This window comes from Arachis hypogaea, chromosome 17, assembly GCF_003086295.3.
Source record: "Arachis hypogaea cultivar Tifrunner chromosome 17, arahy.Tifrunner.gnm2.J5K5, whole genome shotgun sequence".
Lineage (NCBI taxonomy): Eukaryota > Viridiplantae > Streptophyta > Magnoliopsida > Fabales > Fabaceae > Arachis > Arachis hypogaea.
This window is the reverse complement of record NC_092052.1, coordinates 125,711,927-125,783,379: the sequence shown is the minus strand read 5'-3', so window position 1 is coordinate 125,783,379 and position 71,453 is coordinate 125,711,927. Positions and strand designations below refer to the sequence as shown.

General features: G+C 33.3%; 4 protein-coding genes across 13 annotated transcripts; 2 read left to right on the top strand and 2 right to left on the bottom strand.

Annotated features, from left to right (window-relative positions):
* The first annotated feature begins 12,819 nt into the window (after nt 1–12,819).
* LOC112762512 (amino acid permease 3) lies at nt 12,820–18,708 on the top strand. Of its 3 annotated transcripts, none has more exons than XM_072223560.1 (7): nt 12,820–12,987; nt 16,211–16,343; nt 16,429–16,662; nt 16,783–16,876; nt 16,988–17,202; nt 17,313–17,455; nt 17,710–18,708. In XM_072223560.1, exons 2-7 carry the CDS (start codon nt 16,286–16,288, stop codon nt 18,364–18,366), a joined length of 1,401 nt encoding a protein of 466 aa, XP_072079661.1. In that variant the 5' UTR covers nt 12,820–12,987; nt 16,211–16,285; the 3' UTR covers nt 18,367–18,708. The 3 variants fall into 3 exon arrangements, with proteins under 3 accessions (XP_072079661.1, XP_072079660.1, XP_025664152.1); XM_072223559.1 differs by having other exon boundaries at nt 16,195–16,343; XM_025808367.3 differs by lacking the exon at nt 12,820–12,987 and having other exon boundaries at nt 15,400–16,343.
* Nucleotides 18,709–26,286: 7,578 nt separating this feature from the next.
* On the bottom strand, nt 26,287–31,674 carry LOC112764256 (uncharacterized). Its single transcript, XM_025809807.3, has 9 exons — nt 30,564–31,674; nt 29,290–29,531; nt 28,950–29,200; nt 28,731–28,866; nt 28,550–28,644; nt 27,916–27,981; nt 27,701–27,790; nt 26,905–27,081; nt 26,287–26,731 (listed from the first exon to the last, which is right to left on the bottom strand). Exons 1-9 carry the CDS (start codon nt 31,112–31,114, stop codon nt 26,693–26,695), a joined length of 1,647 nt encoding a protein of 548 aa, XP_025665592.1. The 5' UTR covers nt 31,115–31,674; the 3' UTR covers nt 26,287–26,692.
* Nucleotides 31,675–32,621: 947 nt separating this feature from the next.
* On the bottom strand, nt 32,622–35,324 carry LOC112765353 (uncharacterized). The gene is made up of 5 exons (XM_025811256.3): nt 35,190–35,324; nt 34,747–34,905; nt 33,685–33,736; nt 33,154–33,220; nt 32,622–32,957 (listed from the first exon to the last, which is right to left on the bottom strand). The coding sequence occupies exons 1-5, from the start codon at nt 35,247–35,249 to the stop codon at nt 32,849–32,851; spliced, it is 447 nt and encodes a 148-aa protein (XP_025667041.1). The 5' UTR covers nt 35,250–35,324; the 3' UTR covers nt 32,622–32,848.
* A 128-nt stretch (nt 35,325–35,452) lies between these two features.
* On the top strand, nt 35,453–54,029 carry LOC112765351 (protein translocase subunit SECA2, chloroplastic). 8 transcript variants are annotated; one of them, XM_072223558.1, is made up of 35 exons: nt 35,453–37,130; nt 37,486–37,541; nt 37,671–37,943; nt 38,037–38,273; nt 38,381–38,500; nt 38,673–38,798; nt 44,818–45,022; nt 45,116–45,180; nt 45,309–45,429; nt 45,548–45,639; nt 45,811–45,876; nt 45,991–46,055; nt 46,158–46,245; nt 46,368–46,433; nt 46,566–46,681; nt 46,964–47,054; nt 47,213–47,296; nt 47,403–47,495; nt 47,588–47,683; nt 47,789–47,874; nt 48,127–48,205; nt 48,356–48,469; nt 48,681–48,776; nt 48,846–48,909; nt 49,041–49,330; nt 50,403–50,458; nt 51,008–51,125; nt 51,395–51,475; nt 51,961–52,040; nt 52,278–52,332; nt 52,418–52,487; nt 52,597–52,786; nt 52,861–52,984; nt 53,065–53,139; nt 53,216–54,029. In XM_072223558.1, exons 1-35 carry the CDS (start codon nt 35,453–35,455, stop codon nt 53,372–53,374), a joined length of 5,475 nt encoding a protein of 1,824 aa, XP_072079659.1. In that variant the 3' UTR covers nt 53,375–54,029. The 8 variants fall into 8 exon arrangements, 5 of the variants coding, with proteins under 5 accessions (XP_072079659.1, XP_072079658.1, XP_025667039.1 ...); XR_011875665.1 differs by lacking the exons at nt 35,453–37,130; nt 37,486–37,541; nt 37,671–37,943; ... (1 more) ...; nt 38,381–38,500; nt 38,673–38,798 and adding an exon at nt 44,284–44,712 and having other exon boundaries at nt 53,216–53,394; nt 53,547–53,648; nt 53,770–54,029; XR_011875664.1 differs by lacking the exons at nt 35,453–37,130; nt 37,486–37,541; nt 37,671–37,943; ... (1 more) ...; nt 38,381–38,500; nt 38,673–38,798 and adding an exon at nt 44,284–44,712 and having other exon boundaries at nt 53,216–53,394; nt 53,542–53,648; nt 53,770–54,029.
* The last annotated feature ends 17,424 nt before the right edge of the window (nt 54,030–71,453 follow it).

Here is a 71,453-nt window from a genome sequence, read left to right as displayed (position 1 = left end):
CATAGGATACTTTGGAGGGGATGATTGGACGTGAGGTTGGGAGATGGTGGTGCGCATACATTAATAATCTTTCAAATAACTTGGTTTATGCATTTTTCGTGTGGATTTTCTCAGAACAGCAGTTTCACCAATGACGTGAGATAATATATCACTGTCATGAGCAGCGATGGTAGTGATGTTCTTATTTCATTGAAAATATTTCTTCTTAAAGTTCTGCAATTCAAAAAAGATCTCCTTCATAAAACTGATGCTTGAGATCGTTCCAAAGTTGTGAAGCTGTATTACACAATAGAATGCTCTGCAAGATTTCGTTGCTTAAGGAGGAGCGCAACCATGATAGAACGAAGGTGTTGCATCTGTCCCAGAGTTGAAAATTTGGATAGTTTCTTTCGAGTTTTTGAAGAGTTCCATCAATAAATCCCAATTTGTTCTTGGATTTGATAGACAACAAGACAGATCGCGCCCAAAAATGATAATTGCGGGCTGTTAATGGAGTGTGGGTGAACATTAAACCTGGTGTTTCATTTGGATGCAAGTAGTATAGTTTGTCGGATCTTGAATTGCATTGATGGTTGTTCTTTCTATTTGTGATTGAAATGATGCAAGTTGATTTATCAATCTTTCTATTGTTTGTAAATTTGATGTTAAAAAATTTTGATTTTGTTGATTCTCTAGATCTACCACTCTTTTTCTTCGATTTGCCATGGTTAATGCAGAAGAAGGAGACAAAATTCTTGATTTTCTATACATTTTTATCAATTTGCAGCACTTTCACGCTCACTACACTATGTTTGAATTGGTTCTGAGCTATAAATCATGATTCTAGAAAATAGAAAACTCAGTTGTCATAAACTAAATGAATGAAAAGAGTAAAGTAAATTTTGTATTGAATGAAAGATCTCAATCAATTACAGTAACTAAATATATATATATATATATATATATATATATATATATATATAGTTAGAGAAAAGCTCTACATCCATATAAAAAATATATGGATGTTATCAAAGTAACTTTCTCCACACGCGCATTCCCCACCTCACAGTAGTTTGTTATATACACGCCTCATATAACGTATATAACATAAATCTTCTGCTGCGTGATAAACCTTTCTCAACGTAGACCTTGTTCTCTTCTTCTTTTTCTTCTTCTTCTTCAACCTAATAAAATTCATTGTTCTCCTCTGTTCATGTTTTTCTTCTCTGCATTATGGATCTGGATTGAGTTTGACGTAATTAGCTTCGTCGTTCTTCTTCTTCTTCGTTTTCTTCTTCGATCTGGATTTCTAAATTGAAACAATGAATGAATCAACTTCAAATCAGTTGAATGAGTGCGATTTGGATTATTCTTCCGAAACGTATCAATTTGATGAGGTTTGGATTATTAAATTTTGAATCGAATTCAATGGAATGCAATTGCTAATTTTATTTTAATTAAATTGAATGGACGGAGGTGATCTGAATCTGAACTGAATTGAATTGAATTGAATTAATAATATCTAAATTGTAGACAGAGTTGTTTCGAATTTGGTTTTGTATAATGGATTATCTTTCGTTCACTGTGAGTAACTTTTCGGTTCGATAAGTATTATAGAGTTGTTTCACCATGAGCATGTGTTCAGTTCGGTATGCAGAAAGGAGTCTCTAAAAAAATTAGAGGAAAAAGTTTGTTAACCCACGAAGAAGCGACGTTGAACGATGTGAATGACCTTCAAAGCCCGCCACGCGTCAAAACAAGAGGCCGACCCAAGAGCAGACTTGGATCAAACTTGGAAAAAAAAGATTTCAAATGCCATGAAGAAAAAGAAAAGGACAGCTCCAAGCGAGGTAAAATTGACTTGCTTTCGATTAGGTAAAAATTCAGTTGTGTATTTTGCTAATATACAATTAATTATGTCTTTTTTGTAGTTGAACCTTTTAGACGCTGGGTCATCGATTCGGTCAAGCTCCAGTCTTTACAATGCACCAGATATGAATTATCCAAGAGAGGACTATACGAGTTTTAGTTTTTATTAATAGATATTTCTATTCACCCATGAGCATATTTCGGTTCGACAAGTGTATTAATTTCGGTTCACCGAGGTTATAGGTGGGTTAATTTCTGACTGTTGTTAGTCTTTAATGAATAGTCACTTTTTTTGTGAAATTCTTTATTACAAAAGTAAATTTTTTTCTTTATTGTGCTATGTCATAGTGTTTAGGTGTTTCTGAAATTGAATACTGATAGAAACATTTTTTTATAATTAGCTCTCTGAATTTCTGTACAGTGTGTTTGCAATTTTCGGTTTGGCCAGTGTATTAATTTCGGTTCATTGTGTTTTTTAGTGTTCTTAATGTATTGGTAAATACACTGATTCCAATCGCTGGAGAACTTGGAACACAACAGCAGCCAAACAGTTCCAACAGATAGGACACAAGGAGTAATTCATCTTGAATCAAATATAAATATTAACATTTGATATATAAATTGATATTAAGAATAGATATATACATTAACATTGACATATATACATTTGAAAGAAGCATTGTTTGTTTTTTTAAACAAGTTAAATAAAATATTGTTAATTATAACTAGTTAATCATAGTATGTCCTATTTACTATCTAAATCCCCAGATGAGAATTTACAATAAGAGCTGGAGAGGGCAGCAGATGACTTCGGGAGTCTTATTGCTTCAGATTCCCGAGTCAGTTAATGTGCTTACGTTATAGTGCAGCTTCTCCTTTATTGTCACCATTGTCTTGTTCTGTTTTGCTGTAATGAAAAAATTTGGTCAATACTTCACTTAATACACCGATAAGCACAAGCATGTATATCTTAATCAAGTCAATTAAAATGTCACAGGCCACCGAACCGAAATTCATTCATGCACAGAATGAAACATGATAAATAATGAAACAGCTAGGAAATGATTGCTGCATGCTATTACAATAATCTTAAATACTGAAAAAATTTGGTCAATACTTCACTCAATACACCGATAAGCACAAGCATGTATATCTTAATCAAGTCTATTAAAATGCCACAGGCCACCGAACCGAAACTCATTCATACACAGAATCAAACATCATAAATAATGAAAATACTAGGAAATGATTCTTGCATGCTATCACAATAATGTTAAACACTGAACAAAGTAAAAGGAGGCCACCGAACTGAACAACATTCATTTGGTGAATAAAAATCACAAAGGCCACCGAACCGAACAACGTTCATGTAGTGAATAAATGGTGATCAAATTTCAATCAACAAAAATAGTATTTCTCCATGCAAAAGAAGTACTGAACAGAGTAACAACCAATTTCAAAGTCCGAGTTAAACTATCCACTTAACTGATAAATGAAAATAACAACAAATTTTATTCAAAATCCTAGTTATACTATAAAAATTCAATCACATACAATAATCCTAAACCCTGAACAAAGAAAAAGAATGCCACCGAACCGAACAATGTTGTTCATGTGAAGAATAAATCGTTTTCAACTTTTAATCATCAAGAATAGTATTTCTCCATGCAAAAGAAGTATTGAATAGAGTAACAAGTTAACAACCAATTTCAAAGTCCTAGTTACACTATCCACTGAATTGAATGAAAATAATAACAAATTTCATTCCAAACCCTAGTTATACTGTAAAAATGCATTCACAATAGTTCGATCTACTAAACGAAGCAAATCAATACAGTAAATCTAAAATGCAACTAGAAGAAACGTGACATTGCAAGATTCAAATGAACAATAGTTTTTCTCATACTTTTGGTAGTCTCTGTTGCTGTTTTCGTTCGTTTGTGGTTGTTCCTTACCAAATCTTCTCGCGATTCTTCTGCAGTAGTGGTTTTCGCAGAGAACGTGACTGAAGTTTGAGTAATTTTAAGAGAGATTCGAAGAGAAGAAGCGATTTCGTGCGTTTTGAAGAAAAAGAAATGTTTTTTAATAATGAAGTGCGAATGAAGATAGTGGTTTTGTGTGTATAGGGTGCGTGAAAGTTACATTTATTTAATAAGATTGAAAGCGCATGAGTTGTTTTAGATTTGGACCAACTTAGTTACATGATTACATAGATGTATAGCATTCCTAAATTAGTTATACTTGACTAACTAATTCTAAAATCTACCGCTAATTGATCTAACGAGCCAATATACAACTGTAATATTTACATAATAGATTCAATAAATTTGTGATAAATTTTTAATATAAGAAATAAAAATATTTTATACGCCAACAGTTTGTGTGAATGCAATAACATTCATATATGAATATCTCTTTTAAAACCCGACAGGCGACAGCACTGACCTTTTAAAACTTTTATATTTTTTTTTATTATTAGTAGTATTATTATTCAATAAATTAAACGGCAAATGGAGGTAGGACTACACAGTTTGCATAATTGTATGCAACATACAGTTAACCCCTTTTTTTTTAAAAGAAAAGTTGTTCATGACGTACTAAACTACCAATATCACAATCGTTTTCAAGGAGAGTAATGATAATCACTTATATATTCTTCCCGTTTAACCGGGAGAAAATCGAGATTTTACGTAATATCACAAAAATAAATAAAGTATATAAAATATAAAATTTTAACAGAATTTAAATTATAAAATTATAAAATTTAATATAATTTTATAAATTATCAATTAATTTATTTAAAATTTTTTTAATATTAAAAAATTTTACGAAATAAATCGAAATTTTAGTTATTATATATATTTTTATTTTAACAATATAATAATTTTGAATGAAAAAAAAGAAAAAGAAAAAAGAAAAAAGGAGAAGAGATTAATTATCTTATCCTTAATTTTTTACCCACCACCACCATGCAAATAGTCATTCAAAGTTTCAAAGAATTCAGCTGCGTGCTTCTAAATTCTAACCTTAGACCTTTAAGTTTGACCAATAATATATAGAGATATAGATATATCTGGTGGGTTTGATTCTTGTCTCTCCCATCATGAAATATTAATCTATGAAATTAAAGTAGCTAGTGGAAACTTCAATTTCACTGATGAAACTTTTAATTTAATTACTATTATTGTTACTATTTTTTTGTGCAACTGTATGAAAGTTTTGATTATTTTTAACAAAAAAGCACAAGAAGTAGTATCAAGTGTCTCCTTTTTCGGCTTCCCCCTCTTCCAGTTTCATTTCTTCTACTTTGAAAGATTCTATTTGATTCGATACTACTCACATTAAATTAAATAAAGTAATTTGATATTGTTTAAAAAAGTATGATTTTTTTAGGTAGGATGGTAAAGATATTTTATTTTCAGTTATTAGAATTGAGATTAAATAGACCTAATTTAGTTTCTTAAAAACTAACTTAAAAGATAAAAATTATTTTATAAATTATTTAGAGATTTTATTTTTGAGAGATGTAGAATTTTTAACATATTTCTTCATACCTAGAAATGATTATTTAAGGCATAAATATTTATAGGTGAGTGATCCAGTAATATTGTATTAGATAGATTCTGATACCATACGTATTAGAATTGATGATAAGTGAATTTTAACTCAATTTCAAAACTAGCTTAATTATAAAATGATAATTAATTATAAGATGATAAAAATATCTCATATTTATTAACTTCTTAAAGATCTTATTTGTGAAAGACGTAAACTTGTAATATGAGTTAAAAAAAAAATAAAAAACAGGAATTAGATGGATTATGACTTTATTATTTTTTAAATGTTGGCATTTTTTTGGTGTTTTGTTTATGTTTTTTATTACAATAATGCTCCACATTCATATAAAAAATCTATCCAACTTATCTAAGTACTTTTTCTTTAACGCGCCTCCTTCCTTCTCCGAAGTTATATGAAATATACGCGCGCCTCCCTCTTCCTCCTATTAACATAGTAAATTTACGTAAATCTTTTTTTTTTAATGTAAACATTCTTCTTCTTCTTCTCTTCTTCAACTTTAACGATTTGCATTGTAATTTTTGGATCTACAATCTCTGCTGCTCGTTGTTCTTCTTCTTTTTTCTTCTCTTCTATTTGTCGTTTTTCTTCTTTGTTCTTCTCTTTTGCAATCTCTTCTTTTTCTTCTTTGATTTTGTGGATTTATCTTCTTCGTTTTTAGATTTCAATATTCTATCAAATCAATAAATGATTCAACTTCAAATCAGTTGAATGAGAGCGTTTTGGATTATTCTTTTGAAACGAATCAAACAAACGAGATTTGGATTTTTTTTAATCGAATTGAATTGAATTGAATTGAATTGATAATCTGTCAATTGTAGACACATGTGTTTTGAATTGATATAATGGATAATGTTTCGTTCATTTAATACTATACAATTATTTCACCATAATAACGTATTCGGTTCATTCTTCAGAAAGCTGTCTGAATTTGATTTTATATAATGGATAATGTTCCATTCATTTAGTACTATACAATTGTTTCACCATAATGACGTATTCGGTTCATTATACAGAAAACTGTTTGAATTTGAATTTATATAATGGATAATGTTCCATTCATTTAGTACTATACAATTGTTTCATCATAATAACATGTTCGGTTCATTCTGTAAACCAGGTGTGTTGTGGATGAACAATTTATCCCAAAGGTCGGGATGATTTTCAAGACACTAGAAGAAGCCGAAAAGTTCTACAAAAATTATTCCAAAGAGTTCAAGAGTTTTTAAAACGGAATATTGATAGCAACATTTTTTTTAAAATGATCTCTCTGCTATATTGATATATGCACTTTTTTTGTTCACCCTGTGTATTAATTTCAGTTCATTTGTTTTTTTGGACTCTTAATGTTTGATAAATATCCTGATTACATTCACTGTCAACCTGGAACAAAACAGCAACTAGACAGTTCTAACAGATATATATATTAACATCTCAGACCAACAAGACAAGGACTAATCCATCTTGAATCAGATATATACATTAACATTAAATTTTCAATAACATTTACATTAATATTCATATATATACATTGTTTAGTTTTTTAAACAAGTTAAACAAAATAGTGTTAATTACAACCAGACAAACAAAATATATCCTATTTACTATCTATATCCCCAGATGTGAATTTACAATAAGGGATGGAGAGGGCAGCAGATGGCTTTGGGAGTCTTATTTCTTCAGATGTTCGAATCACTTGGTCTTTGATTTTGTTCAATTTGTGCAACAGAATATTTGAACTATATTCGAGCCTGAAACCAAAAAAATTTGATCAATACTTCACTCAATACACCGACAAGCACAAGCATATATATTTTAATCAAATGAATTAAAATGGCCAACCCAACTGAACCGAACACCATTCATGTACTGAATAAAATGTGATAAATATTCAATCATCAAAAAAAATTTTTCTGCATGCAAAAGAACTCAATTGAATATATAACAATCAGGTGAAACAAATGACAAACACTAGTGAACCGAACATCAATCATGTGTTGAATAAAATGTGATAAACATTCAATCATCAAGTAAATTATTTCTGCATGCAAAAAGACTCAACTAAACACACTAACAATCAAATGAATAAAAATGAGCAACTCCACTGAACAGAAAGAAAATAAGAACACATTCATTCCTATGCCCAAGTTACGCCAAAAAAATAGAATTAAATTAAGTCATTCTACTAAATGAAGTAACTCAATTCAGTAAACCTAAAATACAACTAAGAGAAATGCGAGATTGCAAGATTTTAAAAGAATAGTAGTTTTTATCATACTTTTCGCAGTCTCTGTTCTTGTTTTCGTTCGTGTTTTCTTCTTCCTTTCGAAATCTTCTCGCAATTCTTTTCCAGTAATGGTTTCCACAGAGAACACGAGTGAAGTTTAAGAGATTTTGAGAGAGATTCGAACTTTTTTAGTAGCGGTTTCAATGTTGAAGAAGGAACGTTGTTTCATATTCAAAGCGTGAATAAATATGTTAACGTTTCATGCGTTTGGACGCGTGGAGTCGCATTTTATTTTTTTGATATTGAATTTTTTTGATATTCAACCAATTTTGATAAACTGAAATGAAAAATTATATGAATATATAGCATGGCTATTTTTATTAATTGTTGGGTTTTGGTCTTTTATTTTAATCAAGTAAAAAGTATATTTTTTATTTGGTATTTATGTGGACTCGGTGTTTTAGCGTGCTTTTTTAAGAACAGGACTTATTATTTTGATAATTAGCTCAACTTATCAATTTCGTTGAGTTTTTATATTTTGTTCTTCGTTTGTAATCGAACAACCCAAGTAAAAATCGAAGAAAAAAAAATGTTTAGTTTTAAAAGCTTAATTTTTTGGTTCATCACCAAATTTCTATTACAGGAATATGTGATCATAGTTTCTAGTTAATTTGTTTAAAAAGTCTCAATTTGATTAGGAAGAGTATCAAATTTTGACGAATTTGAATCTTCTAAATTTTAAATTTGTATTTTAAAGGATAAAGTGTGATCTTCTATTTTTGAATGGTTTCTCTTTCATATTTATTCTTGATCCCACCTATAAAATAAATGATGAGAGATCACACTTTATTCTCTAAATTGAAATTCAAACTTTAGAGAATTTAAATCCAATTTTGACAATCGTTTAATTAATTACGTGATTAAGTTCTGGTCAAACATTCTGATCTTTAATTTAGGACATTTCAAAAGAGATAATAATCATAATATTACTATTTCCTTTTTTTTTTCTTATGAAAATATTAGGAGGTTAACATTTTTAATGAAAAAAAATATTGGTCAATGTTAAATCAAATTTAAAGTACATATTATGGAAAAAATATTAAATACGTAATATCTCTTTTTCTTTTACATAGTATGTAAAATAAAGATTTCGGTAATAAGAATCGATTAGCTATGTATAATAATTGAACATCTTTTAATTTATTCCAAATAATTTAATTTTCTCGGCAAAGTATATAGGGGCCTGCTACACATACAAGTAAAAAGGCCGTACAAGTTTTACAAGTTATTAGCCCAAACTTCATTAACACGCGCATTAATTCGTTTTGAATGGAGCGTAACTACACGCGCCCCACTCAAACGGTTCTTCTTCGTCTTCTTCTTCTTCTTCTTCTCTTCTTCCTCTTCCTCTTCCTCTTCCTCTTCCTCTTCCTCTTCCTCTTCTTCTTCTTCGTTTTTTTTTTCGATTTTCATGGTTTCTAAAATTCTTTTTCTTCTTCTTGCTGCACGTTCTTCTTCCTCTTACTCTTCTTCTTCTCCTTTTCTTTCGTTTTTGCACGTTCTTCTTCCTCGTTTTCCTCTTTTTCTTCTTCTTCATTTACGTCTTTTCTCTCTGTTTTCTCTTTTTTTTCGTTTTTTCATGGTAAAATCGTTTTTGAAGAAGAAGAAGCAGCAGAAGACGAGGAGGAGAAAGAGAAAGAGTTCTGAATTATGCATAAGATGTACTTCAACGAATTTTGGTTTGGGTGAATTCTTGTAACCGTTTGGGTGTATTTTCTGTAATCCTTTGGGTGTATTTCTGTAATCATTTGGGTGTATTTGAGTGATATCTGACTGATATCTATGGGTGTATCTGACTCATATCTATGGGTGTATCTTACTGATATCTATGGGTGTATTTTTCATTTCAGAAAAAATGGCAGACAGAAACCAAGCTGAAAAAAATGTAAGAACAAATATATGTCTTCGATCAAATCAGTTTTTCATAATAGAAATATATCTAACTCTAATTTTGCTTTGTTTACAGCAAATCAAGGACCTAAAGTGTGCAACCCATCTGTTGAGTGAGAAATTCAGAAATATGAGCGAGGAGAAGTGATGCAATAAGACTGTCCAGGCCATCCTCATTGTTATTGAGTCCATTTTGTCAGATAGATTCTAATGATATTGTCACTGATTAATGTAACTGTTATATACTCTTGTAAGAAATTGAACACATGGTGTAAATATATTTGATCCAATTATAAGTAAATTTTTTTCCATAATTAAACTCTCTCTGGTGTATTCAAAATGTCTGATTTACAGGTACTATAATATGAAGTGGTGATCCAGATAGATTGGAACCCATATATGACGGTCTGCATAGAGATCTGCATAATACACCCAAACACAGACTATAAATACACCCGATAAAAAATTAAATTTACACCTCTGCTGCAGATTTTAACCCAACACTACCAGAAAGCCACTTGTTGTCCACAAGACCAAAATTAATTAAACTCTCTCTGGTGTATTCAAAATGTCTGATTTATAGGTACTATAATATGAAGTGGTGATCCAGATAGATTGGAACCCATATATGACGGTCTGCATAGAGATCTGCATAATACACCCAAACACAAACTATAAATACACCCGATAAAAAATTAAATTTACACCTCTGCTGCAGATTTTAACCCAACACTACCTGAAAGCCACTTGTTGTCCACAAGACCAAAATTAATTAAACTCTCTCTGGTGTATTCAAAATGTCTGATTTACAGGTACTATAATATGAAGTGGTGATCCAGAATTCCAAATAGATTGGAACCCATATATGACGGTCTGCATAGAGATCTGCATAATACACCCAAACACAGACTATAAATACACCCGATAAAAAATTAAATTTACACCTCTGCTGCAGATTTTAACCCAACACTACCTGAAAGCCACTTGTTGTCCACAAGACCAAAATTTAGCAGAAAATCATTCCAATTCCTATCAAATGAGTCTTTGCTATGAGGGTTTCATTATTCCTCTTTGCTACATGTAATCAATTGATTCTTAATCTCGTTTTTCTTCCTATTTGTGCTCCACTTCGCCCTGATTCAGCTGACAATCTGAGGTTGAATCATCTATTATCTTCAAAACGAGTTCAAACTTTGATTTCAGAAACCAGAAAATCGAAAAGAAAACGAAACTGGAGTTACAGAGAGAAGAACTAACGTCAATGACGAAGAACAAACCAATGAGAAAGGAGAAGAAAAGAACGATCGAAAAACCAGGGGAAGACGCGCGAGAAGAAGAACAATGAAATTTGGAAAGAAGGAAAACAAAGAAGGAAACAAATCTTTTAAATTTGGTAGTTATACAAACGCGGGATCTTTGTATAGCGCGTGTAAGTGACGTAGGAGTTGCAACGCGTTTTAGTGGATTAGGCGTTAATGAACTTGTAATAGTTACAAGCCCTAATCGCTTGTATACTGAGCTTTCCCCAAGTATATATTATACCAAATGCAACAAATATAATAATATCTTCGAATCTTTGTGATTAAGATGTGTCATGTTCATCGGTCATGTGAAATTTCAGAGATATTATTTCCTCTCACAGAAGAAAGAAAGAATTTCTTCCTCCTAACAACATTACCAATTTAACTTGGTTAGATTTAAATTTTATATATACTATTTAAATTTTATTTTTTGCAATTTTAGTTGAATGAAAGAAAATTTTTCTAAATTTTTTTCCAACATTTGCGAGTAATAAAAATAAGCATTATTTGCCACAAATTAAATAAACTTATATATATTATTAAATTCTAGTACGTTTATATTTATGGCGGTTACAGTAATTATATAATTATTGTTAAAACTAAAATTATATTCTTTTATTTTAGTAATTTTTAGAAACTTAAAAAAATATTATTAAATAATAAAAAATATTGTTAAATATATATATATATATATATATTCTTTGTTTGTTTGTGATACTCGTTTATCCTTTCTGATGCATGATAATAACTTTTAAGTAGTTATCTCTTAAAATTCAAACACATACACGTCTATTTTTAAATTTAAAATATAAATTAAAAAATGTATATAAAAATAAAAATAATGTAGATTAATTGCCAAATGTTCACTAATTATAAAAGAATTACAATCCCTCCAATTATTGAGTTTTAGAATTTAGTGAATAATAATAAGTGGTGATGTGATTGCGTGCACCCATGACCATATTAATACGTGTATGGCCTTTTTTGGTTCCATCCATATATAATATCTTTAATTAATTTGTTAGGTACGTATAAGTAGTTTATGATATGTACCCAATATTTAATAATTACTCACATACACATTACTCAATTTTTTTTTAATTTTCCACACGTTAGTAAGGTCAAACAATTCACAATTAAATTACCAAAAAAAAAAAGAAAAATTAAAAGGAAATTATTGATGAGAAATTCAGAATAAGCTAAAGATATAATAATATATAGTAGGAAGGGAAAAATGATTCATTGCCATATGTGTCACTAATTAAAGGTACATTGAATTTCTATAAGTTTCATTTTTGTTTTTTTATTGGGTCGAGATTCTATGTTCCAATTTCCTATTCACAAGAAAATATCCCTACAAAATTTTGTACCTACATGTAGGAGAAATCAAATTAATTTATGACTAAGTAAAATTAAATTAGAAATAATTAATAATAAAATCTTCAAAGATAGGTCAAGAGACTTGGCTAATTATATAATTAATTTTTCCTCAGTTATTGGGGACAAAAAGATAAGAATCATTAAGATGCAACTTGTCCAACCAATTGTAAGAGTTTTATGGGAATAATTAAATTAATTTTTTTTTTCCGATTGAGGAGAATTGTTGGTGGCTAAATTTTGAAGAGTATTTTAAGATGGTCATCAAGATAAAGAAAACAAATTTTGACCGAAATAATTGATCCTAAATATGCTTGTAGTGTGGCACTTTGCTTATTCATTCATTTTTTCTAAGAATGAATGAATATTTTGAAATGGAACCTTATTCTCTCTTTCAGTAAGGGTGGATGAGAGGCGTTGCATATTAGAATTTTTTATTCTAGGGTGGTCCTTTAAAGAGATATATACAATAATAAATAATATTTCACATTTATCACTCTATTAATTCCACTATATAAGGTAGAGAGGTTAATACACTATAGGCACAATATATACCTAGCTATCTACCTTAGTATTAATTTTTAATCATATCCCTTTTTTATTATATTATTATTCCAACATTTTTCATTATTATTATTATTATTAATATCACTAGAGCTTCTGTTGGTGGTGTTGCTGTGCTTTTTACATTGCATTAATAAGATCAAGGTATGTATGAGAATCACTAAGCTTTAATTAATTAATTAATTAATTTCTAATTTAGGCATAATGTATTGGCCTACTATCATCAGTGTATTCTTTATACCATGTTAACTTTATTTATGACATTTATTAATAATGAAATGGTGTAGTTAGTTGAAGCTGTTTGTTAATTCATCATATTTAAAATGTGTTGTTGAAAATATAAAAAATAATAAGAGGGTTATAGATGGAGTAGTGTCTCTAATTATGCTGCTACATAATTATATACTAATAACACTTTTATAAGGTAGCTTTTGTTGTGAGGTACTGAGACAGAGACTGGGAGACTGAGAGTATTATGTTTGTTAGTTTAAAGATTAGTACTAAAATTTCTGTCATTGTCTCCAAAATTTCAGTATTTCAGTACCTTTAAAAAGTAGGGACACAAGGACTAAAATTTTAATAATATTTTATACTTAAAATACCTTCATTTTAATTAATTAATTTCAATTTTACTCATTGTACAAATTAAATTAGAATTTTATTCTTGTTTCAATTTCTGTCTCTCATTTTGTACCAAACGAAATACTGAGCTGTTTCTCAGTCTCAGTCTTTTCGTCTCTATCTCTCCACCAAACACTATCTAAGAGACTACTATAGTCCTAAAATTAATTTGAATTTATATTTTAATTTTTTAACCATAACTTCATTAATTGTAGTTTGGTAAAGTTAAACATATGAAATAATTATATTTAATTAGTTTTAGGCAATGATGTGATTAGTTAGTTTCATAAAACAAGGGACTGTTGTGAGGATAACAATCTTAAACATGTTCTAAAAATTTTAGGAAGGAACATTGATTGCATGGTAAATTAGTCAGAGCAAACAACATAGCATTATTGTTATCTGACTTAGCTATTCAGATGTAGGTGTTTTTCATTTTTATTTTTATTTTTATAAGAAACATGAGAAATCAAAAAACAAATTAAATGGCAACTCATGATCCGGTACATGTTCAGAATGTTAAATAAAAAAAAATTCATATTTCTATATTGTTTCAGTCAAAATAAAAAAATAAAATATAAAACGTAACGAGATTTAAATTATAAAATTGTCTGATTTAATACAAATTTTATAAAATTAATTGAATTATTTAAAATTATAATTAAAAAATTAAATCAAAATTTTAATTATTACAATTCCAGTTATCAAACATAATTATAAATTTACCCGTCTTTATATTTGTATACTAAAGACATGTTAAAAAATATTATTACATACATAAGATGAAATTCAAATTTTCTATATTTATTTATACGGATGAGTAAATTGATTACTCGACCACGAACGGGATTAACCACCGTCTCTGCTGGGCGCATAGCGTCTCATAATCTCAGTACAAATCAGTATTTTAGTGATTTTTCAGTATACAAGATCCATCATCTTATTGACTCATCTCAATCACTGAAAATTTACATTTTAGTTCCGAACTCAATAGTTCCTTAATTCTCGTCTCATACAACAATCATTTATCATATAACGTCAAACCATGTTCAGCACGCCAGAAATTTAGGCTTCTGTTTTCTAAGTTTTTTAAATAATATCATTTAAAACTTTTAAAATCTTTTCTAATATTTTAAATGTTTAAAACTAGGTCCAAGAGTTCTAAAATGATGTTAGAGAAGTTTATAACCTTGTTGAAAAGATAGAATAGTTAAAAATAAAAAAAAATTTTTAAAAATAGGATGTGTGCGTTCGCACAGAGATATACACACGTACGCACACGTTTTAAAACTCTCGAGAGCGTGTGCATCCCGCACAGGGACTTAAGTTAATTTAGGAAGGAAAAGAAGTGAAAAGAAAAATGGAAGAAGAAGACAAATTAAAGAAAGGAAAGGGAAAGGAAGGTTATTTGATTTGATAGGAAAGTGGGATCATAACTACTAAGCAGTGACCACACGAAACACACACACAAATCAAGTGGTTTGTGAATGAAAATCAATTTGATTCAGAGACACAAACACAAACTAGTGTATGCTCTCTCACACGGGATTTCTAGTCAAACCAGTGTTTCAACTTTCAACTTATTAAATACCACATTAACACACCAACACTGACCCATAACCTAACAAACCTCTTTCCCTTTTTAACCAGCTTCTAATAATTATTTTAAATTCATTAATTATTAAAAAATTATAATAATTTAATTGATTAATTAATTTTTATTAACCATATTTTTCTTTCAATTTTGATTAATCAAATTAAATTGACCGATTAATCATTTTTTATACCAATATATTTTTATAAAAATAATTGCTACTTTAAAATTTTTTTACTCGTATAAATTGATAATAATATTTTTTTAAATACGATAATTAATTTGTGGTCGTATGATCGCACTTAATTTTAAAAAATAAAAAAGTCGTGACAAAAATAGGATGCTGATGTGAAAATAGTTGACACCTCGTCATTAACATCACGTGCGTCTCACTTCCTTGATTGCATTCACATTGCATGTCCCATTAAATTAACCCAAACTCATTTTCTTACATTCTTAAAAAAGAAAACAAAATGCCAAATTGTTTATCAACCATTAAGACAAGTCAATAGATTAAATTAAATAAATTCAAATAAATAAATGATCATAAACACATATATATCACCTTTCACACTCTCACAACTTCTTCACTATTTATCAACAAATAAACATATATTTATTTTATTTAAAATAAAATAAAACTTTGGAATCTAACAATATTTGTTTTTTTTCTCTCTCTCTCTCTCTCACACTCAAATATTAACTCTTCTCTGCCATGCCACCATTATTTATATGCTCCCAAACCCATCCTTTATTCATTGCATAACTCCACAGACTTGTGAGAATTGGAGTTGTGTCCTAAAACCAACACAAGAGGCACTTTTCTTGTGTTGTTGTTGTTCTTCTTCTTCTTCTTCAATTCCCTCCTTTGACTTTCAAGAACACCATTTTCGCCTGAACCTCCTAACACATGGTTTAAGGTTGCAACAAGGTTTAATTTTCTGGGAAGTTGTGTCATTGGGGGGAGTTAAAACATAAAACATAAAACCTTTGTTTCTCATCATAACTACCCTTAACTTCTTCAAACTTTACCTCTATACATTCATATTCATCTTGCAAACTGCATGCACAAACACTAAATAAACAAAGCCTTATTTATTTTTGTGTTGGTCTATCTTGTTTTCATAATAATTAAGAAACATGGTTGAGAAGGTTGCCGCCACCGCCACCGCCACCGCCACCACCGCCACCAAGAACCACCACCAATCATTTGATCTCTCAATTGACATGCATCAACAAGGAGGCTCCAAGTTGTTCGACGACGATGGCCGCCTCAAAAGATCCGGTAAGTAGTAACATCTCGTATATTCATCTTCACGTGAAGTTAACTGCACCTGAGTTTTCGTATACTCATTTCTGATCGCCCTCAGGTACGATGTGGACGGCGAGCGCCCACATAATAACAGCTGTGATAGGGTCAGGGGTGTTGTCCCTGGCTTGGGCCATAGCTCAGCTCGGATGGATCGCCGGACCGGCCGTCATGATTTTGTTCTCCTTGGTCACTTACTATACCTCTTCACTCCTCGCCGCTTGTTACCGTTCCGGCGACCCTGTCACCGGAAAAAGAAACTACACTTACATGGATGCTGTTCATGCAAACCTTGGTAATAATAATAATAATGATGATGATAAATAAAATTATATATTCACCAAAAAATGAAGAAAATAAATTCTGGGTTGTGATTAAAATTCTAAAAAGGTTCAAACTTTGGTGATTGTTTTAGGTGGCTTGAAGGTCAAGCTTTGTGGGCTAGTTCAGTATACTAACCTTTTTGGAGTAGCCATTGGTTACACCATAGCTTCTGCTAAGAGCATGGGGTGAGTTTAATTTCATTTTTAAGATCCTTTTTAGTAGTAATAATAATATATAATAATATTCTAAGAACTTTGAGAAGAAAATGATGTAATTTTGGTTTCTGAATCAAACAGGGCTGTAAGGAAATCTATCTGTGTTCATGCAAGCAGAGGAAGGAATCCATGCCATACCAATGGCAATGTTTACACAATTGCATTTGGAATAGCTGAACTTTTTCTCTCTCAAATCCCAGATTTTGATCAGTTATGGTGGCTTTCAATTCTAGCTGCTGTTATGTCCTTCACATACTCAACAATTGGTCTTGGCCTTGGAGTTGTTAAAGTTATAGGTATCAATCTATGATCATAATTTCTTTAAATTTTGTGATTAAATTGAAATTGAAATACTAGAAAGAATGAAAGAAAAGTCACTCACTACAACAATGGTTTTATGTAACAGAAAACAAAGTGATTAAGGGAAGCCTAACAGGGGTGACAGTTGGTCCTTCTGTCACTGAAACTGAAAAAGTTTGGAACACCTTTGAAGCTCTTGGTGACATAGCCTTTGCCTACTCATACTCCATGATTCTTATTGAAATTCAGGTAATTAATAAATCTCCCAATATTGAAATACTAATAAATCTCCCAACTATTTAAGTAATTGGTTTAAGCGGTTATAAACGTGTTAGCAGTAAGTTAGACCAATTACTTGAATATTTAGAGATTTATTAGGAGTTTTTAAATTGTGAAGAGTCGTTTTATTTTCAGACAAATAGTCAGAGACCGAAAAGAGTATTTATTCAAAAAAGAAAGCAAAATTGAAGCTTTGAGAGAAATAACAAAGCTATGTGAAACAGGACACAATAAAATCCCCACCATCAGAGGCAAAAACAATGAAGAAAGCAACATTCATCAGTGTGGCAGTAACCACCTTCTTCTACATGCTATGTGGCTGCTTCGGCTACGCGGCGTTCGGGGACAAGGCCCCCGGAAACCTCCTAACCGACGCCGGATTCTCGAACCCTTTCTGGCTGCTAGACATAGCCAACATTGCAATAGTAATCCACCTTGTAGGAGCATACCAGGTGTATTGCCAACCCCTTTTCGCCTTCATCGAAAAGTATGCAAGCAAGAAGTTCCCAGACAGTGATTTCGTTAACAAAGACAGCGAGATCTGTGTCCCAGGTTGTTCCAAACCATACAAGCTCAATCTCTTCAGGCTAACATGGAGAACAGGATTTGTGATCTTAACAACTTTGATATCCATGTTGCTTCCTTTCTTCAACAACATTGTTGGACTTCTTGGTGCTCTTGGATTCTGGCCTCTAACGGTTTATTTTCCGGTTCAAATGTATATTATTCAGAAGAGAATACCGAAATGGAGCACCAAATGGGTGTGTCTTCAAGTTCTTAGTCTTGCATGCCTTGTCATTTCTCTTGCTGCTGCTGCTGGATCCATTGCTGGGATTGTTGATCAGCTTCATGATATTAAGTTGTTTGGTTCTGAATATTGATCATCATGATGAATATCAAGATCCATGGAACAATAAATAACACTCTGGTTACCATTTTCATGTAGGAAGGTTTAAGAAACAAGAAACAAAAAAAAAAATCATATATTATATATATATATATATATATCAAAGTTAATACAAGTTTTTGAGGTTCTTGTTTTTCAATGTTTATATTATATAGCCTTGGCTGGGATGGTAATCTTGTTGTTTATTGCTTAATTAATTAGCAATCCTTTCTTTTTTCTTTTTTTTTTTTAATGTTTAATTTCTCTTACTTTGTAACTTGTTCTGAGTTCTAATACAAAGTGGAAGAAATGAAGCAAAAGAGGTTTGGAGTTCAAAGACTTGTGTTAGATTCTCCTTCTATTTTCATTTTGGTAATGCTAGGTAGACAAAAAAAACAGCCAGAACTTGCCTTATTTAGCATTAATTAATTATCGCAACAATTAATGAATGCTAAATAAGGCAAGTTATGGTTGTTTTTGGCTGATTTTTTTTGTTACCAAACATTTTCGTTGCATAAAATACAACTAAATTAAAGTGAGATTTATATGTGATTTACATTTGATAATCTTATAATTGTCTAATCAAATTTATGTGTTTATGTAATTTTTTAAATAATATATTAAAAATTAGTGATTTTTATTGCAATTAGATAGTGTGATTAATTAAATCGGAATAAATATATTATTTTATATTTTATGTATATACATTATATAATTTTGTTAGTATATGAATATTTTGGATAATGTTATGGCGCATTGTATTTTTTTAATAAAAATAGAAATTGCTCTTTTTATAATTAAAAAAAAAAACATCAAAACAAGAGATAATACACATATTCTTTATAAATTTAGTGAAAATCTGATCTTCAGATTTTATCTTGTTTTCAATGATGATGGAGTTCAATTTGGCATTTTGCAAAAATCTGATTAAGGCATTAAATACAAAATACAGTTTTATGGCTAGAGCTGCATGCTTATATAATTATAAATATTATATATATATAAAATTATAAAAATTAAATTAAATAAGATAATTATTATTAACCGTATATATTACAGTAAACTTAAAGTAAGAGACAAATCTTTATATACAAAAAATATAACACATTTATCTTACTTCTCCATACATGCACATATTCTAAATTCAAATTGATGAGACAACACATGGTTTGGGTTTGATTATGTTAAAAAAAGGTGTTATATATTCTGTACCTTAAACCATTAGCCATGAACCGCTGAAAGTGGGAAAATGCAAGGTGCATATATAGAATTGCACTGAAATAAAGATAGAATCTCGTTCAATCTGGACCATCAAAACTTGAGCGTGATGGCTCCTTATATATTAGATAATCACAAAGTGGCTTATAAGATCAGAGCTATATATTTGAGACAAATATGTGCTTTGAATTGGTGGTGATCTTTTCATGCATGTTCCAACATGCAAGGGTCTGCTTTGCTTTTAAAGTACCATAAAAGTAAAGTAATGGCCTTAATCATATTTATATATATATATCAGTCTGAGCTTCAAGTTTAGGACCATTTATTACCTAGCTAGGTTAGTCGAACTAGTCCGCTTAAGTAAGTATTGGGAATTCGAATCTCACGTTGTGTATGTAGCGATTTATTGGCCAATGATAAGCCCTTAAATAGAGCTATGATCTGCAACGAATTAGTTCCTACCCTGTTAAATTGAGGGATACCGAGCAAATTAAAACATATATATATACTTTAAAAAATGAGTACATAATTTTAAGAAAAATTAAAAGAGTGTCATGAAGAGTTGAAGACTACTACTCAGCTTGCATAGAAAATTTCAATGATATTAATTTTCTTTTCTTATGAATAATTAATGGCTATAAATTGTGGTCCACATAATTATTGTAATGGGAACATGATTATAAACGTCTGCTTGTTCTTTAAATAGATAGCCCAACAACCTACCTGCCTCTGAATTTTGGAGATTGATTAGCACACACTGGATCTAACTTGAACAAGAGGCAATTTTAATTTAGTATTTACAATCTTGTGGGAATGAAAGTAGTATTTGTTTTAACTTTAATTTGAGGCCTCCATATATATATATGTGTATAAGATTGTAGTCACCTTTACAAGAGAGTCCATAAACTTTTTGTAAAGAATTGCCTTATAAGACTTCTCAATAAAGCAATAAGCTGACTCCACTTTAAAGGGTTTACAAAGATGTAGGATCATATTCATATAATTTCCAGCAATAATAATGTAACAACTTAAACCAACTTGACCGGGTCAAGCGGTCAACTCACTTGATCGTTCAAGTAAATGTCAGAGTTCGAATAATCCTGGTTTGTGTATACAGCAACTTATTAACAAGTGATGGTACATAGATTTTTAAATGAAATTCAGATTTATGATAAATTAATCTTTGATCTAATGAAATAGGGAATACTGTGAGCAATAAAAAAAATATAATTTAAGATTTGAATTTTTTAACAAAGTTAACTTAATGGTAAATGTGATATTTAAGAATGTACACAAATCGAATTGGATCAGATATACATGTTTTTATCTCTAAATTCGACCTAATTTGATCTGATCTAACAATTTATAAATTTGATATTTTCGGATACAAATTAGATATGTGAATTGGATTGATCAGATTCAATTTTTATACACCTCTAGTAGTGTTAGTGAAAACATAATTACTTATTATTCCAATCTTGTTAGTCCATTTTATAACAAACCCATGCTTTGTAATATTAAAATCAAATTAAAATTCAGATGGTTGCCATAAACAGCCCTAGTTAAATTAGTTGGATTTGCATGTTTCCAATATAATTCCCACCTTGAAGTAGTTGCACTTTGTATAAGCTAAAAGACACTACTAGTGATTGTTAGTGCATTTCATTTTATTATTTGAGTATTTCAAATTTGACTCTCCAACTTAAATAATTTTTTATTTTTATTTAAATTTTGGTAACGGCCGCAGGCACAAAAAAAAAAGTTGTGGAAGTTAGGAAGTGGTGGGCCAAACTAAAATTGTCTATATCACTAGATACTTTGGATTTTGAAAAACTTTTTTGATTTGGTTTATTAATTAATAATTACATTAAAAATAAAAAGATTTTTAATTGGATATATTTGTTATTTTTATATTTTAAATGTCATATTTATTAACTTTTTTTTTTCTATCTTTACCTTTCTTACCATGTTAAGTAGAATATATAATATATTATTTACACTATAATTTAGTTATTAAATAAGTGTATTATGATCAATGGCAGATCCAAAAATTTTATAAGAGGAGGGCCAAATTAAATACAAAATAAATTAAAATATAATATAACAAAAAATTAATAAAATATTATTTATAGTATATAAGTCAAAATTAATAATTATATTATATAAAAATCAAACATTCAACTACATACTTTAGGATTTTAGTATTTTTAAATTTGTTCTACGGTATTTCATATAACTAAAATTTTTAATTTATTATCTGAAATAAATTTTGAAGTATTCTCTTTTTCAACATATACAATCATATAATCTACTAACAATTCATCTTTTATCTTGTTTTAAAGTCTTGTTTTAATAATTTTTATTATTTAAAAAGTCTATTCAATTATTACTGTTGTTACTGTTGCTATAGAAAAAGTCAAAATAATTTTTTTTATAGCTATTACTTTTTTATATTAATCCAAACCTATATTTTTTAATAACTTTTTAATTATTTATATATTTATATGTTTTTATTATTTTTTAAATTTATTTATTAATTGCTACTAATATATTATAATTCACATTATAATTTATACTAACATATAAATTTTTTTTAATGTGTTAATATACTAAAATATATTTAATCTATAATATATATATATATATATAAAGTATATAATAATAATAAACTAATAATACTAATATTTTTTTTAAAAAATGGGGGGACCATGGCCACCTTAGGCCCCCTTAGATCCATCACTATTTATGATGAGCAAATTAATTTTTTACTTTTTTTTAATTAGTGTAATTTAATATTAATGATTTTATTTCTTATAAAATTTTGAGAAAAGGACAAATAGGTCCCTGACCTTTTACCCCGCGGACATTTTCGTCCTTGACCATTAAAAAATACTTTTAAGTCCTTGACCTTCACAAAACTTGGACGGACCAGTCTCTGACGGAGGCATTTAGACGGATCAGTCCCTGACAGAGGCATTTAGACGGAGGGACTGATTTGTCCAAATTTTGTGAAGGTCAGGGACTTAAAAGTATTTTTCAATGGTCAGGGACGAAAATGTTCGCGCGACAAAAGGTTAGGGACCTATTTGTCATTTTCTCTAAAATTTTTTATATGGTCATCCCATTAAATTCATGTGTGTAGATAATTTTTTAATTAATAAATTCTAAAATTAGTTAGTTTTGATAATATAATAATACACGAATGTCTCTAAATTTTTTTTAAGTAATTGTTATCCCACCCCCAAAATTAAACCGATACTTAATTATGTGATTTTTTTTTAAAGAGAAATCTATCTTGCTTTTCTCTTCCTTCATGAGGGTGTGGATTATTGGTTTCGTTTAGTGGGTGATAAGTGGGAAGATATAGGAAGTTTCTCACCACAACATATAAAGTGTTTTCTCTATGTTTGTTAAAGCTATATATATATAACGTACGGAAAATTAATAATTTAATGTTAATGAAGGAATAAAGAAGAATCTCCAAAGAGCATGGGAAAGGCAGATACACTTTCCTCGCTTTCATTGACAGTAGTATCCACTACTCATAAAGGAAGAAATATTATTATTTAGTACTGTTACTTTCAGACTTTTTTGGGTTTAATCCAATTTGAAAAATTGAATGTATATATGAAGTGATGAATTGGGGTATAATTAATTGTTTGATTCAAATTAATCACTCATTGCAAAACATGTCACTAACAACTTGGCCAGTAAGAATGTTTAAGATGGCATAGAAGTTAGGACATTGTATTATCTTATGGACAAAATCATTAGAAAGGAGATCCTTGTTAATGTTATGCATGTTACCTATGAAGTATGACGCTTCGTTGAGTTGTCGTGTCTGCGTGTCGGATATGACACACGATATTCATTGATACTCATTTGATACGCGTGTCTGCTGTGTCCGACCGTGTCTTAATAAAAAATAAAAAAATTTTTCGGACACACTGGACACACCTAAATACCATCACGTGTCAGCATGTCCTGTCTTATTTTTAACATATATTTTTAAAATAAATTTAGATATAGTATATATTATTATTTATTAACACAAAATATTTTAAATACTTGATATAATTTGTTAGAATATAATTAGCATCAATTAGGATCATTTAGAATTACTTAGTATATCTGAATATTTATTATAGAATATTACGTCTTTATTATTACGATTTTCTTAGCTCCTATAAATACCATTCTATATTGTATCATTCCACACAACTTGTATAAACAACTTGAATACAACTCAATAATACACTTTTCAGATCACTCTCTCAGTCTCTTGTTTCTAACATGGTATCAGAGCCATGGTATCCTCCTTGAAGAGGATAGGTTGTTTTCCTTGCGGTGAAATCACCGTAGTTTTTGTATTTTTTTCTATGCCATTTTTCTTGACATTCCTTTGATACTTTTTCACCTCACCGACTAGCCTATTCTCTCCGTCTTGTGTCTTTTCGAATCGAATGATCAAACACCAATGTCATCCGCTATTTTCCTATTCTCATGAATAAATCATATAGTTTTTGCTCTCTTTTGGCAGTTCCGTCTGCGTTCTCTCGTGGCAATTCCATCTGCGTTCTCTCGTGGCAGTTCTCTCGTGGCAGTTTCGTTTGTGTTCTCTCGTGGCAGTTCTGTTTACGTTTTCTCGTGGAAGTTCCGTCTGCGTTTCTTTCCGGCAGTTCCATCTGCACTTCCTTCAGACAAGCGGCAGTTCCGTCTGCGCTTCCTTCAAACAAGCGCAGACGGGCGGCAGTTCCGTCTGCGCTTCCTTCAGACTAGCGGCAGTTCCATCTGCGCTTCTTTCCGGCAGTTCCGTCTGCACCCGTTTTATCAATTTATGCAGTTTTTTATTTATTTCGTTGTTTTAAATATGTTTCAAACTCAAGTTGTCACTTGAGTTTGAGGGGGATGTTAGAATATAATTAGCATCAATTAGGATCATTTAGAATTACTTAGTATATCTGAATATTTATTATAGAATATTATGTCTTTATTATTACGATTCTCTTAGCTCCTATAAATACCCTTCTATATTGTATCATTCCACACAACTTGTATAAACAACTTGAATACAACTCAATAATACACTTTTCAGATCACTCTCTCAGTCTCTTGTTTCTAACATAATTAAAATAAGACATTAAAAATAATTAAAAATTTTAATTTATATTTTAATATCAATAAAATATCAAAATATCATTACGATTGATCTAAAAAATACTTTATATTTTACTTGTATGCGTGTCCCCGTGTCATGTAAGATTTTAAAATTCGTGTGTCGGCGTGTTCCGTATCGTGTCGTATCCCGTGTCCGTGTTAGTGTCTATGCATAATAGCATGTTACAAATGAAGCAAAAACAATGTCTTTATACGTATTCATTTAGATCTTATGTGATTGAATCTCAGTATTCTTAGGTTTAGTTTGGTAAATTTTTTTAAAGAAGTGTGCGATTTTTTAAAATACAAACTCCTCATTTTGTGTTTAGTAAATAAAAAAGATTATGTGTTTGTGCTTGCAGCTTTTAAAAGATTGGGATACTTTTAAAAGCAACTAAGGTGAAATTTTTTAAAGTTGGCTTGTGCTTTTAAAAAATTAAAAATCTAATATAATCTCATATATTAATTAATTTTTAAATTTAACGCTTAAATTTATGTTTCTTATTGTACTTTTAAATTTTAAAAGTTATTTTACCAAACGAATTGTTATTACTTGTATTTATTGAAAGTCATTTTTAATTCGATTTATTAAACATAAATACTATACTTTTAAAAAAGTAAAAATTTTACCAAACTAAATTTTAGTTTTTTCTTTTACCAAATATAGGAAACTCGAACCCGTAATCTCTTAATTGAGTATGGGAAGACTATGCTATTTGAGCTATAACTCATTGGCAACTAAGTTTTAGTTTACCGGAGATGTATTTTGACAAGGATGCTTGAAACTTTTTCCTTTGATAGATTGGCCCTACTAAGATTTAATAAATCTGGGTAAATTGAATACTTGATTTGAGGTTTGAATAGAAACTCTTTAAGAATGCTAGAATTTTCTGCTTATAGAACATGCAAGTAGTACTTGTTTACAAACACTGTTTACATTTACACCGAGATAGTTTATATCTCAAATGGCATGCTAACTTTAATTTCTCATCACTAGTGAATATATATAACTCTTTTATTGATCCCACATTATATAAGAAATTCGAGCAAATAACTATTTTGATCTCTAAAAAATTACAATTTTGACAAAATAAATTCCAAAAGACATAAATGACAAAATTAACTCCAAATATATGTTACCTTTAACAAACTAAATCAAATGTATAATCAAGTTACTTATATATATTTGATTCATTTTGTCATTTCCATCTTTTGAGATTTATTTTATTAAAATTGTAATTTTTTAGAGTGTAAAATAACTATATATATTAAAATTGTAAAATTTTAGAGTGTAAATTAACTAATATATATATATATATATATATATAGTTTTCATTCTGTTCTTTTGTTTTATATATTGAATTGACCAACCAAAATCTCGCCTTTGAAATAGGATATGACACTATGACTTATAAAGCTTATATCTATTAATTTGTTACATTTATGACACTAAAACTCAATATGCTTGGCTAGAGTCACATTGTAATTAAAAATGCCATCCTAACCACAAAATGGAACAGAAACTTGATTGAATTCGAGATCACAAACAAATATTGCTGAATAAATAAAAAATCAATGATATATTATTCATACAACATATCAAATGCACGTGTACAAACGTGCACAATCTAAATAAGAGATAACCTCTAATTTGAGGGATGGCTGAATTTTATGTAGGCATGTCTAAATTGCTAAGGAGCACTACAAATTTTGTACACTGACCTCAATGAACATTTAACCTCGATGAACATTTAAGTACATTACTGTACAATACAACTTCTTAAAAAGAACATTCCAAACATAAACGCATTAGGAAAAAGAAACTCTTGCCAAGTTATATCCTCAACCGCACAAAACCAACAATTCAAGTGAATATTCCCAAACTGAAGACGCGCACAAGTCCTAAACATACAGCTATGATTCGCAAAGAAAATTTAGCAGGGGGTCTAAGAAAGCTCTTCCGCGTTGAACTTGGTCCACGCTGCCTGTGTTTTGGATCACAACATCAAAATAAAAAAGGTAACACATTTATCATACTGCAATAAAGAGTAGCCTGATGCACAAACATCCGGCGTAACACAGGATTTGGAGTAGTCTTGGTGTCTTTTTTTTTCTTAAAAGATTATTTGAGGAGGGTTAAAAGGGTATGAACTTGTACCTTGAGGATGTCAAAAACCTTCTCTGCAATATATTTCTGTTCAAGAGTAGCACCTTTCTGTTGGACCTTATCTGGGTGAATGCATAAAGTTGCTTTTCTGTAAACCTTTTTCACCGAAGTGGAAGAGATCATATCTGTAATTGACACTGGCTCCCATCCACATTCTGGCCAAAGAACCTGAATATGAAATTCAGGGTAAGATTTGAGAAATGAAAAATAACAGGAAAGATCTGAACAATAAATTATAGAATTGTTTCAGTAAAAGGAAACAAAATAATAAAAATATACACAAGGAAGATGCATCATTTTCCTGTACAAAAGCTAATAAATATGCTCTAGCATTTGAAATGGAGTAATATATAAAATATTAAGAAATAAAATCATAAAATAAGTGAAATTTTTATAGCACTCAAAAACTTCTAAAACAATACATAATTTGACGGGATGAAATAGTAGTCTGCTTCATTTATAACCAATATAAATAATTCAGTTGCAAACGTAATTTAGCACAACCATAGTGAACAGGAACATTGATTGAAAAATTAAAAAGTTTCAACCATATATGGTGCATTCTATCTAATTTTCGATCTTGTAACAATAATATTCTAGACAGGATCTGGTCATTCTTGCTTACACTTTCATGCTATAGCTATTCTGAAGCGGGTAATAATTGACTACCCAGTTAAAAACAAAACCAAATAATTTGTTGTGTCCGTTTCCTTTACACTTTCCATTAGAGTAGTAACTAAAGAGAATGGTGTATTAGCAATGCAAAACTAATGTCAAAAGAGCATACATCTTGTAATGATGATAGCAATGCCCGCATATTGGTTTCTTTTCCTGCAGCCCATCTCTTTATCTGAACATCCGTATAATTGGCGATTCTCTGCCACATTAAAATCAAATTACACCCAAGAAAGTATGAGAAAATATAAGGTAAAAACAAAAGAATTGCATCATGATAATAGTTGGAAATAAATCAAAGTTGAAATAAAAACACTAAAAGCTTACATGTCTCTCTTCTTGCTCCATTTTAGTTTGATGGTCACGCTGGTTCATATCAGCCAATGCTTTTAACTGGAAAAGACCGATGGAAAGCAAAGTGAAAAGGTATGTCTTGTAAGATTATTTCAATATAAACCTATTATGCACGGACAAATCAAGTTCGATGTCCAGTACAAATCATGAAGACATCATTTGTGTTCTAAGTTCAGAGTACAACAAGTATATGAAATATCACATGACGGGTCCCTATATGGATCATTAAACTAAAGATCTGACTATCAAATCAATTTAGGAAACCTAAGGGGCCATTTGGATAGGTTTTTCAAAAACTTACCTTTAAGAAAAAACTCAGAATTGATTTTCTAAATTAAGTGCTTGTTTAACATAAGCAATCCTAACTCCTCAAAATAATAAAATAAATAAATTGACTATTTTGAGTATTTTCTTGTTCTGATTTTGTAAGATTCTCAGAAGGAATCAATGCCAATATATATTTGTTGTATTAAAAATGCACTTTTCTTTTTTGGGGGGTGGGGGGAGGGATTTAATATAATTATTAAAGAATGGCATATAATTTGAATTAATGATCCCTCTTTTTCCTTAATACTTGGAATTAAGAAAACTAAAAGATAATACACACCGATCGCTCTTGGGTCCTCTGATGACGTTGCAATCTTGCTTTTCGTCTCTCTTCAGATTCTCCTTCAATTTCCTGGAATTCAGATGTTGGCGAACCTTTTGCAGCCAAAGGTGGAAGATATGATGAGAATAAACTCACTTCCTTATAAAAAAATTAGAAATAATAAACGTAAACAACTTACCACCAAAAATTAATGATAGGTCATCAAAAGATGTCACTGCTGAAGGTTTCTTTGCACTGGCAGAGGAAACAGGTGGCACCCCTTGTGACACCCCAGATCTCCCTTTATCATTCATTTGATGATCAAACGTATTATCCTACAAAAGGCATTAGCAATAATTCATTAACATAGCCTCTTTAATGTAGCAAATCTTTTGGGCATTTTATATCAATAATATACCATATTTGAAGCCCTTGACTTTGGTACACTGCTTGACCGAGTGCCTGTGCCGAAAAAGGATTCAAGATCGTCCATGCCATTTGATTGGTTCACTCTTGCAGCCGGACCTCCTTTATTTTTGTTGATCTTTGCAGCTAAGTTTCGTTTAGTGTCACCAGTATTTATATTGGCCTTTCTGGTAGCATTATTCTGCATCTTACCCATGGCAAATTCCTCAAGCTCATCTATGGATGATACGTTTGAGCTGTTAACTGCATAAAACATAATTCAGCAAACTGCTTAGTAGTGATAGAAACAAAGATAGATAGTGGTAGTTTTTAGCTCAAGCATTCAGAAAAACCTTTATTTGAGTATGTAACATTTGTTGCCTTAGGTGGAGGTCTTAATATTGGGGAAGCACCGGAGCTGTCTCTTGTACCTTTGGAATTATTCCACTTATTAATCTGTTCCAAAGAGTCAAAGAATGATTCCGAAGATGCTGCGCGTGAAGTGGTTTCAAACACTAAAAATGGATCATCATGAGAGGTGGCAGCAGGTTTGTTTGAAGTGGCAGTTGGTTTAGGAGACTTATTACTTGCTCTTCTGAAAAATACAAAATAAAAGAGATTAAGAGAAAAAAAAAAAAAACACATGAAGAGATTGTTAGACCGAGTAGATGGATAAGTGAGACACACCTACCAACAAAGAAGGCCACAAAATCTGCATGCATTTATTTTTAACTTAAGTGATAAGCAGCTTAAATCACTAGTAAAAGTAAAATGATTGCAGTATAGTACCAAGTAATTTTCCAGAATGCTTTTTTTCTTTTTTTTTTTTTAAATTCCCCCATATTGCATCAATAATTTGAATATTTGATACACCACTAGGAACAACGACTAGGCTCGAGTCCAGGATCAATCAATGCACAAACCAAGAAAAGAAAGTTATTCATCCAAACTTGTGAAACCCTTACAAGGATCAGGTGGGGATTGTGCGTCTGAATTCATTACGAGATGTAAAAGATGAAAAAGAAGAAACATAAGGTAGCAACAATGTAACAAACAGAACTCCCATTTCACATATGTTGCTCAAACCAAATTCATATAACCTTATTAAATACATGTCTCATGGAAATATAAGTCACAGAAGATGTAAAACTTAGTTCTCAGCTGAGTCCTTTTCCACATTTTCTCCACAACTTAATATAAAATACAAGATTTTACACAAGCCATAATATATCAGCACATATAAATAACACATTATATATCCTCAACATATCAGTAAACTATACCAACAGAGTAATGAAGATGCTCTAAACACCTCCCAAAGCTTGCTGGGAGCACATGATACTCAATGCAGATAAGTTAACCGCCACAGACACAATTTAAAACCACGTGCTAGTAAGCAGTCCTATTCTGTAGCTTCATAAGAAATCTAATTAATATACCAAAATAAAAATTATTAGAAGCCTAGAAGATAACAATAATTTACACCTAAAAGACATGTGTGCTTGACCCTAGGGAAGTGCAACACTTTCAAACGCATAAATCATGCTAATTTTGCAAGTTACCTCAACAATTAAAAAAACAACAACAGGACATATAATCAAGCAATCAAAGCTTCCATAGTTCATACCCATTCTTTGAAGAGCTGCTTCCACCAAACCCAGGTATCAATTCATCAAAATCAGGTGCTTTTTTCACATTGGATGAGCTTTTGTTGCTGGTACTAGAATTTAACCCTCCAATCTTATCTAACAGATCATCAACACCAACGCCTTTTCTCTCGGGCATTACACCGAATATGTCGTCCACAAAATCATTGTTCGAAGCAGGCTTCGAAACCGGCCTGTTCGAACCGCCAAATATCGAATCGTAATCGAAGGAAGAACCCTTGCTGGTATTAGATTTAGCGCCCGGGCCGAAGATATCGTCAATGCCATCGCCGAGACCACCGAAATTCTGTGTTTTCTTATTGTTGCTTGGGCTGAAAATGCCATCGAAATCAAAATCGGAGTGTTGGTGAGATCTGGATCCGTTTTGGGAAGAAGATTTGGGGGGATTGAACGAATTGATTCCAGGTTGGGATCCACCGACACCTGTGGGTCGCTTCGATGAGGCCATCGGAGCCGATTTTCCCTGCGGTTTCAAGCCAAACCTTTCGGTCAACACGCCAAACTCGTCCATTCTGGGGGGAAAGATTAGAACTTTAGCGACTAAACGATAATCAGAATTCAGAAATGAACCAATTAAACGTAAAATCTAGGGTATACAAAAAACGGGACTAAAAAGGTGTTTTTGTTGAGCTAGGTAGAGCTGAAACGAAATAATTTGTTAAATTTATGAGAGGAATTGAATTGGTAGGGTGAAAAAGAATCAAAATTTTGGTCCGAGTGGATAGGTTGAAACCGAAATTGTTGTTCGGTGCCGATAAGGAACTGGATAAAGGAAAAAAAAAAAAACAGAGGGAAGGAGGAAGGGGAAGTGAAATGGGATGGAGAGCGAGAACGATGGCGAAGAAGAAATGGCGGGAATGGCGTGATAGAGAGAGAATAAGAGAAGTGAATTTTGGGAGATTGAGATGCTTCTTTCTATTTGTGTGCGTCTCTTTTGTTTCTCACTTTCTCTCACTCCGGTCGGTGGTGGTGCGGTGTGGTGGCGTTTTTGTGGGATTGGAATTTACAGATGTGGACTCCATTGCCACTTGCCAGTTTGCCACCAACCACCATTACACGCGGTTTTTGCTTATTAATTCTTTTGCGCTTTTTGCTTTATTTATTTTTTTTATTATTATTATTTTGATTATTCATTATTGATATGGGAGTTTCCTTAATCGGTGTCCAACTCTCCATTTCATTGATCACAGTTGATTATGATTTTCTATCAAATAAAAAATATCATCTAAATATTTAGACAAATATACACACAATAGCTCTAAAAATATTTTTAAAAAATTTTAAATAAAACTTAATTTTCATAAAAGAATTCTATACAAATAATTAATTATATATTATTACATTAGTAAAAATAATTAATTTTTAAATTTATTAAAAAATTATTTAACCACAAATTTGATTAAATAACTGTAAAATTTTTTTATGTTATCCAAACATATATATGTGTCCAAGATATCTTCAATGCTCTTATCAAACCGGAGTTAGAGACAGTTCAAAGCAATACTAAAAAAAAATAAAATCTAGAAAACTAGGATGGTGAAAGAGAATTTCATGTCATAAATTTGCTTATTGATTGTTCTATTCCATGCATTGCATATTCAGAGGGTAAAAAGAGTCGGTTGTGTATCATCCAACTACTGCCTCTCAGAAGTTTTACATATCAAAATTTCTCTCCGGTTTTAGTATTTATAAGTAGTATTTGATTAATCATGGCCAGATAGATTATTAGTTTGCTAGTGTACATAGCAAGTTAACGGTCCAATCTGAATGACTCGACCTTGAAGAAAAGGTGTTACTATTTTCTCTTACTTAGTTTGCACCATAACAAGTTAATTATGGATTTGACCGAGTGATCTTATACAACGTAATTGCCAAGCATATCCATGATACTAAACACACACACACACACACACACACACAAAAGAAAAAAAGAAACTTCAGCGAAGGTGATAGTTTTGAACAATCAGAACCCTTGTAACACTCATTTTACCCTCAATAATTTAGTAAACAGGGTCAACTAAGGAAAACTGGAAAAGTCATTTTATAAGTTGTAACACTCATTTTACCCTCGATAATCCTAGTTTAGTAATTTGCTCATCGTTTACATCACGGAATTCAGCACTGAAGTTGTAACATGGAAAAGTGAGATAACTTTAGAGAAGATAATAGGGTAGTTAACTAACGCTCCAAACAAAATCTTTGAAGATGCTTAGACAGTGATCATACATAATACGAACACACGAGATTAACCTCTCCCACTATACTTTTTACTTCTGGAGTCGCTTGTTTGAACTGAAAGCACTGATCCTGAGATTTTGTTAACCTCATACAGCAATACAGCCGAGAACAGGAAACTGCAATTATGCCAACATTAGAAGGGTGATCAACAAGTGTCCATACGAATAAACCAAAATATCAATTTATACATTTTGGATTTGGAACCATCTTAATGCTATGCTTGAGTATGATTTCATATCTAAATGGCAATCTATTATTTGCACAGAAGAGGTAGTAGTGTGTCTATTGCTATGGGGGTTGGGAGGAGCATACCATGTAGTAATGCAAACCCTGTGGACTGTGCTTGCAGCAATCAGGGCAACTGCTTCTGCTATGAAGACTGTGAATTAAAAAATAAAAAACTGTCAACCAGGGGGAATGAAAGAGTTGAAAGATTCATCCTATGGACCATGCAATTCGCAGGCATAAAGATGTCGTTTATTAACTGCTAGTCATCACACAACTCATCATAAATAGCATGAGTGACCTAGAGCATAAAATTCACAGGACAACTTCATCTTCATTTTCTTCTAGAATTGTTAATATTGCTTAATGCATATAGTTTATCAAATAAAAAGAAATGCTATTATGTACCCCAAAAGAAAGTTGCTATTAGCAAACTCCAAAGGGATGATAAATTTACTGACAAAACTAAGTTGACAAAGGAATGACCACCAATAACGTTTAATAAATTTTATGCAAAATGTTCAGTTCCAGTAATCATACATGTAGTTTCTTCTGTTACATGAATAAGTACACATGCAACCAAACCCATTCAGACAAACATTATGAAATTTACAATACCTGCACCCCAACCAGTTTTTGCACCAACTGTTTCTTGGTAGTTTCCAATGAACTGAAAGCACAGATGTAAAGCAAATATAAATACCTTCATTTTACTTGGAAGATTTTGCTCTGATGGAATTCTTGAAAGAATTATACAAAGCAGTATATAATTACAAAAAGACTATATAGATCCAAAAAAGCATTCACATATATTACTGGCAATACTAATAACCACAAATTTTCTCTTTTCTCAAAGTAGAAGGATAATATCAACGAGTGATCAAGGAACGAATATATATATGGGAGGAAAAAAAAAAGAATTTTCTCATTCTTGTAAAAGCCTTCTGAAATCAAATTACAAAAAATGGCACCTCTCATAGGAAGCATTATGCAGTGAAAAATTATTATTAAGTGCACGATTAGATTGCTTCAGGCAAACCTTAGTACATTAACAAGCACAGATTACAACATATCTTAAAATATAATTGCTTTCTCTGCCAAAAAGACCGAACAAAAGTACCAAACGAGCCGTATTCGAAAAGGAATGAGCGAAAGATATATCTTTCATTATAGAGAAAGTATAGGGAGCCAATGACCTAAGCGTACAATGTGTACAATGAAGATTTAGAAAGTATTAGAGATATGGTTATTAGTGTTACATTATCCTGTCAGATTATGCTTTTGGGATGAGTGGTTTCAAAATATGGTATTAGAGTTCCAAATCCGGAAGGTCAAGAGTTCGAATCTTGGTGAACTCAAAATTAGCTTTTTATAACATGAGATGTTTATTATCTCTGGTATTCGGATGGTTATCCCTGATATCCGGATGGTTATTCTGGATAGTATAGGTGATGCTCATTTTATTCATAAACCAAAAATTTAGCCCATTGTACACATTGTACGATTTAGGCCATTGGCTCCCTAGCACTACTCTTCATTATAATGCCATCATAAACAGATGTCCCTCCTTCTAGTGTGTGTCCATATCAATGATATCAAATATTGCTATGCTAATGTTCATGTGCTTGAATGTGATTGATTCATGAGAAAGAATTCAATAGATTGATGATGAAAACTCACAGTAAGGAGCACAAGAAACAGAAGAGAGCTGATAAACCCTCCAAGTATAGTGTACAATTCCGTCGATGCTAATTTCGCACGGTACATTTCTTGAAGCGAGAGAATTACAGTGAACATCAGAAAGGAATACAGCATGGAGCTCCCAGACCCCGCCATGGCCTTCAAATTGCAAAATTCAAACAACTGTGAATGAGTTCAAAACACAAACAGTTCGTAGGCACAACTTTACGTTTCACTTAACAAGTAGCTGAAGTTATCAATCAAGTGAAGAAGATTACAAAAAATCAACAACCAATGCTTAATGGATCCCAATAATGCTGTTAGGGCACATCGATCTAAACTGAATTCAGGGATGTAGTAATTTCGATTTCTTATCAACTCGCATTTTCTAAGGAAACAAACAGAATAACGAAGAGGTTAAAAGAAAAATGGAAGAAGCTTACCTCAACTGAGATCAGAAGCAGCGGCTTCAGCTCAGAGTTCAGATCTCTCAAAACACGCATTAGTCGTTCGAGTAGACCTTTAACACAACGACGAAAGGGGCAATTTAGGTAATTCAGATTTAAATGCGAGGGTAAATCCGTCCAAAGGAAAAAAGGCTCATTGGAGAAAACGACGCCGTTTTAGATCAACACTGTTTACGTTTCGCGCTCCAAATTCCGCACAAAACCAGAAACGACGGCGCAGACAGAAAACTCCGCCGGCGATGGAAGTGCCGGAGTGTCCGGTGTGCCTCGAACGCTACGACGACCAAGTTTCCATCCCTAGGGTCCTATCTTGCGGTCACTCCGTCTGCGAAGCATGCCTCGTGGAGCTTCCGCTGCGGTTCCCGAACACGATTCGGTGCCCGGCGTGTACACAGCTCGTTAAGTACTCTTCAGAGCAAGGACCTTCGTCTCTTCCAAAGAACATCGACCTTCTCAGGCTTTGCCTCTCTTCATCTTCTTCTTCTTCTTCTTCGCGATCGGTGAAACCGACTCAACGGTCAACGATCGACGGTTGTGATGATCGGTCTGTAATTCGAGATCGGTTCTGGTCCGACGAGTTCTATGCCAAGTGGAAGGACTGGATTCTCCCGCACGACGCAGTTTCGGTGGAGTCCCCACCTGAACCCGAATCCGAACCCAGCGGGTTTGTGTTGCGAGGGCAATTTGGTTCGAGTTCTTCGTTGAAGGGTAGGGTTAGTGTTTGTTCTCGAAATAGCAAGTGTTTGAGCCTTGTTCCTGTTTTTTCTTTACCTCGTGTTTTGAATTGTTCGAAGTTTAAGTTCAGTTATGTTGCGAGGATTATGGAATGTTTGGTGGGGATGAAGGAGGCTGTGAGGGAGGAGTTAGCTTTGATTCTAGAAGCTTCTGTGAGGCAGGGCAGGGTTTTTAGGGTTTATGGGCTGTGGAGTGAAGTGGAGGTATTGGATGGGTCATTGTACCTGGTGTGTGAAAGGCACAATGGTGGTAGCATTTTGCAGAAGTTTGGTGAATTGAAGAATGGGTTCCTTGGTTTGGGATTGGAAGATAAAAAAGATGGGATTTTAAGCTTTGCTGTGATTGGGAAGAGTGTGTGTGATTCTGTGCTGGCTTTGCATTTGGAAGGTTTGGTTGCTGGTTGTTTAGGACCTTCGTGCTTTGCTTTCGATGAGCTTGGTGGTGTTTGTGTTGATTTGAATGAGGTTTTGGTTATGAGAAGGAAGACTGTGTATAGTTTTTCTGGTGGCAACAAGGTTAGGCAGAAAGAAGAGGGATTGTTTAAGGGTTGTTTAAAAAATGAGCTTTTTTTATGCCCTGAGGTTTTGTTTCGATTACTGCAGAAGAATGCTGCTGTTAATCCGGAGGATGAGCATTCCAGATATCCGTTCGGGTATGGCTCAGATGTGTGGTCATTGGCTTGTGTGCTGTTGTGGCTTCTCATTGGAGATGCACTCCCTCAGATTCCCTTTGAAATGAGTGAAGAGAATGGCTTTGACTTATCAGCTAGTTATGTTTGTTGGGCGGAGAAAGTTAGTTCTGTTTTGGAAGACAAACTTGGCTCTGAATATCCGTCATTGAGGGGGACACTTTGCAAATGTTTGGACATGAATCCGGGAAACCGCATGAGTGTGGTGGATGTGCGGAAGTGCATTCAGGATATGTTACTCAAACCTGAATTCGATTTTCTGGAAAACTTGGAGGTTACGGTTAATCGGAGCAGCACTGGTTGCTGCTTGGTTTTTGGTGAGTTCAGTCAAGGACAATGTGAGTTGAATGAAAAAGAAGACAATGGGCCACCAGATGTTGTTGATGGGGAAGAGAAACCTGATGCAGATTTGGTTGCTAGCTTATCTAAGGGAATGACTGAACTTAAAGATCTGCGAGGACATCTGGATTGTATCTCTGGACTAGCAATTGGCGGTATGAATTCCATGCTTAAATTAAACACGTCTCTATCAATCATAATTCATGATTCCACTTGCTGTTTGATTGGATGACAAGGTAATAGGGTTATTGTTTTGGGGTATAAAATAAAATATATGTCTGTTATTGTTATTGAAATGAATTCAGCCTTGGGTCTTCAATCAAATAAATAAATTATTGGTATGGCATGTAATGCGACATAAACTAGGCACTTGATCAGTTTCTGCATTAATGTTGCTTTACCCATGTTACAGTCAGAGTTTCACTTATGGTGTTAGGTATGCTAGGATATAAGTTGATTATGCAGTGAAGAATTATATTCCATTCCATAAGCATTTGTGTGGTTTTGCAGGGGGATATCTGTTTAGCTCTTCGTTTGATAAAACTGTCAAAGTATGGTCGTTGCTGGTAAGACTTGAAAACACAATTACATGATAGGTTTTTACAGGCTGTATTTTAGATAGAATAATCTCATTACGATGGAAACTCTTTCTCATTTATTCTATTGTTAATTTCATCCATATAAATTTTATGTAGGACTTTTCTCTTTCACACACGTTTAAAGGTCATGAGGATAAAGTCATGGCTATAGTTTATGTAGATGATAAAGAACCATTGTGTGTAAGTGGTGATAATGGAGGGGGCATATTTGTCTGGGGGCTTTCTGCTCCTCTCAGGCAAGACCCCTTAAGGAAATGGTATGAGCAGAAGGATTGGCGCTTCAGTGGTATCCATTCCTTAACTGTTTCAGCAAGTCGTTGTCTCTACACTGGAAGTGGAGATAGAACAATAAAAGGTTGGTTGTTAAAGGTGAGATTGGCATTTGCTTGGTCTACTTATATCAACCCTAAAACAAAATAGTCATTGAGAAATTCATTCTTTGGTTTTCTGTACTCTTACCAGGATGGAACTTTGATGTGCACAATGACTGGTCATAGGTCTGTAGTTTCCACTCTTGTAGTGTGTGATGAGGTTCTTTACAGTGGTAGTTGGGATGGAACCGTTCGGTTGTGGAATCTTAGCGATCACAGCCCATTGACAGTGCTAGGGGAAGGTATGCCTGGAGAAATGAAGTCTATCCTAGCTATTACTGTTGATAGACATTTGCTTGTTGCGGCGTATGAGAACGGCTGCATAAAGGTTTCTTGAAGATTAATAATGAAATATAGTCCACTTGATATGAAATATGGACTTGATCAACATATTAGCTACCAACATCATTGGGTAACATCTCTTTGTTTGTTTAGGTATGGAGAAATGATGTGTTCATGAGTTCCAAATCATTACATAATGGTGCCATTTTTGCTATGAGCATGCAAGGGCAATGCCTTTATACAGGAGGCTGGGACAAAAATATAAATATACAGGTAGAGATGCAAAATGTGCTGTGTTTTGGGAAGCACAGAGAAAAAATGAACTTAGTAATGCTAGTTTGCACTGTTAGTTGCTTTAAATTTGCCAAAATTTAAGTATGATATTTTATTTTATTTTTTGTTTTTAATGAACACATGAATTCATTGATAAAGTTGTTGAATTTAGGAATTAGCTGGAGACGACGAATTGGATGTCAGAGCATTTGGAACCATTTCTTGCAGTTCTGTTGTAACGGCTATTTTAAGCTGTCAAGGAAAACTTTTTGTTGGATATGCTGACAAGTCTATCAAGGTAGCACTTATTATTATTATTATTATTATTATTATAATTTTTCTGCTTAAAATCATACACGAGAAGATTCATTTTTGTTTCTCAACAAGTGAGATAGTTTAATTTGACATTAGTTTTCTTTCCTTCAGGTTTATCGTGGTAAATGGTAATATATCCACCACGTGCATCTATTCAAGTTGGAGAGGTCAAGTTTCAGCCGAATCTCTTTTATTTTCTCAAATGATGTGATGCTCAGGATCTGAGTAATACTTGAACGCTGTTGTATACTTACTGTACAGTTTGTAGGTTGAGTTAATACTCAAAATGATCCCTGAAATTTGACCTCCGATACTTAGTACTTAAACTTTCAATTGACTCAAATTGTATTCTGAAATTTTGACCTGAGCCTCAATTTGGCCCTTCGGACGTTTTTCGTCACCGAAAAACTGACTTGGCAATTTTAAATAACACGTGGCACTGTAACGATTAGATGACATGGCCAAATTTTTTAAGATATCAATTTAACCCTTCACAATTTGAACATAAAACCTAGCGCAGTGCCAATTCCCTCAAATTATAGTAGTTAATGTACGTACTAAGTATACATGATAAGTTTATTATTATTAAAAAATTTTATATCTTTTTATTTAATAAATATAAATAAATACATTAAAAATTTAAATTTTTTCATATTTTTAATAAAAAATTTATTAACTTATAAACTTAACATGTCTCTTTAAGACACAAAATAGATAAACTTTTATTTTAATTAGTGGCAAATAATTTTTGTATTTAACATACTAGGAGCTTTAGTCACAAAAAAAAAAAAAAAAAAAACATACTAGGAGCTTTCTTAGATTTTTTTTTTGGTCGATAAAAAAAAAAAAAAAAAATCTAGGCCTGATTTTGGTTTAGGAGCTTTCTTAGATGAGTAAGTATATTTTGGTTCTTGGTGGTCCAAAAATTCCTTTTGAATCATAACTATTGAAAATTTGAACTAATGGTTAAGATTCAAACCTTTTATTAATTATATAATAATTATATTTATATTTAAATATTTTAAATAATAGTTTTATTTTAAAAAATTTCAATTTTACCTCTTTTTTTTTATTCTCTCTCTCACTCCTGTTTCTGTACATCACTAAGCCTGATTCAATTTCATTTGTTTCTTCCCTAACTCCTATTGCAAATAACATAATCTCACTGAATACACAACAAAAGGTCAAGAATGTTAGTTCTTGTATTTTGTTTTTTTTATTACAACTGCTATTTTTTCTATTTTCTTTCTTTTATTTGACTCATTTTTTTCACATGTTTAACTTTTTAATCTCAAACCACCAAGTCTCTATTAACTCCTAGGATAGTAAGTCTTGGGAGTCCTAATAAATATGGAAATAAAATTTTTGGTCGATGCTTGTTTGACAAACTTAAAAGTTGAAATTTCAAAAAAGAAAGACCCAAAATTTGCAATCTCAAATTACAATGCTTCGTTACATATATAGATGATAGAGTGCCATGAAGGAAGGGTCATATGGAGAACAATTTACTGTCGAAAAGATTCATAGCGCCTCAACCTTCATGAATGCCAATGGCCACACCTGAAAAGGTTAGTGGAAGAACTCAAGGTTTTTTTTTTAAAAAGGATAATAAAGAAAAAGGATATTAATGACATTTTGCAAAATTATTTCATATTTTTTCTATAAAGATCATTAAGATCTAATAATCGATTATAATAAATCTTGGTGGTGCAGTGGTAAGTGTGATGATAACAATGATAGTTGTTGGATGGTGGTTGTTGGAAGAAGATGTAAGAAGGCGAAGAAGATGTGAGAGGAAGAAGATGAGGATATTTATGTAATTTATTATTTTATTTTATAATTTTTTTATCTAACCGTTAGGTTTTATGTTCAAATTGTGAGGGATTAAATTGATGCTTTGAAAATTTTGGCCATGTCATCTAACTGTTACAGTGCCACGTGTCATTTAAAATTGCCAAGTCAGCTTTCTGATGACGAAAAAACGTCGGAAGGGCCAATTGAGGCACGGGTCAAAATTTCAGGGTACAATTTGAGTCAATTGAAAATTTAAGGACTAAATTGCGTCGGGGTCAAATTTCAGGGACCATTTTGAGTATTAACTCAACCAAGTTGCTTCCATAATCCCTTCCACATGTATGCTTGTTGTAAAATATTTTTATCTCAAATGCCATTGTTTTTGAGTTCCTTGCCACGTATATCAACCATGGGCAGTTCTCCTCTGCACATCTAGCCCTGACCCTCTCCTTCTCATTCTTGATATACATGCAATCTCTTCCATCCCAGACAAATACATCCTTTAAGGCCTTCTTAAATCTCTCCATACCCGAAAATTGCATTCCAAGCTCAAACTGAACCTCTCCATATTCATTTTCTTCATTGAAATCAAGTTCGTGCATTATCCTCTCATCCTCAGAAGATACTGGGATATGACATTCTTTGGAAGCATATTCATAGTTGTAGTCATCACTGTCACTCTTCTCATTAACCATTGCTGGACCTCCCATATCTGTTTCTACTGGCCCTTGGGCAGAACCCAACCCACTAGGAGGTGTCTCAGTTCGATTTCCTTTACTAGATTCACCGTATAGCACATGTCTCTTTCTCCTCCTTCCGGTATACCTCTTTGATGATTTCTTACCATTTTTCTTAGGTGACTGCTTCTTCTTGTTTCATGGAGACACCGATGCTTTTTTTTTTTATTTTTTTCATGTCTTTTTGGTGACTCAATATCACTAACTATCAGTCTCATAACCAGGAGGAAGAGGCTTGTAGATCTCATCCTCGGCACTCTCGTATCCGTCATCCGATGAGGATTCATCTGTGACCACAACGGGCTCTTCCTCTGGTTCTGGTTCTGGTTCGACTACCATTGGTTGACTTACCGGGTGTTCAAAGTAGATGTAGAACTCATTTCTATCTGGACAACTTAGGGTGGCTTCACACATGTCATTAATATCCTGGTCACCCTTAAGGATATGAAGCCCAAACTCCAAGTTTCTTGCTGTTGGATCAAGCCAGTAAATTTCTTTGTATTCTAGATAATCTAATCCCCTGAAGAGTTCTTCCAAATTCTTTTTGTTGACAAAATCAACATCCATGGGTGGAAATTTCTCAATCTTTCCATTTACGTACCGTAACACTCCATCTGGATCTTTCTTGAGTTTTCCACCATGATGAAAAACAGTGACAACAAACACAAACATCTGTAAAAATTCAAACCACAACTTAGTAACAGAGCTAAATTTCAAACTTAATCAATAGCAAATAGACTATAATGTCTATCAGTTAAGAATTCTTAACTCATCAGTAAACACAAAGGTAGAAACTTTTAAAGTTAACATCACTATGATAGTTTCGCAACAACCCTAACTCATCAAACAAAGCTAGTGCTTCACCCCATCCACCCATAATCACCATGTAGAGGAGAACTGAGTTATCAAAACTAATTTCACTCCCACTATCTGACACACTCCTCAACTTGACTACAGTGAAAGATAAAGTAAGTAGAAGAGAACGAAACATTCCTTACCGTTTCAAAGAAACTTACCAAATGCAGTCAATGTCTTCCTACGCAATGGTGCAGCACGCTCGCACGTCCTCAACGTAATGCTCTTTTGGAGGGAAGGAGAAATGTTTCAAACTTAGGGCCAAATGTAAATGAAGAGGGAGAGGAAGGTGTTTTATGCAATAACGCTCATAATGAAACGCAACGTTTCAACAAAGTTACATGGGCGATTTGTCCCAATTATGAAGAAGGGAAACCCATGTGGACAATTTACTAACACATCAGCAAGTGACTTGCTCGGAACCGGTTGCAGGGACTGGAATGTACAGATATCTAAATAGATAGAGATCGATTTGGGTATTTAGATTTCTTAGGGGTGGGAAGTTCATCGGGTAAATGGTTAGGGACCGGAAATGGCATTTACTCTTTACTTTATTACATCGAATAGGCCAAATCGAACAGGCCAAATCGAACAAGATTTTCGAGACAGGTAATCGAACAAGATATTCGAATAAGTAGATTGAGCAGTTATGATAGTGGAGAAGTTAGAGACTTTCATCACGCGAGAAAATCATGGGAAATATTTATAGCCAAATGTCGGGAACGGTTACCAAGGAGTATGCATTCAAGACTGTGATTTTTGTAATTAATTGTAATTAGTTGTCAGTTACGGAATAGAGGTTGGAACTTTAACTCAGAAAACACTCAAGCACACTCACATCTCAGAATTCCTGAGTCTGCGATCGAGTAACTTTTCTGTAGGGTTCCTTCCATGTTTTCTTTCTTTCAATTTATCTTCTTGTAAATTTTATTTTTCAAGTATCTTTTATCTTCATTGTCCAATTTACATTTCTCTGCATTTTAGATTTTCATGTGAAAGCCCTTTGACCCAGTCAAAGGCATTTTACTGCTTTCCTTTATTATCAACGCAAATTTTTTCGTTTTCAGCACATTTTTTTTTTGAAAATTTTATCTTTTCGTTTTTTTACCAATTTATAAATTTTAATTTATCTTTATTCCCGATATCCGTTTAATCGAAGACACTTTAATGCACTTTTAGAAAATTGGTACGTATGTTTCGCTCCCAGACCACTAGATATCGAACCACCATTAATTTGTTAAAAATCGACAAAACAGTCAAATTTATTATCTAATGACAAACATTTAAATAAAATTTTGATCCGTGACAAATTAATTTTTAGTCTGTCAAATTGAAATTGGGAGATACTGAAAAAAAAAAAAAACTTTGCATTGTATATGCCACTGACTCCCCCACTGTTGTTTTGGTTTTCTTCTTCTTTTTCTTTTTTCCTTTATTTTTGTTGAGAGTATAGTTGCTGACAATAAAAGAAAGAAGGAAGGAATCTACTGTTTTAATCTTTTCCCGTAAAAAGCACATAATCACATGATCTTAATCCGAGTTTCTGACGGTGAAAAGTGATAATTAATCGGAAAAAAATTTCAAATTTTTAAAACATATAATGAAAATTAAGAGTAATACTTCAAATAAATTTTTTAAAATTTTTTAGTAAGATGTTTTCATTTATAACAAATTTTAATTACTAAATCAATTTTTACATTAAATTATTGATTTTTATACTTTATCTAAATTTTTTTAAAATTTTAAAAAAATATTATGTCTTTTTTAAATAACGATAAAAATTAATATTTATTAAAATTTGACATAATTATTGATTAAAAAATTAAAATACTCAACTAAAAATTCTTGACACATTTTTATTTTTAAAATTAGATTAACAATGATATTTTTTTAAATAGTAAATTTCTGTAATATTTTATTAAAATATATAATGATTTAATTTAAAGAATAAAAATTAGACCGTTCAATTTTTAAGAGGTACATAAATCAAATTTAAATTTTTTTAATTTTTTAAACACAAATCGCACCCAATTTTCAATTTGTATACCTTTAATAGTTGCTTATATCACTCGTCCCACCTTCATATGTAAATTTTTTACCCAATTCTTGAAGCCTGATTCGAGTTAAAGTTCTCTTAATTTCTTAACTAAAATTTTTAAATTTTAAGATATTCCTTTAAGAAGTTGGTTAGTAAATTTCTTATAAAGAAAAAAAAAAAAAAAAACCTTATCCGACAACAGAAGTGAAAGATAACTTCGATTATTTTCAGTTCATTTCCTTTTCATTATTCAGTTTTAACAGTCTAAGCCAGTCAGCTGCATATCGGTTATGGCCACCACCGTGCCGGCGTTCTCATATGCCCCTTCCTTCGCCGTCAAACCTCCACACACCGACGCCAATGGCTCCTCCTTCATTCCACCCTCTTCTCTTTCTCATCCTTCCTCCTTCCCTCCCATCATACGACGTCGTTTCACACGCGCCCCCGTTGTTGCCGCCCTTGCCCCTTCCAAGGTCCACTCGCTCTGTGCTCGTTACCTGTTCGACGAAATGCCTGTGTAAAGTGAAAACAATTAACTAACTCTTCCTTTTTGTATCTGTGACTTGTTTGGTTTCTAGGGGACGCTAGGTAGTATTAGAAAGAGTCTCAACGATTTCATGAGCTTGAACTACTGGGTTGTTCGTGATTACTACCGCCTTGTTAGCTCTGTTAACTCCTTCGAGCCCCACATTCAGAAACTCTCCGACGAACAGTTAACGGCCAAGACGGAGGAGTTTCGCAGGAGGCTCGGACGTGGCGAGACCCTTGGAGATATTCAAGCTGGTTCAATCTCTTACTTTTTTAATATTTTCCCATTGTTTATTGGTCTTTAAAATGTGTTCTTTGATGTGATTGTATCGGTTTTTCTTTTTTCAGAGGCGTTTGCTGTTGTTCGTGAAGCTGCAAGGAGGAAGCTTGGGATGCGCCATTTTGATGTTCAGGCAAGATCACTCTGTCATTTCTTTTGTACATGCATTGCATTGTGTATTTATGAACATTTTGATGTTCAGGCACGATCAATTCAATGTAGTTGATTGAATTGTTCCTTATGAGGTTTTTGTATGGCTAGATTATTGGTGGGGCAGTGCTGCATGATGGGTCAATTGCCGAGATGAAAACAGGGGAGGGGAAAACGTTGGTTTCCACGTTAGCAGCGTATCTTAATGCCCTCACTGGTGAGGGTGTTCATGGTATGTATTATTGATAAGCTTTGATTGGTTGAGCAATTTCTCCAGGGGATAGGCTAACATTTGGCTCTGCATAAAATAAAAGAAAAATGGTTGATATGGTCTTTTGATTTATTTGCAGTGGTAACCGTCAATGATTATTTAGCTCAGCGTGATTCTGAATGGATGGGGCGTGTTCATTGCTTCTTAGGTCTTTCTGTAGGCCTTATTCAGGTAAGTTTCCTGTGCTGGTAGTGAAGTTTTTCCGCGTATGTACTATGTGTGTCTTGGGGGTAGGCTAGACCAGAGAAAATTGGCCTGATTTGTTACTAATTTTATGATGCAACTCATAAAATCATAGCATGACTATGTTGAATTTATTTTCTGGTTTTTCTGCATGTGCAGAAGGGGATGAATGCTGCAGAGCGGAGATCCAACTATAGATGTGATATAACATATACCAATAACTCTGTAACTACACTTCTAAGTTATTCAAAGTGTTATTATTTATTCCTTTTGTTTTTATACTTACATTTATTTACAGTGCTTGCTTAATCTGTTCCTTCTATCACCTTCTTGCCTTAGGAACTTGGCTTTGATTATTTACGAGATAATCTTGCTGGAAATAGGGAAGACCTTGTGATGAGATGGTAGAATATATTACTTAAACAGAACTTAAAAGTTTATTTCTTTATTTATTTTTTTGGGAATATGATGGGATTGTTACTAGTTACTATTATAAATGAAATCAGGCCAAAGCCATTTCATTTTGCAATTGTTGATGAAGTGGATTCTGTCCTGATAGATGAAGGAAGAAATCCTTTGTTAATCAGCGGTGAGGTAAGCTTAACTTTCCATTTTTATTGTTCCTTGTCATCATCTCCTTCGTTATCCAGGTTGAATGATCATTTAAACTGAACGAGCTCAATGACAGATCACTTGGTCCTCCTCCTGTATTGCAGGCTAGTAAAGATGCTGCACGATATCCTGTTGCTGCAAAAGTAGCTGAACTGCTTGTGCAGGGCACTGTGAGTTCATTATCTTGTAATTTATTGTATCATTAATCATTATCTTAGTTTTTTTCTTTTTCGCCATTCTAAGGAATTAAGTTGGACTATTCAACAAAATAGTTCTATAAACATATTTTATTTTCTTAACAGCATTATAACGTGGAGCTTAAAAATCAGTCAGTGGAGTTGACTGAGGAAGGAATTGCTCTTGCTGAAATGGCTCTTGAAACCAATGACCTTTGGGATGAAAATGATCCCTGGGCTAGGTAATATTCACATGCTTTAATATTGAATTTGAAATATATTCATTTCACTTTGGTTGTACTAACTTTTTATGAAATCCCTGTCGTAAAACAAAGGTGGGGAGTGTTTAGGGCTTAGGTGTGAGATCCATGTTTCATATTTTGATGATAATTTAAACTAATCATCACCATTACCATCATAATTGCCATACTAATTGAATATTAGCTGGATTCTGGGATAATTCTGACTAACAAATTGGAATTGGATTATTCCTTACACGAGTAATGAGAGCTGAGTTACCCCAGGTTTGTGATGAACGCTTTAAAAGCTAAAGAGTTCTATCGCCGAGATGTGGAGTACATAGTCCGAGATGGGAAGGCTTTAATTATCAATGAGGTAATATTTTGAGATTTCTTTTTGTTTTTAATATTATGCAGATTTTATTTTCCGATAGCAGTGCATCACTTTCATAAATAACCTAACAATTTTTTTCTTTTGTGATGCATTTCTTGAGAATCTGATGATATAATTAATATACCCTTGAAAACTCTCAGCTGACAGGAAGAGTTGAAGAGAAACGGAGATGGTCTGAGGGGATTCACCAGGCTGTGGAGGCAAAGGAAGGTTTGAAGATTCAGGTATACGTTGGGTTTCATGATGCTCATTTGGTCATAACTGTTTGCTTCTTTTTTTTTTTTTGGTAAACTATTTGATTCTATGTTTCAATGTTTTAACCCTGCACAGGCAGATTCCGTTGTTGTGGCACAAATCACTTACCAGTCATTATTCAAGCTCTATCCAAAATTGTCAGGAATGACTGGGACTGCAAAAACAGAAGTAAAGATTTATATAGTTTTAGCATTGCATAAGTTGTCATCTATCATAATTCATGTGCAATATATGTAAGCTTGATATATCTATCACCACAGGAGAGAGAATTCATAAAAATGTTCCAGATGCCAGTCATTGAAGTGCCCACAAATCTTCCTAATATTCGTAAAGATCTTCCTATTCAAGCTTTCGCCGTAGGACATCTAATATTCACTATGATAGTAAATGATTATTTTTCAATAATAGTAAATGATTATTTCTTCAAGGCATAAGTTTGTTCTTTTAATCTGTTGCTTTAGACTGCTCGTGGGAAATGGGAGCAAGTTCGCCGAGAAGTTGAATATATGTTTAGACAAGGCCGTCCTATCTTAGTTGGGACAACTAGGTAAGCATTGTGGCAGTTCTAATTATTGTTGTCTATTAGTTTCAGAAGAATGTTTCTAAATTCTATCTTTGCATTAATGAATTTATGCTTCTATTTTATTTTCTATGGAAGTCTTGCTCTAAGTTTTGGTACACCTTTGTTTACTGAATACAATATGAGTTATATATTAAATTTGTTTTTGTCTGTGCAAAAGCTTTTGAGTAATTGGTAGCTTGGAGAATAGTTAGTATCTGATCTCTTTTTCGTATGCAGTGTAGAAAATTCTGAACTTTTGGCTGGTCTGCTTTGGGAGTGGAATATTCCCCACAATGTCCTGAATGCTCGACCCAAGGTTTGTGAAAGTATAACTTGTTAGTCTCTTCAGAAGCATATGCTCTGTCTATCTCTTTCATTTTAATCCTAGATAATGCACATGCATGCCCACGCGCATATGTGTTTCAAGTTTTGCCTCTCACCACAATCCCTCTTTCGTTTAATTCAGTATGCTGCAAGAGAAGCTGAAATTGTTGCACAGGCAGGACGCAAACATGCCATTACCATCTCTACAAATATGGCAGGCAGGGGCACAGATATAATCCTTGGAGGAAATCCAAAAGTAAGTGTGCTAGTAAGATTAGTCGTTTTTGAGTCTTCCATCCTCAATGTTCTGTGAGAACCCTATAATATTGTCTTTGATTTCTTGGATGTCAAGAAAAGTGAGATCATTTGCATCTCTTCTATGGTTGGTTGACGTCATGTTTGTATGACATATGTTCACTTTGGCATGAACTGGATCTTATAAGTGGCAGTTTTTCTTATGTGTGTAGATTCTTGCCAGAGAAATTATAGAGGATAGCATAATTCATTTATTGACACAACAGGATCCAAATGTTGAACTTGCTAGTGAGACGGTTTCGCAACAGGTAGTGTTACATATTGATATTTAATTTATATTTTGGAAAATACGGTTTTTAACGAATCTTTGATTATAGGTGCTTCCAAAGATAAAGGTTGGATCATCATCAATGGCCTTACTGGCTAAGGCAACCTTAATGGGTCAGTATCTTTTCTCCTCAACCCCCCCCCCCTTCTCCTTTCTTTCATACAAGATGTCATTCTGTTCATTTTAGTAATAAGTTCATGTTTTTAACTCAAAAGATTTTATATTTGCAACATGAATTATTCAGCCAAATATGTCTCGAAAAGTGAGGGTAGAAACTGGACATATCAGAAGGCTAAATCCTTTATCACAGAGGCTATTGAATTTAGTCTGTCATATAGTTTTAAGGAGCTGGAGGAGCTTGCTAATGAAGATTCTGAATTTTACCCTCTTGGTCCAACAGTAGCACTTGCCTATGTGTCAGTTCTGAAGGATTGTGAAGAGCACTGTTTGCATGAAGGCTCTGAAGTTAAAAGGCTTGGTGGCCTTCATGTAATTGGTACATCTTTACACGAGTCCCGGAGAATAGATAACCAGGTAGGTAACTTAAGCATAGTAATGGTCTAAATACTAATATATTAGATCTAGGAATGGCCTTTTATTGTATTCTTCGACTTGGATGACTAATGAGGGAAAAAGGGGAAGATGTTTACAATTAAGCATCCAATTTGACCCTTCTAGAAATTGTTAATTTCAGATAAAATTTTAAATTTCTCTGAAGAAAAGCTGTTTCACCTTAACCTCTCCCCACCCAAGATTTACAGATTTATGGGGGAAAAACCCGTGTGTTGTTAAAAATATTGTATGGGAAATATTTTCATTTTATGTAGAATTAAGTTTATATACTTATTGTATTGAATAGCTTTACATAAACATTGAATGTTATCAACAAATCATTTGAGGTATCTGATATTATCTTGATGATCAATCATCCTAAATTTGCAAAAGAAAAAAGGATACCTATATATGTAATCTAATAATCAATAATTGCTTATTTACGTATTTTAGTTTGCACAAATAATTATGTTAATATGATTTCAGCTTAAAAGATATTTACTTTTTGGCTTGGCTGAAGGGTTCTTTTAATTCTTTTTTCATTTGCTGCCTCCTGTAAGGAATTTTAAATTTGGTGTCAAAATGTCATATAAAACACCACAGTCATAATTCCAGCAATAAGTGTTTCTCATGCATCCAACAAGATGTCCAAGGCTTCTCCGAAGCTTGCGGCATAATTGTCATAGGACCACTTATTCCAAAAGCTTAAGTTATTAGGTAGAGGCACATGCATAATTATATATCTAACGTGTCTCCTCATGCAAGAGTTTCTTTCTTTTTGGGATTAACAAAATATTGAACTCTTGACCTTTTGGGCATAAGCTCTGATATCATGTCATGAAACCATTTATCACAAAAGTTTAAGTTATTAGATGAAAGCACATGAATGATTATATGTCTAACAATAATATCCTAAATTTCTAATTAGCAAACATCATTTTGGCGTGAATTGTATCATTGTTTATATTTATTAATGTCAATACATATTTTGTCACAGTCCCAGCCCTATGTTGTGTTCACATTTTGATAATACATTTTGTAATCTTCACTTTAGCTCCGTGGCAGAGCAGGAAGGCAGGGAGATCCAGGTTCAACACGATTTATGGTTAGGTAGCGTACCACTACTGCCACTGTTAATGATTTTCATATGAATTGAAATCTAAACAATTCTTGTCAACTTAAAAAAAACTAAAAAGTAGATGCTCATTCTTACTCATGGATAATGATTATTCGGATCTATCTCCTTTAGCATTTATGATTATTTTAGTATTAAAATAACAAAGTGAATTCAATCAGACAATCACTGTATTTCTTGTAATTAACGTGACCATGTCGGGCTTCACTTTATATTAATAATGATTGGCCTTTGATTAGTTAGATGTTAGGTATTAGGAGTATGTGAAGTTTTGTTTGAAATACAAAATGCCATTGCAACAAACACAACTATTGTTTTTATGAATAGATGTTTCAATGAGGTATAGGTTTGGATCTGTATCCCCGTTCTCTGCAAAAGATAAGGACTGAATCTTATGCCTAAATTTTTAAATGTTTTCTGCTCCTCATTTTGTTTGTTTACATCTGGGTTTCTTGTGGTAGACTGGATGAGTCTATTTTACTAATTAACAGCTGTCAACAATTCTAACATTATCGTTGTTACAGCTTGCAGGACGAGATGTTTCAAAAGTTCAATTTTGATACGGAATGGGCTGTCAGACTTATATCAAAGATTACAAATGATGAGGATATGCCAATTGAGGGTGATGCCATTGTGAAGCAGGTTATAATCTACTTATTAACATTGTCATTCATTAGGATATATTTGATTTTGGGAATAGGGAAGATGTCTGAATCTGTGCTTTTACTCTTCTCATATAATGACATTTCTTCTTTCATGACACACAGTGAAATATTTGAATTTCTTTCTTCCAATTGTTTGTTTGCTTTTTCCCATGCCATCTTGTTTTCTAATTTTATTTAATGCAAATATTCGTTGCGACGATGAATGTAATCTTCCCGCGCCTATCTGGAATCATCACATATGTACAGCTCTTGGGGTTGCAAATCAATGCAGAGAAGTTCTTCTTCAGCATAAGAAAGAGCCTAGTTGAATTTGATGAAGTATTGGAGGTATGTTACTCACGAGGAGACATTTCAAAGACATAGTTGGTTAAGTAATTACTTTGTAGCATGTTGTCATAATATTCTTGGTTGATTCAAATTGGTGAAAGTCTGTTTTACCAAATTAGGCTTACTATTATTTTTGTTGTTAATATTTGTTACTCACGAGGAGACATTTCAAAGACATAGTTGGTTAAGTAATTACTTTGTAGCATGTTGTCATAATATTCTTGGTTGATTCAAATTGGTGAAAGTCTGTTTTACCAAATTAGGCTTACTATTATTTTTGTTGTTAATATTTGTTACCATGGGCAACTGTGTTCTTTTTAAAAAATGTGTAGAACTAAATTTGTCTGACACAATTCTTAACCTTTGTCAGATTTATGGAATAAATTTCACTGTTCTCCAAAATTGGACATTCTGATGGAACATTAAAGTCTACTAATCATCTATCAACTGATTTTTTCTCTATTATTATTATTTTATTTTATCAGGTACAGCGAAAGCATGTTTATGATCTAAGGCAGTTGATCTTGACTGGAGATGATGAAAGCTGTTCCCAACACATATTCCAGTAAGTCACTTTAAATTCTCAAACATCAAAATTCTTTTGCTTGTCCTCTATGGGTATCTTTCAGGGATGATTAAGCATGTACATTTGGGAGTTGAAACTAAGTTCTTGAGTGGTTTATGCTTACTTTAAGTTTGTTACTGGTTTTTTTCTAGTTTTGGTGATCAAGATGTATTCTTCTTTCTCTTCAATCACTTTTCTTCGAGTCCCCCTTCATAATCTAAAGAATGTCACTTATAGGTACCTGCAAGCAGTTGTGGATGAGATTGTCTTCAGTAACATCAATCCAATGAAGGTGGTTCAGCTTTCCCTTTAGCTTCTTGTATGTTTCTCTGGTCATCACTTCCTTTTATTTATTATAACATTGAATGGATTTGTAGCATCCATGTACCTGGAGTTTGAGTAAGCTCTTGAAAGAGTTTATGACAATTGGTGGAAAGCTGCTTCATGGTAAGTCATTACAAATTGCAACTATGGCGTTTCCATTCTGTTTAACAAATGTTATGTCCTCTTGATTATCATTTTTCTGCTCAAAACCATCTAATGTTGAATGCCACAGAATCTTTTGGAGGGATCACCGACGACTCTTTGTTAAACTCACTTGGGCAACTGAATGATGCGGGTTCCATTGATATTGTCAACTTTTCCCTTCCAAATCTGCCCACACCTCCAAATGCATTCAGGGGAATCCGCAGGAAAAGTTCTTCGTTGAGACGTTGGCTTGTTATTTGCTCTGATGATCTAATTGAGTGAGTTAATTGCTTTACTGTAGATGTGAAAATCCAATATATTGAGTTGTAGAACAAACTGACATCTAATGCAGGAACGGGAAGTATCGGACAACATCTAATCTCCTCCGGAAATATCTTGGAGATTTTCTAATTGCTTCATATCTAAATGTTGTTGAAGAGTCTGGTTATGAAGATAAATATGTCAAGGAAATTGAGGTCAGATACTATTCAATTGCTTTACTCTTGTAATGTAAAACTATAACTAACCACTATATTTGATATTTTATGAAATACAGAGAGCTGTTCTTTTGAAAACTCTTGATTGCTTCTGGAGAGATCACCTTGTAAACATGAATCGGCTCAGCTCTGCGGTAAATTCTCCCTTTGTTCTAATGAATCCTTTTGCCTTCCTTAGCAGATTTAGGCTTATTATCTGATTTGTGGCAGGTGAATATAAGGAGCTTTGGGCACAGAAACCCTCTTGAAGAGTACAAAATTGACGGTTGCCGTTTTTTCATCTCAATGCTTAGTGCAACAAGGAGGTTAACTGTAGAAGCGCTGTTACGGCATTGGTCATCTCCAATGGAATCCCTTGAACTATCTTGATTATAAATGTACATAAAAAGGTAGATAATTCAAGTGAAAGAATCTTAACTTAGACTGGTTTCCCTCTTTGGTTTGGCCCCTAATCACTAAAAGCTGCACAAATTATGCAGGTCCAATTTTTACACAATGTTAATTTGATGTTTCAATCAGACTAATATTCTGAACAGTGTAGATATTGTATTAAAGAACTCTGGCCACTCCTTCTCCGGTAGCGTTATCCGTATTTCTGGTTTGTCAAAGGGACTGGGATGTGACATGGAGATGCACCATACAGGTTTGTCATCATGAGCAGCACACCCTATCATGGAGATAATGCAGTGCGGAATCTGGTACAAGCTCCTATTATTTAGAGCCTGGGGAATGATTGACTTGAATTTTTCCTTTTCAAAATGCAGGGTAATCACAGAGCGGATCCTATTTCTTACAGTTCTTGTGCTTGAATAACATGATTTTTGTTGATTTTTGAAGTTGAAGTTTTTATATTGTGCTTCCTAGAAGATATATATGGCAAGCGCTTTGCCATAAACTCCAAGCAAATTGAGATAGTGCATCAACCCATTGTAAATTGTATCCTTTGGCATTGTTAAAAAATAAATGTAAAATATGAAGCAGGAGTAAATAATTATATTATATTCAATCTTTCAGTTTCTTGACATTTTAACTCCTTCTAGGAATTTATGTAGGATATGTAAATTAATATTGAGGGCATTCTATCTTTCAGGTTTATTGTATCTTAGATTAGAGGTTAACTAGGTTAGTTTATGAGGATAAAACTAGGACATAACACTGGGCTTAAGGCTGGCAATGGGTAGGGTAGGGTAGGGTTTGGACTCTACTTTAACCCTATCCGCGGGTTAAAAATTTTATTAAAACTCTATCCTATCCTATCTGCAGGTTGAGAATCTCTCAACCCTAACCCTACTCGCACCCTAAAGTTCTAAACCCTATCCTATCCTACTCTATTCGCAGAAATATTAAATTTTATATATATTAATAACATAAAAAATAAAAAACTAATGCTTTAAATTATTAAATTAACTAACTAGTTTAGTAGTTGTTCACTTATTGTAAGTCATTACATAAGGGAGGTTGTGGGTTCAACTCTCACTTTTTTCACTATATACTTATTTTTTAATAAAAATATGTTATATATGAGGTGCGAGTAGGGTAGGGTAGGGTACACCCTAAACCCGTACTTTACCCTACCCGCAGGCATACCCAGACTGTACCCTACCCTATCCGCAGTAGGTTGGGTAGCATATCCTACCCAAACGGATTGGACTGGGTTAGGTACTCGCGGGTAGAGTATGAATTGCCAGCTCTAACTGGACTATTATATTGGTATTTCCAATATTTTATTACCATCATGTTTTGGCAAGCCCGTTATCCCAAATTTCATGTGGCAAACTCTTAACCAATGCCCTAGATAAGAATATTTAAAATAAAAAATATATTGTTTAAGTTTAAAATAATTGTGTAGTAAAAATATTCAAAGTAAATATTTTATACAAAACTTATGATAGGTTGAATACTTGTTGGCCTGCCCTGTACAAGTTATGTACCTTTTTTTTTTTTAATTTGTTCTTTATTAGAGTTCCTCACTAATAAGTAACAAGTCTATAGTGTTCACAGACTAAGCACAATGAATAGTTGACTTTGGGCAGGAAAAGGATCAGAAATAAAGAATGAAAATTTCACTAATAATTATACTAACTACTTTAGCTTGAGAAGTAATCAATGTAATCACTTTTGGCTTTGCCTTAAATGTCTACTTCAAACATATTAATGCCGTGCTTGCCTACACTTAATTGCTATTAAAATTAACTAAGATATAATTTAAGGTTACTATTAGGGATGGTAACTCCACCTGAACCGGCGGGTACCTACTCCATCCCTATTTGTTCGGAGTGGGTAATTACCCGTCCCGCTGCACCAGAGCGGGTTTTTACCGGAGCAGATTCTTGGACGGGGCAGGGCATGATCGGGTTTAGGTAATATCCGCCTCGATATATATATAATATATGTAAAATAATTAGTAAAATGATTAATAATATTGTATCATATTTAAATTTTTATTTTAATTTTAATTTATGTTATGTATGTGATGATAGTTATATACATTTTGAAATTTAATTTTATTTATTGAATTTTAATAATTATAGGGGCGGGTATCCGCGGAGACGAGTTAGGGTTCAATTTTTTACTACCCACAGGTAAGAGCAGGATACGGATTATTGTAGGGCGGGGCGGAATCGGGTAGAGCAAAAATCCGCCCCTACGCATCCCGTTGCTACCCTTAGTTACTATTAGTGAAAGTTTTAATTTTTTTTTAATATACACATAACACATGTATTAAGATTTTAAAATTTTTATATTTTCTGTAAAAAAAATTTCAATTAACAACTTTAAGCCCTAACAGATAATCTAAGCAGATCACCGTTACGCATATTAAGATTTTTTTCTTAATAAAGTTCTATAATTTCTAGAAAAAGTTGATTTGATATTCCAAACATCATTATCGAATATGACGAATTATAATTATAGAAATAATAAAGTTGCAGCTCACATGATATAAGCACTTGAGGTAAGCAGAATATTTGTCAAATTTGATTATAAAAAATAAATAAATCATGCATCTGTAAGTAGATTGATTATTCTTAACACTAAAACAAGAGAGACAGATTCTTCTTTTTCATTTTTTTCTCCAAATTTCTTTAAAAAGTTAAAGTGAAGATAAATTATATAAAAAGTGAAGATAAATTACATAAAAAGTGAATATAATTAGATAACTAATTCAACACCACCTATATGAGTATCTGATTAATTTGTTTGTTAAAAATGATTGGTGTGATAAAATGTTTCTGCAATATTTTAAGTAGTATCATTAGAATATATTATATTATAACAACTCATCCATATATATATATATATATATACTCATACATTGTATATGTCATTAATTCTTGGTTGAGTATCCATGTAATACACGTAAGAAATCTACAGCTTAATGAATTCAGACTAAAAGAAAATACAAAGTATTGTTATATGTATTTCTAGAAATCAAACCATCTATGCTTCACATGGAAGAAGAATTCAAAAAGATAAAAATTTAAAAAACAAAACTATATTGATGGTGGTCTCAAGAAGGAGATAATTATAGAAACCCTAAATGCTAGTACAGTTTTCAGGTACAGGTAGTTATGCAACTAAAAAGAATGATAGTTTTTTTTTTTTTTGTGACTTAAAAGAATGATAGTTTAATTCGATTTAATATGTATATATATAATATATATTGTGAAAATATGTTTTTATCTAATTTATTGCATAGATATATTTAATTACTTACGCACTTTTAGATTAGTAAAAATATTTGGCTTAATCACTTGTTAACTTAAAATTCTTACATATTTAAATTTCTGTCTTATATATAATAATTAGAATTGTATTTAAGTCTTATAAACTAAAATATCTAATTAGATAATACTATGAATTATTTTCTAATGACAACAATTAAACTCTTAGATGTTTATAACAAAGGAGTTGACTTCATTGTCTGGACCTATATATATTTATACCAAAATGTTTGCGAGACAGTAAAAATTAATCAAAGGTAGTCAAAAGTTTTTTTTATTTTGCATTTTTTAATTATCCTTAGATGTAATTAATGAATAATTATAAATATTAAATTAAATTAAATAATTTTAGATTATTGTCTCTCTACCATGATATTTTTAATGCAACACAGTTACTTTTTCAGCTTAAATTAAAAAAGATTATCTCAATTTGATGATATATGTGTACAGCAATATTAGAGACAAAAAAAAAATTAAAATTTATCTTATTTATTATTTATTAATTAACTTTTTTTTGTTACTAAACATATTTCGTATGTGTGGATAGGGGTGTTCGCGATGCGGTTTGGATTGGTTTGACTTTTGAGTAAAAAACTCATTCGATTCGAACACTAATTTTGTTTGCGGTGCGGTTTGGATTGGATGATTTAAAAAAAAAGAAACCGATCCGATCCGATCTAATTTCAAGCGGTTTGGATTGGATTGGATTTGCGGTTTTGTAAATTAAAAAAATTAAATACATATAACAAGTTTTAACATCAAATTTTAAATAATCAACAATAACATAACAAGTCTCAACAATATTTTTAAAAGCCAACGATAACATAACAATAGAAATAAAATTATAGGTTAGTTAAAATAAATAAATAAATAACATTTTGAACATAAAATATTTATTAAATAATAATAATACTGAATAATATAAGAATGTATAACAGATTGAACATATTATAAATATAATTGTAAATATAATAATAAAATAATAATATTATAGTACATTGTGCGGTTTGGATTAGATTGGATCGGTTATGAAAAGTAGATCCGAAATCCGATCCGATCCAGCGATTTATAAAAAATATATTCGAATTAGTGCGATTTTAATTTATTTTTTATTTGAATTGAATTAGATGAATGGTTTAATTTGGATCGGTTTGAATTTGAACACCCTATGTGTAGATATCTAACTTGTGCCGGTGAATGATGCTTTTCATTTTCAATGTTTGTGTTTTGCGATATAAACAATATAATAGTTTCACATCAAACCTAGCAAAGTCGTTGGCTGGTCGGTGTTATTATGATGCGTGATTATAACTTCTAATGCACTTGCTGCCAATTGATTATTTATTATTTGATAACAACCCTTTAGGCTTTAATTAACTTTCTTCCAAATGTAATTGTTAGTTCCTGACTGAACAAGATCTTATACTTAGGTATATTCTCATTCAAAATCTAAGTGAGAGAGTTGAGTTAGCCAAGTGAAGTTAGCTAGTGCTGTTAGTAAACACAATTAGTTAGGCATTACTGTTAGAGTTAGCTTTTGTAATTGCAGCACGTGTTAGAAGTTAGTTATGACAGCTGGATTTACCCCTGTATATATAGTTAAGTCTCAAGCCAAAATGCTAAGCCAGATGATTTACAGTTCACAAAACCAAATCAATACAGATTCAGTTTTTCTCTCCTTCTCTCTGCTTTCTCTGTTTCTGCACTCTCAATCTTCCCTCTCCCTTTCCTCTTCTTCTTGATTGAGTCTGGTACCTCTACATGGTATCAGAGCTTAGATCTGTTATCGCAATGGCAGAAGAAAACCTAGTAACCGAGCGTTCAACAAATTTGTCGCATGCAGCTCCAAATTTCACCTCCTCACCGATTTTCATGAAACTTGATGATGATAACTTCCTACAATGGAAAGATCAAGCTGAGTCTACAATTGAAGGCAACGATCTGCTTCACCACATCACAGGTGAAAGAATACCAACAAGATTCGATGGATCTGGAAGAGTAACTCAAGAATTTGCAGCTTGGAAGAGGCAAGATGCTCTATTGAAGTCCTGGCTTCTTGCTTCAATGACAAAACCGTTTACAACTCGCATGGTGGGATGCATCTACTCGTACGAAATTTGGAAAAGGTTAGAAGACCACTTCTCCTCTCAAATTAGAGCTAAGATAATGCAGCTGAAAAACAAGTTGAGTACAATTAAAATAGGCAGTTCTGTTAATGAGTATGTGTTAGCAATTAAAGGAACAATTGACGCCTTGGCCTCAGTAGGAGAACCTATGCGGGAAAGTGATTATGTAAATGCCATCTTGAATGGTTTAACTGAGGAATACAGCACAGTTATCACGTCAGTGGTAGCAAGACCAGTAAGTATCACAGTTGGAGAACTAGAGGCACTCTTATTGACTCATGAAAGTATGCTGGAAAGGTTCAGAAAGTCAGACTCATTCATACAAGCAAATGTGGCCGAAGGTGGAGGATATTCCCAAGGCTACAACACAAGAGGAGGATTCAGAAATGACTATAGAGGCAGAGGGGGCAGATCAGCCAGAGGAACTCATGGAAGCAGCAATAATTTCAGATATGACATGGGCTATTATAACGGACAAGGACAGTTCAGGTCCAACAATCACAACTACAGGTCTGATAGGAGTGACCACAATTACAAATCTGATGCTCAATTCCATGATGATGTGAGGTTTGGCAACGGTTCAAGATTTGGGAATGGCTATGATCCCAGGTTCACTAATGCTGAAGAATCAAGATTTGTGAGAGAAAGACCAGTTTGCCAAGTTTGTGATAAACTTGGACATACAGCAAAGACGTGTTGGTATAGGTATGAGAGAAATGACAGTCCGAGAGGTCAAGGTGACAGGATAAGCTCCCAGCCACTCCAAGAACCACAAGCAAATTTGAGCAACGTACTGAACACACCAGCAACATTGCAAGACCAGAATTGGTATCCAGACTCAGGTGCAACGCACCACATGACTGCTGATCAACAAAACCTGATGCAAAAGGAGAATTATGAAGGGACAGACCAGGTGGTTGTAGGAAACGGATCAGGTTTGCACATTAACCTTGTTGGAAAATCTTATTTTAAAACTGATTTGAGTAATAAAGAGTTTTTGCTACACAAGTTACTTCATGTCCCTGACATCACCAAAAACTTACTCAGTGTATATCGATTCTGCTGCGATAACAATGTTTACTTTGAATTCCACTCTAATGGCTGTTGTGTAAAATCTCAGGGAACTAGAGAGGTTGTCATACATGGAAAAGTTGAAAGAGGGATGTACAAATTTCTGAACTTCACCCCATCAAATAAGACAGCTGCCTTTATCTCAGCTGTGTCCACACCTAATCCCTTTCTTCTATGGCATAATCGATTGGGTCATGCCTCTAATAATGTCGTCTCTTCTGTTTTGAAATCATGTAATATTGTTGCTCATTCAAATAATAAAAATCTGTGTGATTCTTGTTGCATTGGCAAATCTCATGCTCTTCCTTATCCTCCTTCAACTACTGCCTATATTGCTCCTTTACAGCTAGTTTATTCAGATATTTGGGGTCCTGCACCCATTCCTGACTTGAATGGAAATTTTTACTTTGTCAATTTTGTTGATGCTTACAGCAAATTTACTTGGTTATATCTTATTAAAACTCGCTCTCAACTCAAATCTGTTTTCAAGTATTTCCAACAAATGGTTGAACTGCAATTAAACTCTAAAATCAAAATATTTCAATCTGACAATGCGGCTGAATATGTGAGCCTAGCTAAAGATTTACAGGTGCAAGGGATCATGCACAGGTTCTCCTGTCCACACGAACATCAGCAGAATGGCAGTGCAGAGAGGAAACATAGGCATATTGTGGAGAAATCCTTAGCTATCCTGGCTGGAGCTGGCATGCCAATGCAGTATTGGGGGGAGGCCTTTGTCATGGCAATACACCTAATAAACAGGTTGCCTACTCCAGTCTTGAAAGATCAGTCACCCTTTGAGAAACTATTTGGAAAGAAGTGTGACTACTCCAGGTTGAAAACCTTTGGCTGTTTATGCTTTCCGCATTTGCGACCCTACAACAGACACAAACTTGAGTTTAGATCAGCAGCCTGTGTATTTTTAGGCTACAGTGCAGTTCACAAGGGCTACAGATGCCTTACTCCACAAGGCAAAATAATTGTTTCCAGCAATGTAGTTTTTGATGAGTCTCAATTTCCCTTCAAAACTGGAACCTTCATATCCTCCCCTAACCCAGAAAAAGCTTCATCCCATATTCATTTGTCTCCAACCATTCCACTTATCAAAAGATGTCCAACCCAGCTCCCACAACCTTCCTTGTCAAATACCTCAAACCAACTCAATCAGTCACAAACATCAGCAGCTATACAACCTCAATTATCCTCACACTCTTTACCTACACAAGCAGCCTCAGCAACACCCTCTATCTCTAATACCTCTAGTCATTCTGCTTCCACCTTCCCTGCACCCTCAGCTCCCTCTAACACACCAATCCCAGTCCCTATTTCTGACCTAGAAGTTGTATCTGACAATCATCCAGATCTTCAAACCCTACCTATAAACACTCACCCAATGATCACAAGGAGTAAAAATGGGGTGTTCAAACCCAAAGCTCTCCTAGCTGCTACTGAACCTAGGACAGTAAAAGATGCCTTGTCTCACCCAGCCTGGAAGGCTGCTATGGATGCAGAGTATGATGCTCTAATGAAAAACCACACATGGAAGTTAGTCACTTTACCTGAAGGCAGAGAAGCTGTTGGGAGTAAATGGGTGTTTCGAGCCAAGTACAATGCAGATGGCTCCCTGCAAAAATACAAAGCTCGATTGGTAGCTCAGGGCTTTTCTCAAAGGCCTGGCTTTGACTTCACTGAGACCTACAGCCCTGTGGTAAAGCCTACCTCAATCAGAATTGTGCTCACACTAGCTCTATCCAAAAGCTGGAAAATTAGGCAACTTGATGTAAATAATGCTTTTCTGCATGGTGACTTGGCCGAGGATGTCTACATGAAACAGCCAAAGGGATATGAAGTTGGTGATGGCAGCTTAGTATGCAAGCTCACAAAGGCTCTCTATGGCTTAAAGCAGGCACCAAGGGCCTGGTATCACAAGCTGTCCACAGCCTTGCAACACTTGGGGTTTAATGCCACAAAATCTGATGTCTCTGTCTTCATCAATCTTAGGCATAACTCAGTGGTAATTGTATTGGTATATGTAGATGATATACTCATCACAGGGGACTCTGATGAAGCGGTTTCTCAAGTAATTCAGCAGTTGAACAATCGGTTTGCACTAAAGGACATGGGTGAACTGCATTATTTTCTAGGTATTCAAGTCACTAAAACTGCTGGGGGTGGTCTAATACTCTCACAAGAGAAGTATGTCAGAGACCTACTCAAGAAGGCGGATATGGAAAATTGCAAACCATGTCAGACTCCTTTGCCTTCTTCAGTAAAGTTCTCTGCATTTGGTGGTTCAGTATTCAAAAACCCAAAGCTATACAGGTCAGTGGTGGGTAGCCTGCAGTACCTAACCATCACTCGACCAGAATTAGCCTATAGTGTTGGCAAGGTGTCTCAGTTCATGCAAACACCTTTAGATGAGCATTGGAAGCTAGTAAAAAGGATGCTTAGATATGTAAGTGGTACAGCAAGTTTTGGGTTACACTTGCATAAAACTACCAGTCACAACATTAGAGCATACAGTGACTCTGATTGGGGAGGAGATCCGAATGACAGAAAATCCACTGGAGGCTTCTGTGTTTTTCTTGGAGAAAATCTAATTTCCTGGAGCTCAAAGAAGCAAGGTGCTGTTGCCAGGTCCAGCACTGAAGCTGAATATAGAGCTATGGCTGATCTTGTGGCTGAATTAATCTGGATTAAGGGTCTCATGATTGAGCTTTGTGCCAAACTCTCAACACCCCCTTCAATGTTCTGTGATAATCTAAGTGCTGTATTGCTTGCTGCCAATCCAATTCTGCACTCAAAGTCTAAGCACTTTGAAACTGATTTGCACTTTGTTCGAGACTATGTGTCTAAACAGGTGGTTCAAGTTAGTCATGTCCCTGGTACAGTACAACTAGCTGATGTGTTGACAAAGCCCTTGCCAAGTGCTGCGTTTCTAGAATTTAGATCTAAGCTAATGGTGGAAGACTTGAAGAAGCTCAATGTTGCTGGACTCAATCAAGAAGAGGAAGCAGTCAAGGAGCATCCTGAAAACTCAAAAAGGAATAATGAAGCAACAGCAGAGAGACCAATCAGTAGGGGTCATGATGGAGTTGTTCAGTTAACAAGTCTGAAGCAACAACCGAAAGGCCAATCAGCAGGGGTGATGAGAGAGTTGAGTTAGCCAAGTGAAGTTAGCTAGTGCTGTTAGTAAACACAATTAGTTAGGCATTACTGTTAGAGTTAGCTTTTGTAATTGCAGCACGTGTTAGAAGTTAGTTATGACAGCTGGATTTACCCCTGTATATATAGTTAAGTCTCAAGCCAAAATGCTAAGCCAGATGATTTACAGTTCACAAAACCAAATCAATACAGATTCAGTTTTTCTCTCCTTCTCTCTGCTTTCTCTGTTTCTGCACTCTCAATCTTCCCTCTCCCTTTCCTCTTCTTCTTGATTGAGTCTGGTACCTCTACACTAAGTATCTACTTAGTGCTCACTTTCTTATAATTCAAATTATATATGTTAGTGCATCCACATGTATGTTTAATTATTAAATACGTAAAAGTAATAAAAATGAAATTAGTTGAGATGATTTTGACAAATAACTCAAAATTTACTGATGAAAAAAACTCATAATTTAACTAAGAAGTTTTGGATTCAAATTTTAAAAATAATAATTTGTTTTAAAGATTATATATAATGAAAAATATTTTGAGAAAAAAAAAAGTTGTACATTAGTCTTTTTTATATTTCCTTACATACATATTAAAGTATAGACGTATAGAAAAATAAATAGAATTTAGTTAATGTATGCTTTAATGATACATATTAAAATTACAAATTAAAAAAATTATTATAAATACCAAAAAATTTAAATTTGTAATATATTTGTTTTGTATTTATTATAAGAATTTATTTAATAACTATTCCGAGAGTTATTTAAAACAGTGATTTGGATTTGAACGCGAGGTCTAGACTCCTTCTGAGGCAGCATCTAACTTGTGCTGGTGACGAGGTGCTGCCGTCTGAGTTTTTCGTGAGGAGGTGGGGGTGATACCTGTAAGAGACTCTAATGCTTAAGTTAGCAAAGACTTTAGACAGGTTTTTAGTAGATTGAGTCCTGAATATACCAGTAAGGTTGTCAGTGTATTTATAGTAGAATAAATGACCACCTTTTAGTGTAGTTCTACCTTTAATGGTGGATAACCATCCCTTTTTTCTAAAAAACTTGTTGAGATCTCTCTTCTAAATAAATGAGAGATATCTTAGGAATTAGTTACTTATTAAGGTAAGTAAAATTAAGTCACAGCGTCCGACCTCTCTATGAGGTCGGGTAGGTAGGATGAAACAGGATTTTCTTGTTGGGCCTTTATTCATTTTGGGTCTGGTCTTATTTTTGGAACAGGGTATGAATAGTGACCCTACTGGAGTCCGAGCTTTTAAGAGGTCGGACTCAAACATTTGCAGATTTATTTAATCTTTGGGATGTAGTTAGGCCACATTGGGTATGCCGTCTTTCCGGGGTAAGTCGGGTACTAGACGTATTTTTTAAAATTCAAAATATTACGTTAGCACACGTTACTTTTACAATTACCTTGGGACCCGCACACGTTATTAACAAGGGGCGTGAAATGATTTTTTTGCCCTTAGTGCCTTATAAATATCCAAACTCATTTCTCTTTCTTTTTTTTTTTTTTTCGCTTCTTTGAAATGTTTGCATTCACCCTTTCCTTTATTTCAAAAAATCTTTTTGATCTTCTTTAAGATTTTTCTTATTTTGAATTCTTGTTTCATACATTGGGGGCTTTGGATCATACGTGCCTTGCTGTTGTTGTATACTATTTCCTCTTTGCATTCTCTTTAACGTTGGTGCTTTAATTCTTTTAAATTTTTGTTTTTGCTTCTGCATTCTGGGTGGTACTTATTGTTTTTGTTTTTATTAGTGTTGGCAATGTTTTATTGATTTTTTGAAAATGAAGTTTAGTTTTGAAAACTTTGCTTTGAACCTAATCTTTATTTGTTATTATCACTATGAATCTGAGTATGGGACTTTCTTTTGTGTTTGCTCCCAAATGACACCATTTTCTCTGAAGATGGTTCAATTTTTTATGTGATTTCATTGAATATTAATGGTTGTAGGAACTGTAATATTAAAGATAACCCGATCTCTTCGGATTTTGTTGTTTTACATGTCTTACGATATTTTCTTTTGTTGTATTATAGGTATAGCGTTTATGTCTCGTTCAGTAATTCACAATATGTCTTCTAAAGTTTCATCCGACCTGATTTGGATAGATATATCTGTTCTGACTCATGTATTGGTTATTAATAATAATTATGCTGAAACCTTTCGTAGGCATCATAGAATATGTCTAAATCGGAAGGATGAGAGAAATTATGAGATTGTAGTTATCGACCCTGAAGAGAGGGTGTGTTTTTTCTGACTTGATAGGTCAGAGCATCACTTTATGTACCTGTATGATTTTTTTTTACGAAATTAGATGTTAGTCTTCCCTTTTCCGATTTTGAGTCTGAAGTCCTTAGGATCTGTAACGTCGCCCCTTCCCAACTTCATCCTAATTCGTGGAGTTTCTTAAAAATTTACCAGCTTCTTTGTCGGGAATTTGATGTCCTTTCTTTTTTTTTAAGGTCTTCTTTTATCTCTTTGTCCTTACCAAATTTTTTAGCTCCAAAAAACAAGGCTGAATCTCCTTCCGAGCTATTCAGGGGAGGAAGGTCTTTGTCATTTTTGACGATTCCTTTCATGATTTTTAAAAATTATTTTTTCAAGATTCATGCTATTGAGGGTGTTTGACCTTTCTTTCTGAATGAGAGAGATGAACCCCTTTTTTCTTTGTATTGGGAAGAGAGTCATGTAATAGTAAAATATAACTTGGATGACTTAGATGAGGTCGAAGGGAGTGTAGTAGCTTTATTTTAGGAGTGTTAGGGTTGAGCTCCTTATCTAGATACCAAGAGGTTTTTAGGAAATTCAAGCCAACTTCAGTCCGAGAAAAGTAGCCTTTACTTAATTTTTGTAGACACTTTTTGTTGATTGTTTTCTGGATGGCTAATGTAACTCAACCTTCATGTTGTGTAGATAAGATGGCTCCTAAGGCAGCTATGAAAACTTTTCGGATAGCTAGAAAGCGCGTTGTCGCCCGAAATATCCAACTAAAAGAAGCCGGTGAATCTGCTGATCTCTCCTCCCCTTCCAAGTCAGACTTGGGAGCGTCTACCTTGGTAAAAATAATTTCTGACCCGACTCCTCAACCAACTCCCCCTCCTTCTAGCTCGGTAAAGCAAACAACTCTTGATCCACCCCCTAATCCCGAGCCGAAGTCTAAAAAACAAAAAAACTACCGAATCAGTGGGTATCTATGAGCAGGCCTTTGATGCGGTGACTTGGGCCGAAAACACATCCTTCCAAATAATTCTATTAGTATGGATGATGTCTTTGTGAAGAACCACCTTCAAGTACTTGTCCGAGGTGGAATTTGTGTGGCTGGGGTGTGTGCTTCATTGTTGAGAGAGTTGGAGAAGACTCCTCTTGGCACCACTCACCGTACCTTGGTTGGCCTTTAAGTTGAAGTGGCGTCCTTAAGGGAGACAAAGAAGAAATTAGAGGGTGAGAAGGATTCCCTTTTGTCCGACTTTGGAAAGTCTCGGGAGAGAATAAAACAGGCGGAGGCAGCCTTAGCTATGGCAGAGGGCTTTAAAAAAAGGTGGAGAAGAATTATACCAGAGTCTTTTGGGAGAAGCTTAACTTGGTGGATGAGATCGCCAAGTCCAGGGAGAAATATGTAGAGCTGGAGGAGACTATAGCGGAAGGAATGGATGAGATGGTGGAGAATTTGAAGGCTTAATTCCGAGTTGTAGCTTCCGAGGTAGATCTCTCCTTCATTAGCCTTGATAACATTGTGGTTGATGGGAAGATTATCCCTGTGCCTGAAGACGATGAAGACACTCCCATGCCTGACCCAAAGACCTCAGAAGTCTGAGCTGAGAGAGCCTCTTAGAGCTTTCCAACCCAGATGGAAGATGAGGCCATCTCTTCTCAACCTCAAACTGTTCCAACCTCTTCTGTGCAACCTGAAGACACTTCCAACATGACTTCAAACAAGCAGATTCCTCCTCCTTAGTCTTTATTTTCTAAGTATTTGGATAACCCGACCTGTGGATCTTTTAATGAATAATTATTTTGTAATAGTTGTGGTTTGATCAACTTTTATTTTGCTGTTTAAAAACCTTATTTTGATAGTGTCTTTTTGTATGAATGATTGTATTGTTAATCATCTTTCATTAGTTGGTACAACTTTTAGCTTTTTGTGACTCAGTAGAAATTTTCATTAAGTCGCTTTGATAAATTTTGATGTTGTTTTTGCTAAGTTGCGAAAGACGTCGACGAAGTAGGTCGGTCATTTCTGGACCTTTCATATGTAAATATTGTTTTCCCTTAATTGTTTGCACTCCAACTTTAAGTAGTTAGGCTTATTAAGTTACTCTTGCATTTCATTTTAGGTCCAACTCTTTTAAGGTCAGACCAGAAAATATAAAACCCAGGTAAATGACAAATGATTAGTTAATAATTAATTAATAAACTAATTAGGAGCAAAAAAGGGTTAGATTTACAATTTGGGGAATAATTGTCAATGAGAATTCAACTTAGGAAATAATTTTGAACGTAAAAATATGATAAATTGTGGAAAATGACATTAAAATTAAATGTACCGACTTAAACTTATCCGGTATTGCAAGTAAGAAAGCTAAAACTGTCAAAAAGACAAGAAAAATATTTAAAACAAAATTCCAAACTCTTATCTTAAAGGTTTTCGTCTAAGGTTGGGCTAAACAAGCCAAAAATACAAACGGGCCCAACCCAAGCCCACACATATATAACCCTCATAACTTAGTGAATTCAGCCATTCTTCCTTTTTCATTGAGAGTTCCACAGGTGGAAGAAGAGAAGAGAAGAGCTTGCCTTAAACTTTCACTATTCATCACCATCTTTAATTGCATATAACTTTCAAATCGTAACTCCAATTGATGAGTCATTTGTAGCCATATGTCGCTCTCCTCATCCTCTTCAATTCTCTCTAATTACTTTGGTAAGTAATTAGAAATTCCAGCTCTAAATTCTCATTCAAATCTGAATTTGCATTTTCAGTTTGGGTATTGAGGATTTTTGGTGATTTTGATGTTATAGGAGTTTTCTAACTTGTGTTCTTGGTGAGTTCTATCCTACTTTTAAGTGGGTTGAGGTAAGGAAGCTTGATCCCTTCAATGATCCCTAATCTTAAGTAAAATCCTAAAGTGAATGTTAAATTGATTGTTATGATTAGATTATATGGATTAGCTTGGCTTGTTGAGTTGATTTGGTGTAGGGTTGAGTTGCGCATCAAACACTGAGATTTGGTGGACATTGGAGTTACTCATAGGAAAGCCAAGTGTTATAGGAACCACCGTCTAGAGGTACGAATTTTGGTTTCGGATAGGCAGTATGTAACACTATGTGAATGCGTAGGTTAATTGTCCCTAGGATAAGATTGAATGGATAATGGTGTATGTTGATGATGAATTATGTGTTAGTATGATTTCATATATTGAATGCTTGGTGTGTAATATGTATTGGTTTGAATTGAATTTGGATATGAGATTGTGGATTTATTGCCTATTATGGCGATGTGTATGAAAATTGGGTCGGAGGCCGTGATAGGGTGAGGTATCCACTATTTGGTAAGTTATGGTAAGTTGGATAATTGTCATGTTGTGATTAGTTGTGGAATTGATGAGATTTTATTGAATAAATGCATTGTTGGTAATGATTTGGATAAAAAAAACTTAGAAAATGATTAATTGAAACGAAGTTAGGTCTTTGATGGATTGGATTGGTTAATTAGGTTTTAAATGGCTAAGGAATGAATTGAAATTGGTAGTTGTGTAAAGATGATACCTAGAATTGGCTTTGGGTGGTATTGGAATGTAATGAATTGAGAATATTGGTAAATGAGCATTAAGTTGAAATTGGTAAATTGTAGTTTTTAACTGATTTCGATGGGCCATAACTTGGCGCTTAGAGTTCGGATTTTAATAAAATTTATCTTAAATTAAAGGTGATGACAGGAGATTCAAATAAGTTTAAGAATAAAGGAAAATAGAATTTTGTATAGGAAGTTATAAATAATTAAAAATTGATGTTAAAAACTGAATTTTGTAGAAGTTACAAAAACTGGGGTCATGCGTACGCACGCCCATGTGTATAGAAGTGAAATGGTTTCATGCGTATACCATGCATACACACAAAAGCCAAGTCTTATGTACGCATGACTTGCATTTCAGAATTGAACAATTTTTGTGCGCATTTCCGCGCGTACGTGCAAAGGTGAACTCGTGCGTACGCACGAGGCATGCGTACTTACGACTGTCCTGTTTTTCAGAAAATGTTTATTTTAATTATTTTAATTATTTTTCCGAACCAAAAATTAACCTTCAATTAAAGTTTAATTTGTTTGTCACAAGTACAAACTCAATAAAAACCGAGAGTATTTAAACCTCGGGTCGTCTCTCAAAGGAATTGCAGGGAAGTGTGCATATTATTGGTTATGTGTGTATATTTTTTGGATTTTGGGTTTGATGAACAAGAAAATAAAACCAACAACTAAGGAATGTAAATGCTAAAAGCTACTCAAGGCAAGGATTAAGAGTCAAGGTATCCTATCTTGGATCATTGACCACAACATGGTGATTACAAAGAGTTAATTCCATTTAGTTGTCCTCTAACATCGGAGGGTTAAGTCAAGTGGACATAGTTGATCCTAGAACTAACTAACAACCATAAATCACCAATAGAATTGGACATCAATAATCTCAAGGGACCTAAGTCCTCAATCACAAGCCAAGAGTATAAAAATTTACTCTAAAATCTAACCAAGTATTTTATCAAACACTTGGTAGGCATAAATGGAAAGCATGGTAAAATAGCAAGAAATATAAAATCTAAAACTACCAAATACAAGAAAACAAGAATAGCAACTCAGTTAAACAATAACAAACAAAGAAACATCAAATTGTATTAAAAAAAATCTAAATCTAACAATAGTGCATGAACATAAAAGTGACAAAATAAAGGAAAGAACAAGTAAAACTAAGAAAGCAAAGATGCAAGAACAATAAATTTCAAGGAAACTAAATCAAAGCAACAATTAAAAGCTAAACCTAAGAGAAATCTATCCTAAATCTAACCTAATTCAAGAGAGAAGAGAGAGCTTCTCTCTCTAGAATATAACCTAAACATGTTACTACTCTATTCCTAATTGCTCTCCCCTCTTCCTTCTTGACTTTGGCCTCAAATAGTTTCAGAAATGAGTTGGGTTGGACTTTGGCAGCTGCAGAATTCGCCCCCAGCGTGCTTCATTAAGTTGGTCACGTGCTGCTTGTCGTCACTTGATGTAACACCCTACCACATAGAGCTTTACACCTAGGATGTAAAACAGAGGTGGCGAGGCGCTACGACCTCTAAAATAAAATATAAATATGTATAATAGTTGAAAGAATGTAGTATACTAGGAGTCTTGAAGAATAGGTAAAACAAAATCGCAAAATTAAAAGCGCAACGCTCAGAAAAGAGATTACTTGCGTACGAAGAAAACTAATGGTTCATAAACATATATATAAAAGCAAGAGTAGAGGGTCAAGAATACAAAATATCAAGCTCCGAACTCAGCTTGCGAAGCTAAGGCTGGCCGGAGAATATTTACATACATATATACTTAACCCAAAACCCAAAATACATACATATAATAAATCCTGGTTCTCCATAAACCTCTAAGAGGTGCAAAATAAAACAAGTTATCAGGAGAGTTCTATACATATAATCATATATAAATTATATATCAGAATAAAGTCCCAAAAATCCACTTCGCTGTAGAACTCCAGATGCCTAGTGAGGTGCTGCCTGACCTGCATCTGAAAACCACAAATATCCATATGGAATGAGAACCGGGGGTTCTCAGCATGGTAAAGGTGCTACGTACATAAGATATAAGGTCCTGAGAATGCCAGAGGCAATTCTAGAACGCCAACACTCAAATTATAAAACTTAAAGAGCTAAAATGGAAACCATAAGGTAAGGTGGTTTTCTAAGGATTCTAACTAAACCAAACCTTAAAACTTGACTAAACTCCCTAACTTCCCGCCTTTCCTCCGATCCTCCAACACCAGTGGTACCGCACACACAAACAAGCAAGCAAGGGTAAACATAACTAGTATACAAGTATTGCAATTAGCGAATATAACAATTAACATAGTAAGTTCACTTAGGCATTCCCAATTAATGCACAAACAAGCAAGCAAATAATATGCACATGATGCATGCCTGTCCTATGGTTGATGAGTCTCATCTGTCGGTTATCAAGCTAACCCGACAAGTTCGGCTGCTAAACACATAAAATTAAGTTTGCTGAAAACAGGGATCACGCGTACGCATGAGCCACGCATACGCGTAGGAGTGCATTACTGAAATGTCACGTGTACGTGTGGGCCACGCG

What these genes read in the sequence shown, in the direction of transcription:
- LOC112762512 (XM_072223559.1), top strand. Translation starts at nt 16,199, where the DNA reads ATGGTTGAGAAGGTTGCCGCCACCGCCACCGCCACCGCCACCACCGCC. An exon ending in GCTTCTGCTAAGAGCATGGG is followed by an intron (nt 16,877 to 16,987) that starts GTGAGTTTAATT and finishes TGAATCAAACAG; the next exon opens with GGCTGTAAGGAAATCTATCT. An exon ending in TGATTCTTATTGAAATTCAG is followed by an intron (nt 17,456 to 17,709) that starts GTAATTAATAAA and finishes TATGTGAAACAG; the next exon opens with GACACAATAAAATCCCCACC.
- LOC112764256 (XM_025809807.3), bottom strand. Translation starts at nt 31,114, where the DNA reads ATGGACGAGTTTGGCGTGTTGACCGAAAGGTTTGGCTTGAAACCGCAG. An exon ending in AGAGGACCCAAGAGCGATCG is followed by an intron (nt 27,982 to 28,549) that starts GTGTGTATTATC and finishes GGTCTTTTCCAG; the next exon opens with TTAAAAGCATTGGCTGATAT. An exon ending in AGGTTTTTGACATCCTCAAG is followed by an intron (nt 26,732 to 26,904) that starts GTACAAGTTCAT and finishes TCCAAAACACAG; the next exon opens with GCAGCGTGGACCAAGTTCAA.
- LOC112765353 (XM_025811256.3), bottom strand. Translation starts at nt 35,249, where the DNA reads ATGCGTGTTTTGAGAGATCTGAACTCTGAGCTGAAGCCGCTGCTTCTG. An exon ending in AAAAACTGGTTGGGGTGCAG is followed by an intron (nt 33,221 to 33,684) that starts GTATTGTAAATT and finishes TTTAATTCACAG; the next exon opens with TCTTCATAGCAGAAGCAGTT. An exon ending in AGGGTTTGCATTACTACATG is followed by an intron (nt 32,958 to 33,153) that starts GTATGCTCCTCC and finishes GCATAATTGCAG; the next exon opens with TTTCCTGTTCTCGGCTGTAT.
- LOC112765351 (XM_072223558.1), top strand. Translation starts at nt 35,453, where the DNA reads ATGGAAGTGCCGGAGTGTCCGGTGTGCCTCGAACGCTACGACGACCAA. An exon ending in AACTGCTTGTGCAGGGCACT is followed by an intron (nt 46,434 to 46,565) that starts GTGAGTTCATTA and finishes TTTTCTTAACAG; the next exon opens with CATTATAACGTGGAGCTTAA. An exon ending in TGAATCGGCTCAGCTCTGCG is followed by an intron (nt 53,140 to 53,215) that starts GTAAATTCTCCC and finishes GATTTGTGGCAG; the next exon opens with GTGAATATAAGGAGCTTTGG.